At 33.0% G+C, this 72,089-nt stretch overlaps 2 protein-coding genes across 2 annotated transcripts; one reads left to right on the top strand and one right to left on the bottom strand.

Moving 5' to 3' along the window:
• Window positions 1–35,562: 35,562 nt before the first annotated feature.
• LOC139897295 (uncharacterized) lies at window positions 35,563–38,517 on the top strand. Its single transcript, XM_071879990.1, has 7 exons — window positions 35,563–35,843; window positions 35,942–36,001; window positions 36,602–36,714; window positions 37,131–37,199; window positions 37,768–37,819; window positions 37,937–38,103; window positions 38,269–38,517. Exons 1-6 carry the CDS (start codon window positions 35,574–35,576, stop codon window positions 38,057–38,059), a joined length of 687 nt encoding a protein of 228 aa, XP_071736091.1. The 5' UTR covers window positions 35,563–35,573; the 3' UTR covers window positions 38,060–38,103; window positions 38,269–38,517.
• Window positions 38,518–45,721: 7,204 nt separating this feature from the next.
• Window positions 45,722–47,212, bottom strand: LOC139900890 (uncharacterized). Its single transcript, XM_071883640.1, has one exon. It carries the CDS (start codon window positions 47,210–47,212, stop codon window positions 45,722–45,724), a length of 1,491 nt encoding a protein of 496 aa, XP_071739741.1.
• Window positions 47,213–72,089: the final 24,877 nt, after the last annotated feature.

Consider the following 72,089-nt stretch of genomic DNA (forward strand, 5'->3'; position numbering starts at 1 on the left):
CGACATCACAATCTGTACCTCGAGTATCAATATCGTACTTACCATAGATACCAAGGAGCATTAATAAGAATCAACGATGAAGTATTGATTCATAACTTCATTGGAGAAATATTAGGCGGCGATTATGTAATCTCTAAAGTCTTAGAGATTATTTATTTTAGCTCAAACCAAAAAGCAAATGAGATTAATATCATATTAACTCATAAATCCATGATTACATCTGAAGAAAATATACATGTATATATGTTTTCATAAAGAGTGTAATTAAAAAAAAAATTCTTTTGTACAAACTGTTAATGGTGAAAATATTTTAACGGGTAGGTAATACCCGAGGAATATTTAGATTCCACATTAATAAGTTACATTGTACATTCTTCGAATCTGATTCAGCAGTAATTGAACTATCCTACCTACATCCGCATATATATTCGTTCATCGAAGAACAACCATTTTCATTCAAATTCAATTTCATAATTCGGATTTTGACCGATAAGAATTCAAATCAGGATTTGACAAGTGGCATAATGAAGAAAATAATGAACAAAATAAAATTGATTAGTAACCAATTAATTAACTACGTAAAACTTTAAACCTATAATAACCAAATCTTAGCTAACTGTTCCTGTATGACTATTTTCTTATAATATACTAGTTTTGATTGAACTATTGTACTATTGGACTACTATCATTGGACAATTAAAAATGAATTAAAATATTGATTATAACATATGAAACTAAACAATTCTTCAAGTTTGCCACTTGATTTCATCTTAAACCTCATTTGTATCTTGACGATTCCAATCTGCGTTCAAACATTTCATAATTCTTGAAAACACTTCAATCGAGAGGATGAACCAACCGCACTTCATCTACGGAAGAAAAGATTGATGCATATAGTTATGCACCTGAAAACACTCGACACCTGAGTAAATGTTTAAAACGTATCTGTGCTAACTCTTTGGGAGTTGTTATTACCAAAAATAACTTTGCAATCCCTTTTCAAATTAGCCAATTTTGTCACAACTCCAGCAAGTCAACTTCAACTTTTCATTCAAAACAACCTTATTATAACCTTGATATATATATGCGTACTCTTTATTTGCTATCGGGGAACCTTTTATATTCCACCACATCATCAGCAGACGTACCAGCAACCTCGTTGCTCCTTGGCTTAAATCTCTCAGACAAATCACTATATTTATCTATTGAAGACTTATCAAGAACTCATCCGCACCTTGTAACGAGAATTGCCATACCAATTACCAGGAATCAGCGTTTAATCATTTAAAAACACAATTCTCTTGAAACCCCTCGATTTGATAACCAATGATCCAGATCCATTAACTTTGAAAATGCTGACGAAGCAGCATGTAGTGAATGGTCTTAATGGCCAAAAGTGATGATAAAAGAATGGAGTGTTGGGAACACACGATAGAAAAGTTGGTACTAAAAAACGGTTTGAGCAAACCACGAAGGAGACTGTAGACAAATACAAGGACCAAAACCTATATTCAAAGAATTCAGGTAATTCTGGATCCGATGAAATCTTTAGAGAATATCTTGCTTCGAAGCCATGATAAAATTTTGCGAAAAATTTTTCTTCATCAACTTTCGAACTTAGAAATTCCAAAATATCATCATAAATATCTTCGATATTTCTGAGGATATTTTCATAAATATTCTTGACCAAAATTAATTATCTCTTCGTGCTATTTATGTTACATCATAAAAGAAACTGATTTAGTTTCTATCATGCTGTAAAATTTGAGTTTAAATTATGAAAGAATTCCTAGAGAAGTGTTGGGAATTGAAGCATGAGTTAGTGTAATATAATGATGCTTAGCCAACGTGATTATATTACAGTAAGTCATGCTGAATTTCTAATAAAACGTGATGATGGTTCACAGATCATACCATCATTATGGACCATGTTACATAACTCTTTCGTTCTATTTAACCTCTAAACATATCAAGAACATAATTACTTGATAGTTCTATCTTTCCCGAATATTCTAATAATTTGACAAATCAAATCATGCCAATACATTCCTTTCTGCTTAGAATATTATGGTCATTCAAAACTCTATACCTATGAATTCTGGATCATTATTCGCTTGATTTGAAGTAGGATGAGAGTGGGTGACAATAAGGAAACAAAGAAGGTGAATTTATAGTGAAATATCCGACATAGAAATCAAGGCAGATTACCGCATTTAATTAAAGATGATTCTAAATTTACTTAATTACCGAAGAATCAAATCATATATAGATTGCGAAGATTTTCATTCCTTGAATTCTGGAAATCCACCGTGAGTACGTCAAAAGTTAAATCTCTATCTCAATCTTTTGTGATAGCTTCACTCGTACGCTTTGAGTAATCGAATTATTTTATCAATATTACTCAATATTGATAAAACTCTATTTATCAACTCATATTCGTCAGGAAAACATTTTTAGTGTTAGCCATGACGACCTTACTCAAATTTCTGGATGAAATTTCTTTAACGGGTAGGTATTGTGACGACCCGGAAATTTTCGACCAAATTTAAACTTGATATTTATATGATTCCGACACGATAAACAAAGACTGTAATAGTGAAGTCTCAAAAACTTTGAACTGTGTTCATGTATACACTTGACCTTCGACTGTTCTCGACGATTCACGAACAATTAATTGTAAATAGATATGTATGTGGGTATATATATATATATACATGGTAATTGGAATTTATAATTTGTAATATTATATGTTGTAATATATATATGTAATAAATATTAAAAATTCAATATATTATATAATTGGTAAATAGTAATAAATTGTAATATACAAATTTAAATATGATTATCATTACTTTCATTATTATTATCAATAGTAATATTAATATTAAAATCAATATTATTATTTTCTATATATTACATAATAGATATGAAATATAATACATTTAATTGATTATATTATTATTATTACTAATGTTATTAATTAGTAATAACATTATGATCTTAATTATCATTATGATTATTATTAGTAATAAAATTAACATTTAATAACATAATTACTAAAAACTATCTTTTTATTTAAAATTTTTATTATCATTCTTTATAATATTAAGAGTATTAGTATTATTAATATATTTATTAATTGTTAAGATTGATGTCAAAGCAGAGGGGTATAAAATACTATTAATTTTTACAAGGAAAAACTATTAAATACGATACAATTTTACACAAGATATTTATTTATTTATAGAATGGATATACTTAAACCTTGCTACAACACTTATAGGCAGTGTACCTAATCGTAAAGTAGTGTAGTTTTTAGTAAGTCCGGTTCGTTCCACAGGGAAATCTTTAAACAAAGCTCAACGCTATATTAGTTTACTTTTATAAAAATACAAATATATATATAAGTAATATTATTATTATAAAAAGGGGGTTTTTACCGTTTAATGACCGGTTTGTCGATTTTAAAACTTTAGTCGCAGTTAAAACCTAATGTAAAATATTAAATAAATAAAAGACTTAAATTAAAGCGTAAAGTAAATAACAATAATGAAATTGCGAATAATAAAAGTGCGATAAAATAAACTTGCGATAATTAAAGAGTACGATAATTAAAAGTGCGATAAAATAAATTAACAATAAAAATGCGATAATTAGAAGTGCAATTAAATATAAAATAAAGGAAATTAAATATGAAATAAAAGAATTATGCTTATTTAAACTTCCGTAATCATGATGTTCGACGTGTTGATTTTAGTTTTATGCCCATGGGTTAATTGTCCTTTGTCCTGGATTATTTACTCTGTCTGTCTGGTTTTTGTCCATAACAGTCCATCAGTCATAAATATAAAGTGCGAGTGTCCTCGTCAAATTATTATTATACCCGAAGTTAAATATTCCAACTAATTGGGGATTCGAATTGTAACAAGGTTTTAATACTTTGTTTAATGAATACACACCAGGTTATCGACTGCGTGTAAACCAAGGTTTTACTACTTTGTTAACAATTACACCAATTACCCTTGAATGTAATTTTACCCCTGTTTTAATTATTCTAGTGGCTATTAATCCATTCCCGTGTCCGGTTAAATGAACGATTATTCGTACATATAAATACCCCGCCCATCGTGTCCGATTGAGTGTATATGGTAATTTATAGGGACGCCCAATTGTAAATCTTTATATTAACATTAACAAACTATCATTTAGTTAAACAAATATAAAGCCCATTAATAGCCCATAGTCTAATTTCCACAAGTGTCGTTCTTTTGTCCAAACCCCAATTATGGTACAAAGCCCAATTACCCAATTTTAGTAATTAACCCAACATCATGATTACTTCGTTTTAAATAAGCATAATAATAACTTAGCTACGAGACATTAATGTAAAAAGGTTGAACATAACTTACAATGATTAAAAATAGCGTAGCGTTACACGGACAGAATTTCGACTTACACCCTTACAACATTCGCTAACATACCCTTATTATTAGGATTAAAATTAAAATATAAATTATATATATATATTTTACGTATATAGATAGAGAGATGGATGGATATATTGTTTTTTTTGCGATCAGAATTCGTTTGCTTTTATAGGGATTTTTGACTTTTGGGGCTCCGCGACTCGCGGCCATTTTGGCCTTCAAACTCCGCGAGTCGCGGAGTTTGAAATTCCAGCTCACATCTTGGAGTCTTTCTCTGCCGACGGTTTTTATTTATAAATATAATATATATATAATTAATATAATATATATATATTATATTATATTTATATGCATAGTTAACTTGTAATTTTTAGTCCGTTGCGTCGAGCGTTAAGAGTTGACTCTGGTCCCGGTTCCGGATTTTCGAACGTCCTTGCGTACAATTTTATATTTTGTACTTTGCGTTTTGAATCTTGTACTCTTGTAATTTCGAGACGTTTCTTATCAATAATTGGAACCTCTTTGATTGTCTTTTGTTCTTTTGAGCTTTTTGGTCGTTTGCGTCTTCAATTCGTCGAATCTGTCTTTTGTCTTCACCTTTTATTATTTAAACGAATATCACTTGTAAATAGAACAATTGCAACTAAAAGCTTGTCTTTCTTGAGGAATAATGCTATGAAATATATGTTCGTTTTTAGCATTATCAAATATTCCCACACTTGAGCGTTGCTTGTCCTCAAGCAATATCGTCTTGAAATACTAGAATCACTTCTTTATTCTTCACACTTTGTACATCAGTGATTTTTATATGGCGGTATAAACAATGGTAGTAACGATATGGTTTACAGTCCCACATGACTATAAAAATTTAGATCCATTAAGGAAATTGGATCTTTATGAAAACATTTGATTTTTTTGAAAATTAAATCTAGTTTTTACCCTAGATAAGTTTTCCGGAACAACCCTTTACCGGTATTTGCAAAATATTTTTGTGGGTTTGGTGGGTTTCAGATTTGAAAATTTTAGCTCAACACTTATGGTTTTGTGTTACCCACTTGCTAACCTTGTATTAGGAAAGCAACACGTCCAGTTTACTTGTTCCGTATATTACCTTTCGGCAAACTACCGTCCGGTTGTAAAGGAAAGCGTTGAACAAGCAACTGTTAAGGCAATGTCCCGTGACATGCTTTTGATTATGGTCTATAACGTGTCGGACGCAATTACTATCCTTGGTAGGAGCAATAGTAAAGCTCACCCTTATAATTTTTCGGTCTGGCACAAGGTCCTGTCTTTGACCACTATGCAACCACCGTTCTTACGGTTGACACCCGATTTGGTTCAGGTGACCTAATGAATTCCAGGTGAATTCCTAGGATTTTACGTTCAATGGTAATGAACGCATTGAAAATGGGTTTTCAGAAAACAAATCGGTTTGTAATTTTGATCAAAATATTTTCGCGTTCAAGCTCGAGTTTAGATATCATTGAATTCCATGAGTTTGTAATTCTCAATCTTTAAGGTCAATCTCTAGGATTGAGTAATATCAGTCTTAAAAGCTGATTTTTAATCTTTAAGGAGATTATCCTTTCTGGGGATCTGATTCATTAGTCTTATCCAGCTAATTTGCATGGTGCCCCCCCATTGTACGAGATAAATCCTTTTCATGGTTAGGATAAATCCGACCACTTGGCGACCCTGTTTAATGCTGAGGTCCGTGGATTTCCTGCTGATTTTAGTGATGACTTTTCTAGATTTTTCGTCAACCTACAGCTGGTCTGGACGACAACTTCATGACCTAAATCAAGAAGCGCGTGTCTTTTTCGGAAGACTTTAATTCCTTTTAATGATGGAATTGATTCATCATGTAGATCCATCTCTTCTTTTCTTTCATCGGGTAAAAACAGTTTAGTTTAGTCCAAAGCAAAAGTATTTTCAGTTATTTGTTACAGATATATGTGACATATGTTTAAGATAACTTGGTAAATTTTCCCACACTTGGCTTTTATTTTCCTTTTTATCGTCCTCTATTCCATTTTAAATGAATTTTAACATTTTGGTTTGTTTCTCAATTTATGTCCTTTCCGAGGTAACAATAATTTCGGTATTAAAACCTAGTTTTATCGTTCATAAATATGTATAAACATGATTTTGAGTTCATTTAATTGAAAATTTTGAAAATTTTTTTTTTACTAGAATTGGGTAGTCAGTATATAAGACTAGGGCTGTTCTTTTTTTTATCAGAGAGCACTAGATTCTAATACAACTACTGCTTTACTAGTATTTTTAATGGTAACCAAGTGTATAAAGTAAAAAAAAAATTTAAAATCCGAAAGAATTTAACCCCTTCCCACACTTAAGATCTTGCAATGCCCTCATTTGCAAGAAATCAGTAACAATTTAAATTATTGAGGGTGATTTGTGTGAAAATGATTAAATTTTACCAAAGTTTCCAAATATATTGGTGTTTGTTTGCTGAATGATAAATGGTGCACGTCATTTGTTCATTCCGTCTTGTTGTTATTTCACATATATTTTGCATCTTGTCGTCAAAATTAGTTGCTTTTGCTGAACTTAATGCCAGTCTTTGAAAATGCGTTGTTTTACCCTGTTGTGTACATAAGATAAACTGCAAACATATATACATATTTTTGAAGTTTGGTATATTACCCCACATTCAAAAATTATTAAAATCTAAGAATAAAAGTTAGATAATTATAAAAATGATTACAATATTAACAAAAGTATTAAACGTATCAATAATTACAAATTACAAAATAAAAATAAAAATAAGTAAACTAAGGATGATATTGGTACCAATAGGGGTTCCAGGCATAACCATAAGTGCTATAGAATGCTTCGGCAGGGTCATACGTAGGATATGGTGGCTGCATCTCTATAGACCAAGGAGGGAAGATGGGTTTCGGTGTAGGAATATAGTTTCTACCTATATGTTGGCAATGAGCTATGATTTGGTTCTGATGAACTTGCCAATCTTCAAATGCTCTCTGTCTAGCATTTTCGTATTCCTGAGAAGCTATAAACCTATGCATTTCTTGCATCTCATTCCCCCCTCCTACATTACCTTGCTGCTGGTTTCTCTCCACCTGTGGATGTCTACCATGGTATCGTACTGCGGCGTTATTTCGCCTCTTCAAAACTTTCGCACCATTGTATACATTTAAACCTATAGTATCGCGGGGTTCCGGCTCTTCTAGTAATAATCCCCCCCGACTTATATCCACACCGAGATATTCACCAATCAAAGTAATAAAAATACCACCTCCTATTATGCTATGTGGTCGCATCCCCCGAACCATAGCTGATAAATAATAACCCACACAATATGGTATACTTACAGCGCTTTGTGGGTCTCGAATACACATATGGTAAAACAAATCTTGTTCATTTACCTTTTCTTTGTTTTTACCCCTTTGTGTAATCGAATTAGCTAAAAACCTATGTATTACTCTTAATTCGGCTCTATCTATATCCAAATAAGAGTAATTTCCCCCTTTGAAACGGTGATGGCTTGTCATTTGACTCCACACACCGTGTGTATCAAAATTTTCATCTATCTTTCTACCGTTTAGTATCAATCCTCTACAATCGGCAGACGCTAACTCCTCAGGCGTATATATACATAAAGCCTGAGCCATGTCCAGTAAAGACATGTGGTGCATCGAACCGCCTAACAAAAATCTAATAAAAGAACGATCGGTTAAACTAGCTACCCGATCATTCAACTCTATACTACATAACAATTCTTCACACCATACTTTATATACAGGTCTACGTATGGTGAATAAATGCACCCAGTCATTAAAAGAAGAATTACCATACCTCTGTACAAGTAATTCCCTAATTGGCCCGGCCAATTCTACAGCTTCTAAGGGTCCCCATTCTATGACTCTCGGTACCTCAACAACCTTAGAATGAAGAGTATGCAAACCCCTTTGATATTTTGGATAATCTATCCAAAGTCTGTCAAATCTCAGGTTCGGGTGCAACTCTTCCAAGTGCATATCGGAAAAGGTCATGACTGGATGAGGTATCTCCTGCTTGTAGTAGTTATCCACCTCCTGTTGTTCCAAATTCTCAGCAGGAGCATTGCGGGCTTGGGATGAAGATTCACCCCTTTCATTCTGCAAAACACATCAAACACAATTTTTGTGCATCCAAATATGCATTAGTGTCAGCAAAATCATCAATCAAAATAATTATAATGACATTATCAATTTATATCAAACTTAAGCTCATTTTCACATTTTTATCAAATCTACACTTTTTCAAATAAGCATATACGAAAATGTTCGCCAAGTTCATAAGCATTCAACTCAAATAACATGTCAAAATAATCATTACTAGCAATTAAACAAGTCTCAAATGGCATTATCTTTCAAAAATCAAGTTCATTAATTTTATACTTGAAAAAGTCCACTTTAATTCTCAAAATCATGTTTAGGCTCAAAGTTTGGATCATTTAACTACCTAGACATGTTACACTACTCAATTTAGCAACAATTCATGACAAAAATCGGCCATAACCTGTTTATATCAAAAAGCCCCAAATTTGCTCAAGAACACAAACCCTAGATTATTCAAAATTTGAAGTTTAAGGCTTCTAATCATGTTAAACAGCATCAATCTAGGTTATACAAGCATAATACATAAACAATTTAAGCCTAATTACACTAAAAAGCATCAAAATCAAATTGGGGAAAAAATAGCTCAAGAACATCAAATTTTGAATTAAATGGTGTTTAGGTGTAGAAATTTACCCTTTTTCTTGAGTAATTCTTAGATAGCATCCTTCTCAACATGATTTTAGCAAAAGATTTGGTGATTAACGGTTAAAAATTGTGATTTTGGGGGTTTTTTTCGTGTTTTTCGGGTGCAGTTTTTCGAGCTGTATTTTTGGGTTGAGGAGTATGAAACTGATCAGTTTGCAGCTCTTATATTTTTTTTTTCTGTAATCCGGCTTCTCCGCGACTCGCGGGGATTTACTCTCCAAACTCCGCGACTCGCGGAGCTTTTTTTTTTTTATTTTATATAATCATTAACTTTTGAAATAATTAAGTACTTAATTTTAAAATTTTGTTTCCCTTGTTATTTAGGACGAGGTCGTTTCGGATCGATGTCCTAGTCCGTCCCTCGACAAAATTTTAAAATTTGTCTTTTTGTAGCGATTGTTTTAAAAGCTAAGATTTTTGGGTTTTTTCAATGTTTTTGGCATACTCTAATTCAATAAGGTTAAAAATAATGATAATAAAAATTCTCGTCCCTCCCTCGGGTAAAGCAATTTCGGTTCAAAGACCTAGTCTTCAACTTACGACGAATTTTAAAAATCATATTCTTAACTTAATGAGATAAAGTAAATTTTTGTTTTTAAATTCACACAACTTAAATATAAAATTCAAAATTATTATTAAAAATTCACACCAAACTTAAAATTTGAAATGCATAAAATTAAAAATTTATATTTTAAAAATTCACACCAAACTTAATTTAAAAATTCATATTATAAATTCATACCAAACTTATATTAATTTTTCAAATATTTACAATTTTAAATATATTATTTTTTACAAAGTTTACAATATTAATTTAAGATTTAAATATTAATTTTAAAAACATGGTAAAAATAAAATTAAAAATCTTTTTGTCTTTTTATCCCACTTTAATCAATCAAATATTATCAAAAATATACGCCCCTCTTTTCGGTAAAGTAATTTCGGTTCCAAGACCTAATTTAACTCATGACGAATTTTTGAAATATTTTTGGTTGATTGATTAAAGATATTTATACCTTAAGAATAAACGTTAAATTTCGCAGTGATGTAATAAATTTTTGAATGATATCAATAATTTCGGTCGCCAAACCTAATTTTATTCAATACCAATTTAATACTTTTTAGCGAACAAATTAGCGTTTATTATCAAAAGGTTAAAAATAAAAATAAAAATAAAAACTGTACAGACAAACCTGTGAAATAGATTTCTTAGTTATATGATCTATCCCATTCATAAGATAGTCGGTTTAATTGGTTTTCCATGGCTACATAGGCGTAACCTCGAGCATTCAGTGTCTTTTCTTCTAAACATATGAACGGTCCGTCTCTGCATAAAGTAACAAATTCGGTATTTGAATAGGTTTGATTATTTGAACATTTACCTCCATGTGACCATTTTCCGCATTTGTGACATCGTTCTAGGTGTCGTGCTCTTCTTTTCGCTGCGGATTTTGATTTTCCTTTACCAAATTGTAACTTATTATCTTCGCATCTAGATTCTTTTCTAACTCCGTCCATTCTTTCTCTGATTACTGATACTAATTCACTCGGTAGTATGTCATTATTTCTTTTAGTGATCAAAGCGTGTAGCATTAGACCATGGTTTAGTTCACAGGCAGTCTTCATTTTGTAAAAACCTAAAAAAAAATAAAAATTCAGAATGGGGGGAGAAGACTAGTTCTTTAGGGTCTGCTAGGGAAAGACCATTCGGGTTCCATTTTCGAGAACTACACGAAAACAGACAATCTAACTCTAACAGAAATACATATTATCCTTTAAAGACTTGATTCTCCCCACACTTAGTTAGCTGTGGTGTCGAAATTGTGATTAACTTCGTTGTCGACTTCCATCGGACCATGTATGTAATGTTTAACTCTGTGACCATTAACTTTAAATTCAATCCCATGTGAATTTATTAATTCTATCGTTTCGTATGGGAAAACTCTTTTGACTATGAATGGTCCAGACCATCTTGATTTTAATTTTCCAAGAAATAGCTTGAATCGTGAATTGAAAAGAAGAACTCTGTCTCCTTCTTTAAATTCTTTTGAACTTCTGATTTTTTTATCATGCCATTTCTTCGTTCTTTCTTTATAGATTAACGAATTTTCGTATGCTTCATGTCTTAATTCTTCTAATTCGTTTAGTTGACTTAATCGTAGACGTCCGGCTTCATGTAAATCAAGATTACATGTTTTCAAAGCCCAAAATGCTTTGTGTTCAATTTCTACTGGAAGATGACATGCTTTTCCATAAACAAGTCTAAAAGGTGTGGTTCCAATTGGAGTTTTGTAGGCTGTTCTAAAAGCCCAGAGTGCATCCTCCAATTTAATGGACCATTCCTTCGGATTTGATCCTACGGTTTTCTCTAGAATACGTTTTAAAGCTCGGTTGGTATTTTCAACTTGTCCACTTGTTTGTGGATGATATGCGGTGGAGATTTTATGAGTTACTCCATATCTTTTAAGAACTTTCTCAAGTTGATTATTACAGAAATGAGTACCCCGATCACTTATTAAAGCTTTCGGTGTTCCAAACCTTGCAAAAAGACGTTTTAAAAAGTTGACTACAACTCGTGCATCGTTAGTTGGGAGAGCTTGTGCTTCCGCCCATTTAGATACATAATCAATGGCTACGAGTATATATAGATTATTATGAGATTTTGGAAATGGACCCATAAAGTCAATACCCCAAATGTCAAATACTTCACATACTTGGATGACATTTTGTGGCATTTCATCACGTTGACTTATTTTTCCGGCCCTTTGACATGCATCACAGGATTTGCAAAGAAGGTGTGCGTCTTTGTAAATTGTAGGCCAATAGAATCCAGCTTCATAAACTTTTCTTGCTGTTAGTTGAGGCCCATAATGCCCTCCTGTTGGTCCTGTGTGACAATGGTTTAATATTTTACTAGCTTCATCTCCAAATACACATCGGCGTATTATTCCATCGGGACAACTTTTAAACAAATGTGGAACTTCCCAGAAATAGTGTTTTATATCACTGAAGAATTTCTTTCGTCTTTGGTACGATAATCCTTTTTCAAGGAATCCACAAACTAAGTAGTTTGCATAGTCTGCAAACCATGGGATTTCTTTATAAACTATCTTCAATAGATATTCATCAGGAAAGTTGTCTTGTATGGCCGATTCATTTAGAACTTCTAATTTGGGATTTTCAAGATGAGAAAGATGATCAGCGGCGAGATTTTCTGCTCCTCTTTTATCTCGGATTTCAATATCAAACTCTTGTAAGAGTAAGATCCAACGGATTAATCTTGGTTTAGCGTTTTGTTTTGAAAATAGGTATCTAAGAGCAGAATGGTCGGTATAGACCACCGTTTTTGCTAGAACGAGATATGATCGAAATTTGTCAAAAGCAAAGACAATAGCAAGGAGTTCTTTTTCAGTAGTTGTATAGTTTGTTTGTGCTCCTTGTAATGTCTTACTAGCATAATATATAGGTTGAAATCGTTTTTCAATCCTTTGTCCTAAAACGGCTCCCATTGCAAAATCACTTGCATCGCACATTAGTTCAAATGGTAGATTCCAATTTGGTGTTATCATGATTGGTGCATTAGTGAGTTTCTCTTTAAGAATATTAAAAGATTTGATACACTCATCTGAAAAGATGAATGGCGCATCCTTTTCTAGGAGTTTATTCATAGGAGTGGCAATTTTAGAAAAATCTTTTATGAAACGTCGGTAAAAACCGGCATGCCCTAGATAACTCCTAACTCCTCTAACATTTGTGGGATGTGGAAGTTTAGCAATTACATCTACTTTAGCTCTATCCACTTCAATTCCTTCTTTTGAAATTTTATGTCCAAGAACGATGCCTTCTTTAACCATGAAATGGCATTTCTCCCAATTAAGTACTAGATTTGATTGTTCGCATCTAATTAACATTCGTTCCAGATTAACTAGACATGATTTAAATGTATCACCGAAGACTGAAAAGTCATCCATGAATACTTCCATGCATTCTTCTATCATGTCGTGAAAAATCGCCATCATACACCTTTGAAAGGTTGCAGGGGCGTTACAAAGTCCAAATGGCATGCGTTTGTAAGCAAAAGTACCATAAGGGCACGTGAATGTGGTTTTCTCTTGGTCCTCGGGTGCTATTGGAATTTGAAAATATCCGGAAAATCCATCTAGAAAACAATAGTAACTATTTTCGGCTAATCTTTCCAACATTTGATCTATGAAAGGTAAGGGAAAGTGATCTTTTCTGGTGGCGTCATTTAATTTTCTATAATCAATACATACACGCCATCCTGTTACAGTCCTAGTAGGAATAAGCTCATTTTTCTCATTTGTAATGACAGTCATGCCACCCTTCTTAGGCACGCATTGAACTGGGCTTACCCATGGACTATCAGAAATTGGATATATCAAACCTGCATCTAGCAGTTTAATAATCTCTTTCTTAACTACATCTTGCATATTAGGATTTAGTCTTCGTTGGCGTTGCACATACGTTTTATGACCTTCTTCCATAAGGATTTTATGTGTGCAATACGAAGGACTTATTCCTTTAATATCATGAATCTTCCATGCAATGGCTGGTTTATGAGCTTTCAACACAGAAATGAGTTGTGATTTCTCATTTTCAGTAAGAGAAGACAATATTATTACAGGTAATTCAGATTCACCATGTAAATAAGCGTATTCCAAATGGTTTGGAAGTGGCTTTAACTCTAATTTCGGAGGTTCTTCTATCGATGATTTATATCGATATCTGTCTTCTTCTTTTAGCATTTGAATTTCTTCTGTTGTTGGTTCATATCCATTAGCTATAAGTGTAGCTAACATTTCAGCTTCATCAATTGGTTCATTACCTTCTCCTAAAGAACATTCTCCTGTTCCTTGTAATTCTGGAAATTCTTCTAATAATTCTGCATGTGCATCTATAGTTTGAATATAATAACATGTATCATCTGCAGATTGTGGTTGTTGCATTGCTCTATCAACTGAAAAGGTAACACTCTCATCCTCTATACTTAGGGTCAGTTTCTTACCGAACACGTCTATCATTGCTTTAGCCGTGTTTAAGAATGGTCTTCCTAATATGAGAGGAACTTGAGAATCTTCTTCCATGTCCAAAACAACAAAATCTACTGGAAATACTAAAGTACCAACTTTAACTAGCATGTTCTCCATTATCCCTCTAGGATATTTTATTGATCTATCGGCTAGTTGTATGCTTATTCTGGTTGGTTTCAATTCTCCAAGGTCTAGTTTAGCGTATAGTGAATACGGCATTAGATTTATACTAGCACCTAAGTCTGCCAATGCTTCTATTGAACTAAGACTACCCAGAAAACATGGAATTGTGAAACTTCCTGGATCAGATAGTTTTTCTGGTATCTTATTCAACAGCACTGCTGAACAATTAGCATTCATAGTAACAGCCGAGAGTTCTTCCATTTTCTTTCTATTTGAGATTAGATCTTTCAAGAATTTAGCATATCTTGGCATTCCTGAAATCACATCAATGAAAGGAAGATTTACATTTATCTGTTTAAACATATCCAAAAATTTGGATTGCTCGGCTTCAAGTTTCTCTTTCTTCATTTTACTCGGGTAAGGAAGTGGTGGTTGGTATGGTTTAACATAAGGTTTATCCTTAACTGTGTTATCTTCATTAACCTTTTCAACTACCGGTTCTTTTTCCTTATCTTGATCAGGTTGTGGTTCTTGTGGAGTAGGAATGGTTTCATCAGAAGTTACAGGTATTTCAGGTGGTTTAAGTGTTGTACCACTTCTTGTGGTAATGGCTTTAGCTGTTTCATTCCGGGGGTTAGCGTTTGTATCACTAGGTAGACTTCCCGGTTTTCTTTCACCTATTAACCTTGCTAGGTTACTTACTTCTTGTTCCAGATTTTGAATAGAAGCTTGTTGATTTCTAAATGCTTGAGCATTTTGTTCATTAGTTTGTTTTTGAGATGTGAAAAACTGCGTTTGAGTTTCAACTAGCTTTGTCAACATATCTTCTAAATTCGGCTTTTTATCATCGGTTTGTTGTGGTGGTTTGTTTTGAAAATTCGGTCTTTGCTGATTGTAAGTATTATTGGATACTTGTTGATTGCTAGGACCTTGTTGGTTGTTGTATGGAATATTTCGGTTATAATTCTGGTTTTGATTGTAAATCGGTCTTGGCGGTTGATAATTATTCTGATAATTATTTCCAGGCCTTTGGTTTATGTATGAAATATTCTCTCTTTGTTCCATTGTTAATTCAATACTGAGACAATCTTTTGTCAAATGTGGTCCTCCACACTGCTCACAACTAATTCGTATTGAGTGAATATCCTTAGTCATCTTTTCCATTCGTCTCTCCACAGCATCTATCTTTGCGGAAATGGAATGTAAGTCATGGCTAGAATCGGCTCTAGCTGCTTTAGATGATCTAATGATATCTTTTTCTTGGTGCCACTCATGTGAGTGGGAAGCAGTGTTATCAATAATTTTGTAAGCATCAGTTTCGGTTTTCTTCATAATAGAACCACCAGCTGCTATATCTATGTCTTTCCTTGTAGTGATGTCGCATCCTTGGTAGAATATTTGTACTATTTGACAGGTGTCTAAACCATGTTGCGGACATCCTCTTAACAACTTTCCATATCTTGTCCACGCCTCATATAGAGTTTCATTTGGTTTCTGTGTAAACGTAACAATTTCTGCTTGAAGTCTTACGGCTTTAGATGCAGGAAAGAATTGTTTAAGAAATTTGTCAACTAAAACATCCCATGTATCAATCGCCCCTTCAGGTAACGATTCCAACCAATCTTTGGCTTCTCCCTTTAAAGTCCAGGGAAATAACATGAGATATATCTGTTCATCCTCTACTTCTCGTATTTTAAATAGTGTGCAGATCCTATTAAAGGTACGTAGATGTTCATTTGGATCTTCCTTCGGCGCACCACTAAATTGGCATTGATTAGTCACCATGTGTAGAATTTGTCCTTTGATTTCATAATCTGGCGCATTAATATCTGGATGAGTAATTGTGTGACCTTGGCCAGTGCGTTTAGCTCTCATTCGGTCTTCCATACTTAGAGGTTCCAGATTCTCCATAATTGAATTTGTTGAATCGGTATCACTAGATGATTCTGATTTAATGGTTCGTTCCTCAACAATCTCTGTTTGAATGATTGGTGGTTCCGGAGGAAAGTTTAGTGGTTCAGGATCTACGAACCGTTCCTGAATATTCTCCGGATTCTCAATTGTGAGGTCGGGTTCAAAAAATGGATTATCGGAAATTTGAACTGAAGTACTTGGTCTACTGGATGACGATTCTAAAGAAAAATCAAGGGTGGTTATATTTGCTAAATGTCTTGATCTAGTTACAGGTGGTGAACGTACAAAAGGTGGTGAACGTCTTGCTCGGTGCATTCACTGAATATCCTATTAGTTTTAAAAAGGAAAGAAAAATTATAATAAGTTATCCAATTAATAGACTTTTCTGATTTTGCCCACGTTTCGAATAGCCAAAAGATGCAGCAGAGGGGCAGGATTCGTTTGGTCTCAATATAATTGAGGACTGTTTGGCTCCAATAACCCGGTCCACGTACAAATCCAACTATTACTACGAATCAGAAAATTTTGATGTCTATTAATTTAACCACTTAAAATAAATTTTCGTAATTTTAAGAAATTTAGATAAGAAGTAGAAAAAATATCTATGTCCTAAAACTAGAATAGCGAGAAATAAGAAAGAAAAAGAATTCGTCGAAAAAGGTCGAAAAAGAAAAAATGGTTGAAAAATAAAAGGTGACGGAAAAATAAAAGAAACTTATAAAAACTTAAAAATACTTGACTAACCTAACCTTATTACTACAACTAACTTAAAATTATAATCGCAAATTGAAATTACTAATTGGAATGATAATTGATACATAGTAAAAGGTGTCTAAAAATATTAAAGCTTACAGGAAAAACTAAATCCCAAATGGAGATAACTAAAAAAAGAAACTAAAACTTAAAAAGGCGTCGCAAAATTTTAAAGCACCTAAATCTTAGTCTAAAGAAAAAGCACTTAAGGAATTCTACGGCAAAGCCTAAAAATCTAGGAGTAAAAATAACTATAGCAAAAACTAAGTTTAAAATTAAATATGAGCTAAAAATACAAAAGTTATGCTACAACGATTAAAAAGGGACAAAATATAAAAATATACAAAAAGTTGTAAAAAGTACAATTTTTATAAAAATATTATTTTTATATTATTTATTTTATTAAACTATTAATTTAATTAAACTTAATAAACTAAAATATAAATTAAATAAAACTTAAATTAAACTAAAACTAATTATAATAATAATAATAATTAAGGTTAAATAATAATAATAATTAATTAATACCCGTAATTAATGCAGGATTAGGGTTTCTGTTCGCGTGTCAGAGAAGTTCCGTTACTTGCGGTATTTAATGCTTCAAACCCCGCGACTCGCGGGGTTCAGAAATTCAGTTGACAGATTTAATCTTCAACGCGTTTTTTCTTTATTTATTTATTTTTATTTTCTGTTTTCTGTTTTTTTTTTTTAAATAAAAGATATTAAAATTAAACTTATATTTTTATAAACTAAAATAAAAATAAAGAAACTTATAAAACTTAAATATTTAACAAAATCTAAAAAAAATACTTATATTTTTGTTTTTCTTTTTATGTTTTCGAATAATTAAAACGTATTTTTACAAAAGCGAATTTTTAATAGAAGTAAGCTAAAAAAAATTTTTTATTAGCGTTGCGCTTCCGGCGTTTAGAAAGTTCCCCGGCAGCGGCGCCAAAAATACTTGATGTCAAAGCAGAGGGGTATAAAATACTATTAATTTTTACAAGGAAAAACTATTAAATACGATACAATTTTACACAAGATATTTATTTATTTATAGAATGGATATACTTAAACCTTGCTACAACACTTATAGGCAGTGTACCTAATCGTAAAGTAGTGTAGTTTTTAGTAAGTCCGGTTCGTTCCACAGGGAAATCTTTAAACAAAGCTCAACGCTATATTAGTTTACTTTTATAAAAATACAAATATATATATAAGTAATATTATTATTATAAAAAGGGGGTTTTTACCGTTTAATGACCGGTTTGTCGATTTTAAAACTTTAGTCGCAGTTAAAACCTAATGTAAAATATTAAATAAATAAAAGACTTAAATTAAAGCGTAAAGTAAATAACAATAATGAAATTGCGAATAATAAAAGTGCGATAAAATAAACTTGCGATAATTAAAGAGTACGATAATTAAAAGTGCGATAAAATAAATTAACAATAAAAATGCGATAATTAGAAGTGCAATTAAATATAAAATAAAGGAAATTAAATATGAAATAAAAGAATTATGCTTATTTAAACTTCCGTAATCATGATGTTCGACGTGTTGATTTTAGTTTTATGCCCATGGGTTAATTGTCCTTTGTCCTGGATTATTTACTCTGTCCGTCTGGTTTTTGTCCATAACAGTCCATCAGTCATAAATATAAAGTGCGAGTGTCCTCGTCAAATTATTATTATACCCGAAGTTAAATATTCCAACTAATTGGGGATTCGAATTGTAACAAGGTTTTAATACTTTGTTTAATGAATACACCAGGTTATCGACTGCGTGTAAACCAAGGTTTTACTACTTTATTAACAATTACACCAATTACCCTTGAATGTAATTTTACCCCTGTTTTAATTATTCTAGTGGCTATTAATCCATTCCCGTGTCCGGTTAAATGAACGATTATTCGTACATATAAATACCCCGCCCATCGTGTCCGATTGAGTGTATATGGTAATTTATAGGGACGCCCAATTGTAAATCTTTATATTAACATTAACAAACTATCATTTAGTTAAACAAATATAAAGCCCATTAATAGCCCATAGTCTAATTTCCACAAGTGTCGTTCTTTTGTCCAAACCCCAATTATGGTACAAAGCCCAATTACCCAATTTTAGTAATTAGCCCAACATCATGATTACTTCGTTTTAAATAAGCATAATAATAACTTAGCTACGAGACATTAATGTAAAAAGGTTGAACATAACTTACAATGATTAAAAATAGCGTAGCGTTACACGGACAGAATTTTGACTTACACCCTTACAACATTCGCTAACATACCCTTATTATTAGGATTAAAATTAAAATTAAAATTAAAATATAAATTATATATATATATTTTACGTATATAGATAGAGAGATGGATGGATATATTGTTTTTTTTGCGATCAGAATTCGTTTGCTTTTATAGGGATTTTTGACTTTTGGGGCTCCGCGACTCGCGGCCATTTTGGCCTTCAAACTCCGCGAGTCGCGGAGTTTGAAATTCCAGCTCACATCTTGGAGTCTTTCTCTGCCGACGGTTTTTATTTATAAATATAATATATATATAATTAATATAATTAATTATATATTATATTATATTTATATGCATAGTTAACTTGTAATTTTTAGTCCGTTGCGTCGAACGTTAAGAGTTGACTCTGGTCCCGGTTCCGGATTTTCGAACGTCCTTGCCTACAATTTTATATTTTGTACTTTGCGTTTTGAATCTTGTACTCTTGTAATTTCGAGACGTTTCTTATCAATAATTGGAACCTCTTTGATTGTCTTTTGTTCTTTTGAGCTTTTTGGTCGTTTGCGTCTTCAATTCGTCGAATCTGTCTTTTGTCTTCACCTTTTATTATTTAAACGAATATCACTTGTAAATAGAACAATTGCAACTAAAAGCTTGTCTTTCTTGAGGAATAATGCTATAAAATATATGTTCGTTTTTAGCATTATCAAAGATTAATTATAAGAAATATATATACAGATATATAATATAAATACAGAAACATAAATACAGAGATATAATATATTACAGATATATACAAAAGCTGTTGAGACTCAACATCAACTTTATTGTTGATGATTCTTGTTTAAAAATTGTTAAAAGTCTTCAAGTTGTACGAATCTGTTTAACGTCGTTCTCCAAATTTCTTTTAATTTTCATGAGTGATTCTTCCTGTCTGCAAACGTACATCAGTCGATCTCAATTCACACAAAATAACAAGAATCTGTTTCTAGTCACCATCCCTTTTCATTTTTCTTTAACTTCTTCTTCTGCTCCTGATTGATAAATCTGTCGACAATATCACAAAATAACAATCGATATCAACTCACAATGAAAACAAAAAGGAGTACGATTCAGTTTCCTATCCCCATCGACACTGTAACCAAATTTGTTTCTGTCTCCAGTTTGTTAGATATCAATATCAATCGTACAAATCCAATCTGCTTTTATTATTTCTCTTCAACTTCTTCCTGATCGAATATTTCTATCGACATCTTCATTTGCTACAAGTCAATCAACCATCTACATGATGAATCCACTTTCTGTTAGCCATCCATATCTATCACTATCTACCTTTATTTATATCCCTAGATATATTACTTGCAATTATAAACGAAGAAAAAACAATTCATCAACACATTCGCCACCAATTCACTCTCACTCTCAAGCTTTTTCTCTAGAAAGATATATATATACACACATACATAATAGATATATATACATACCTTTTTATTTTCTTCTTGATGAACCGACACCACCTCACGACTACAATTTTCACCATGAGCCATCCTCGCCACATTGTAAACCATCAACCACCGTGAGTCACCTCTCTTTTTCTCTATATTTTCACTCTAATTGAACCATCATCTCTCTCATGTATTATTACTACTGTCGCCTTTTTATTTCACCTGTTTCTGTCGAGTTCAAAACCCAAAAATCAATTCTCGGATCCCATGATTTGCTGCTACTTCCTGTCATTATTATGCTCGTTTTTTTCAACCTTAAAACCACCCTGAAACCATCAATAAAAGAATGTTACTCGCGAACTTACCAGTTATTTTCTGTTTCCTGTTTGTTCGAAAACTCGCAACTCACCACCACCTTTTAATACTATTTTTTTCTCGGTTCTTATATATATATATATATATATATATATATATATATATATATATATATATATATATATATATATATATATATATATATATATATATATATATATATATATATATATATATATATATATATATATGAATAGCCATAAGTTAAAGATCACACGTCATATTGCTATTACTAGTGCATGCTTCTCTCTTTTTATTTATGGCCGACAGTTTCCAACCCACTTGAATTAATAAAGCAATTAAATGATGCCAAAGTGAAGTATAAAGTTAATGAAGATGCAAGAGGATCGTGTAGTATGTTGAAGTTAAACAAAAAGTTGATACAAGTGGGGTTTACATATATTCTATAGTTACTAGTAGTCCACTAACCTCCACTCAAAACATATTTATAAGCTATAAAAAAAAAAGAAAAAAAAAGAATCGGTTTTATAAATTTTGGATGGTCACGAACCAAAACAAGAGGAGGCAGGGATTTTAAGGTAGTATAAATTTTTCTGAAGTAGTATGAGACAAGAAGGAGATTAGGTGAGATAATGATTATGATAATGATTTTGGTTGACGAGTGTATTTGGAGAAGAAGAAGAAACAGAAAAAAATACGGAATAAATAAATATGGGAATGATATTAAACAGATGAATAGAAACGGAGGTATGGTTAAGAAGGGTGTTGTGTTTGTGAATGGGTGGGGGTTCGAGCCTGGCCACCGGTTTCCCGTTTTGTTTTTTTTGTTTCCTACTTGAATCACTTTCAAAATTGGGCCAAGAGTTGTACTGTTGGGCCATATGTGAATTGACGTGTTGGGCCGAGGACTAGACTCTGTAGTAGGGCCGTGAAGTGATTAAGTCTGATGGGCCGAAACATATATGGATCGAATTAGTTGATGAAGAAAAAGAATATGAAACAGATTCCTAACGAGTTAAGTAAATATAAGTTTGGTTATATTTAGGAAAAATAGTTTAGCTTGGATGGTTTAGAGGTGTAGTGTGTAAACGAGAGGTCTTAAGTTCAAGCCCGGGTTGAGGCAGTTTTATAAGTTTTTGGAAGCTTTTCTCTTAAGGTAGTCCTATTATTATCACTATTATTATTATTATTATTATTATTATTATTATTATTATTATTATTATTATTATTATTATTATTATTATTATTATTATTAATATAGTCATTATTATTATTACTATTATTATTATTATCATTTCTATTATTAAAAGTATTAAAATTATTATTTTTAAAATTATCATTTTTAATAAGATTACCTTTACTATTAAAATTATTATTAGTATCATTAATAGAATCATTAATATTATTATCATTATTCTTTTAATAAGTATTATTATTATTATTATAACTATTGATATCATTATAAAGATATTACGACTTTTCATTTATTAGTATTATTTTAACCAAATAAATATTAGTTACATAAAAATATATCTAACATATATTACCTAACTCTATTATTATTTTTATAATAAGTAAGATATATAAAATAAATATAATTAAGTTATTAATGGAACTCATAGATCATTAAAATAACAAATATATCACTAATAATAAATATATTGTTCGATTACAACTATATGTGTTAATATATATATAAATGATATAGGTTCGTGAATCCGAGGTCTACCTTGCATTGTTCAATGTCGTCATATGTTTTTTTAGTACAAAATACAATAGTTGAGTTTCATTTGCTCCCTTTCTAAATGCTTTTACAATATATATTTTTGGGACTGAGAATACATGCACTGCTTTTATAACTGTTTTACGAAATAGACACAAGTAATCAAAACTACATTATATGATTGAATGATCGAAGCCGAATATGCCTCTTTTAGCTTGGTAGCCTAAGAATTAGGGAACAGATCCCCTAATTGACGCGAATCCTAAAGATAGATCTATCGGGCCCAACAAGCCCCATTCTGGAATTTGGAATGCTTTAGTACTTCGATTTTATCATGTCCGATGGGTGTCCCGGAATGATGGGGATATTCTATATGCATCTTGTTAATGTCGGTTACCAGGTGTTCAATCTATATGAATGATTATTTTTGTCTCTATGCATGGGACGTATATTTATAAGAAATGGAAATGAAAATCTTGTGGTCTATTAAAATGATAAAAATGATCGTTTATGATAAACTAATGAATTCACCAACCTTTTAGTTGACACTTTAAAGCATGTTTATTCTCAGGTATGAAAGAAATCTTCCGCTGTGCATTTGCTCATTTTAAAGATATTAAAAGGAGTCATTCATGGCATATTTAGGACAGTACCTCGCAATGGGACCAAATGTTGATGACTTCATCCAGATGGATTAGGACGGGGTTTGACAACACTTACGTAGCTATGGAGAACCAAATCACACGACTCTCCTATGAGACAGCTAAAGCAGGTCTCTGAGAATTCTTTCTCACATGTAAGTATGTACAGTTTTTATTTTTATTGCTTTTAACCTTTTGATAATAAACGCTGAATCGTTCGCTATAAAGTATTAAATTGGTATTCAATAAAATTAGGTATGCGTAACCGAAATTATTGATATCATACAAAAATTTATTACATTACTGCGAAATTTACTGTTTATTCTTAAGGTATAAATATCTTTAATTAATCAACCCAAAATATTTCAAAAATTCGTCAGGAGTAAAACTAGGTTATGGAACCAAAATTACTTTACCAAAAAGAGGGGCGTATATTTTTGATAATATTTGATTGATTAAAGTGGGATAAAAAGACCAAAAAGATTTTTAATTTTAATTTTTACCTTGTTTTTAAAATATAAATATTAAATTAATATTGTAAACTTTTTAAAATCAATATATTTAAGTTTGTAAATATTTAATAAAATTAATATTTTTAATATAAGTTTGTATGTATAAAAACAAAAATATAATATAAATTTGGTGTGAATTTTTAATTTTAATAATATGAATTTTTAATTTTATTCATTTTAAATTTAATTTTGGTGTGAATTTAAAAACAAAAATTTACTTTATTTCATTAAGTTAAAAATTTGATATCTAAAAATTTATCGTGAGTTGAAAACTAGGTCGTTGAACCGAAATTGCTTTACCCGAGGGCGGGACGAGAAATTTTATTATCATTATTTTTAATCTTATTGAATTAAAGTATGCAAAAAACATTAAAAAATCCAAAAATCTTTGCTTTTAGAACGCTTAAAAATGACAAATTTTAAAATTTTGTAGAGGGACGGACTAAGACAACGATCCGAAACGACCTCGTCCTAAATAACAAGGAAAACAAAATTTTTAAAATTTAATTAATTATTTGTTTAATAAGTTAAAGGTTTTATTAAAAAAAAAAAAAAAACCAGGTACCCCATGCGATCGCATGGGGTTTCCTCTTAGAATCCATGCGATCGCATGGAGCTGAAAAACTGGCCAGGTACAAAATTCCATCGACCTGTTCTGTCTTCATCACAATACACACACAGAATACGCAAATACTCCCCAAACTCTCTCAAATTTCACCAATTTTTCACCAAAATCAACCAAATTTCTTGCTATAATCTGCTCTAATCATGAATTTGTTAAGAAGTTTCTCAAAAAAGGTAACAATTACACCCCTAAACTCTTTAAATTTGATTTTTAGTGTTCTTGAGCTATAATTTACCTAATTTGATTTTGTTAATTTCTAGTGTAATTAGAGTTAAATTGTTAGTATATTATGCATGTATAATCTAGATTGATGCTATTTAACATGATTTGAAGCCAAAAACTTCAAAAAATTTAGAAATCTAGGGTTTGTGTTCTTGAGCAATTTGGGGCTTTTTGATATAAACAGGTTATGGCCAATTTTTGTCATGAATTATTGCTAAATTAAGTAGTGTAACATGTTTAGGTAGCTAAATGATCCAAACTTTGATCCTAAACATGATTTTTGAGAATTAAAGTGGACTTTTTAGGTCTAAAATTCATGAACTTGATTAAATTGATGTAAATGCCATTTAAAACTTGTTTAATTGCTAGTAATGGTTATTTTAACATGTTATTTGAGTTGAATGCTTATGAACTTTGTAAACATTTTCATAAATGCTTATTTGAAAAAGTGTAGAATTGTTAAAATTGTGAAAATGTGTATACGTTTAGTTTTGATTAAACATGTTATTGTAATTGTTTCAAGTTGTTATTTTCCTAACACTAATACATATTTGGATGCACAAATTTTGTGTTTAATGTGTTTTGCAGAGATTTACCGATACTGATGGTGCATCATCATCATCTAGGCAACCTGCTCCAGAACCTGAACCAGAAATGCAATATGAACCGGAGCAACAACAGGAACAACAACAACCTGATCAACACGTACCATATTATGATCCGCAACAAGAATATGTTAATGCCTACGTACAATTTCCGATTCATCCGATAATAGAACACCCAACGATTCATGAAGAACAGTTGCATCCTAATTTGAGATTTGATCGAAGCTGGAGAGATTACCCGACGTATCAAAGTAACAAATTCAAACTGGTAACGAAAAATGTAGAAGTACCAAGGGTAATCGATTGGGAGCCTTTGGAAAGGGTCCAACTAGTTAACTCAGTTAGACAGCATCTGATCCAAAGGTATGGCAGCTCTTCTTTTCTCGATTGGGAACGTTTATTCACCATTCGTAGGCCTGTATATAAGGAATGGTGTGTTGAGCTTATGAGTACTATATCACTTAATGCGGATGTAGTTAGGTTAGATGATAGAAGTTTTCTTAGATTTTTACTTGGCCGTAGGATGTACAGGATGTCCATGCTGGACAAGGCCAGGGCTTTATAGATTTACACTCCTGGTGAATTACTCCTACCCAATTGTACAAATTTGATTTATCATGGGGAGCGGGTAGATAGGAATTTTGACGCGGACGCTGTCTGGAGGCGTATGTCAAATTATAATGTTTTTTCGCTAGGAGGAAGACACTCCTACTTAGATATTAACAAAGCAGAGCTACGTATTATACATAGATTTTTAGCTAATTCGATTACACAAAGAGGTAAAAACAAGGAGAAGATGACCTTACACGACTTATTTTACCTTAAGTGTATTCGAAACACTAGAAGCTTTGTTAATATCTCCTACTGTGTTGGTTTTTATCTGTCCAAAATAGTGGCAGGAATACAGGACGGGGGAATAATAGGAGGAGGTATTTTTGTTACTCTCATTGGAGAGTATTTGGGTGTAGATAGGGATCAAGGGGGTCCACTGATGGTGTGTAGGGAACAGGTTAATACTTTAGGATTGAAGGTCTATCAGGGTGCAAAGGTATTAAAGAGCAGACGCAATCAGGCAATACCATATGATGGTCGTCATCCACAGGTAGAGAGAGGTTCAGATGAGGAAATGGAGGAACTTGATGACATTAGGGATGTCATTAGGGAGGCTATGATTGACGTCTACCAGCGTATGGATGAGGTAGAAATGACAAACGAGGATAGACATATTCGGTACGAGCAGTGGCAAGCCGAGAATGTGTACGAGCATTCTAGGAAACGATAGCATGATAGATGACACTATCATCAACATCAGATCATGAGCCAGCTATCACCTCAGGTACCAAATAACTACGTACCGACCCGACCTGCTTACTATCCTCCATACCAGCCCAATATGCGACCACCATTTACTCTCTACGACCCTAACCAGGCCTATCAGTACACCTATAACCAACCATGGAACCTGCCAGACGACATGAACTGGAACCCCTATCCAGATTGATATAGTTCCGTTGGTGATTTCTATGATTTCTATGTTTTTATTATTTTTATTTATTTATGTTTAAACATATAATATTGTGATACTTTTATGTAAGTTTTAACATTTTTATTATGTTGTACTAATATTTCATATTTGATTTGAAATTGAGATGTTAAGTCCCATTTTAAATTACCATGCATGTTATTATTTGTATGTATGTATATTATCAATTGTACACAACAGGGTAAAACAGTGCATTTTCAAAGACTGACATTAAGTTCAGCAAAAGCTACTAATTTTAACGACAAAACGAAAAACAAATGTGATGTAACAACAAGACGGAATGAACAAATGATGTGCACTATTTATCATTCAACAAACAAACGCCAATATGTTTGGAAACTTTAGTAAAATTTAATCATTTTTCTACGCTAATCACCCTCAATAATTTAAATTGTTACTGATTTCTTGCAAATGAGGGCATTGCAAGATCTTAAGTGTGGAAAGGGGTTAAATTCTTTCGAATTTTTAAAATTTTTAACTTAAACACTTGGTTACCATTAAAAAATACTAGTAACGCAGTAGTTGTATTAGAATCTAGTGCTCTCTGATAATAAAGAACAGCCCTAGTCTTATATACTGACTACCCAATTCTAAGAAAATTTTTTAAAATTTTCAAATAAATGAACTCAAAATCATGTTTATACAAATTTATGAACGATAAAACTAGGTGTTAACACCGAAATTATTGTTACCTCGGAAAGGACATAAATTGAGAAACAACCCAAAATGTTATAATTCATTTAAAATGGAATAGCGGACAATAAAAAGGCAAAGAAAGGAAAATAAAAGCCAAGTGTGGAAAAAATTTACCAAGTTATTTAGAACATATGTCACATATTTTTGTACAAATAATTGAAGATATTTTTGTTTTGGACAATTTTAATCAGTTTTACCCAGTTTATTGTAATATAAATGAAATTTAAAAGGAAGTAAAGTCTTCCGAAAGAAAAAGAAACGCGCTTCTTGATTTAGGTCAGGAAGTTGTCGTCCAGACCAGTTGTAGAGTCTACGAAAAACCTTGAAAAGTTTTCTCGAAAATTAGCTGGAAATCCACGGACCTCAGCATCAAACATGGTCGCCAAGTGGTCAGACTTATCCTAACCATGAGAGGATATGTCTCGTATAATGGGGGCACCGTGCAAATTAGCTTATAAGACTAATGAATCAGATCCCCAGAAAGGATAATCTCCTTAAAGATAAAAAAATCAGCTTTTAAGACTGATATTACTCAATCCTAGAGATTGACTTTTAAAGATTGAGAATTACAAACTCATGGAATTCGATGATATCTAAACTCGAGCTTGAACGAGAAAATATTTTGATCAAAATTACAAACCGATTTGTTTTCTGAAAACCCATTTTCAATGCGTTCATTACCATTGAACGTAAAATCCTAGGAATTCACCTGGAATTCATTAGGTCACCTGAACCAAATCGGGTGTCAATCGTAAGAACGGTGGTTGCATAGCATGGTCGAAGACAGGACCTTGTGCCAGACCGAAAAACTATAGGGTGATCTTTACTATTGCTCCTACAAAGGATAGTAATTGCATCCGACACGATATAGACCATAATTAAAAGCATGTCACGGGACATTGCCTTAACAGTTGCTTGTTCAACACTTTCCTTTACAACCGGACGGTAGTTTACCGAAAGGTAATATACGGAGCAAGTATACTGGATGTGTTGCTTTCCCAATACAAGGTTAGCAAGTGGGTGACACAAAACCGCAAGTTTTGAGCTAAAATTTTTAAATCTGAAACCCACAAAACCCACAAAAAGATTTTGCAAACACCGGTGAAGGGTTATTCCGGAAAACTTATCTAGGGTAAAAGCTAGATTTAATTTTCAAAAGATCAATGTTTTCATAAAGATCCAATTTCCTTAAGGATCTAAATTTTCATAGTCATGTGGGACTGTAAACCACAACGTTACTATCATTGTTTATACCGCCAAATCAAAATCACTGATGTACAAAGTGTGAAGAATAAAGAAGTGATTCTAGTATTTTTATTTCAAGACTATATTGCTTGAGGACAAGCAACGCTCAAGTGTGGGAATATTTGATAATGCTAAAAACGAACATATATTTCATAGCATTATCCCTCAAGAAAGACAAGCTTTTAGTTGCAATTGTTCTATTTATAAGTGATATTCGTTTAAATAATAAAAGCTGAAGACAAAAGACAGATTCGACGATTTGAAGACGCAAACGAACAAAAAGCTAAAAAGTACAAAGTACAATCAAAGTGGTTCAATTTATTGATGAGAAACGTCTAAAAGTTACAAGAGTACGAGCCGTAAAACGCAAAGTACAAGATATTAAATAGTACGAAAGGACGTTCGAAAATCCAGAACCGGGACCAGAGTCAACTTTCAACGCTCGACGCAACGGACTAAAAATTATAAGTCAACTATGCACATGAATATAATATAATATATAATTAATTCTTAAAATTATAAATATATTATATTATATATTAAAAAAGTCGGCAAACTAGAAAACAAGAACATGTGAGCTGATCCAGCTGGCCATGCGATCGCATGGCCAGGATGCCCATATTTCATGCGATCGCATGAGCCTAAAAGGCTGGCCACATCTATAAATTTCGCAGTTTTTGGTCGAATGTTTTACACCTTTTTCTCTCTATCTCTCACGTAATATTATAATATATATATATATATATATATATATATATATATATATATATATATATATATATATATAATTTTAATTTTAATTTAATAATAATAAGGGTATGTTAGCGAATGTTGTAAGTGTGTAAGTCGAAATTCTGTCCGTGTAACGCTACGCTATTATTAATCATTGTAAGTTATGTTCAACCTTTTTAAATTAATGTCTCGTAGCTAAGTTATTATTATGCTTATTTAAGCCGAAGTAATCATGATGTTGGACTAAAATATTAAAGACGGGGTTATTGGGCTTTGTACCATAATTGGGGTTTGGACAAAAGAACGACACTTGTGGAAATTAGACTATGGGCTATTAATGGGCTTTATATTTCTTTAATTGAATGATGTTCGTTAATTTAATATAAAGATTTACAATTGGACGTACCTATAAATAACCACATACACTCGATCGGACACGAAGTGCGGGATATTTATAAGTACTAATAATCGTTCATTTAACCGGACACGGGAATGGATTAATAGTCAATGGACTTATTAAAACAGGGGTGAATTACATACAAGGAAAATTGGTGTAATTATAGTTTAAGTCCCCAATTAGTTGGAATATTTGACTTCGGATATAAAGATAATTTGACGAGGACACTCGCACTTTATATTTATGACTGATGGACTGTTATGGACAAAAACCAGATGGACATATTGAATAATCCAGGACAAAGGACAATTAACCCATGGTAATAAACTAAAATCAATACGTCGAACATCATGATTACGGAAGTTTAAATAAGCATAATTCCTTTATTTCATATTTCATTGCACTTTTATTTGCTGTCATTTTATTTAATTGCACTTTTAATTATCGTACTTTTTAATTATCGTAATTTTATTTATTGTCATTTTATTTATTGCACTTTTAATTATCGCACTTTAATTATTATCATTTACTTTACGCTTTAAATTAAGTTATATTTATTTTTAATATTTTACATTAGGTTTTAACTGCGACTAAAGTTATAAAATCGACAAACCGGTCATTAAACGGTAAAATCCCCCTTTTATAATAATAATACTACTTATATATATGTATATTTATATACAAATATAGTTTTAAAAATATAGCGTTAAACTTGGCTAGATCCCTGTGGAACGAACCGGACTTACTAAAAACTACACTACTGTACGATTAGGTACACTGCCTATAAATGTTGTAGCAAGGTTTAGGTATATTCACTCTATAAATAAATAAATAACTTGTGTAAAATTGTATCGTATTTAATAGTTTTTCATAATAAATATATAACTATTTCGTATACACCTCTACACACATCACATTTGCACTTTATCTCGTGGTTTGTCGGGAGGTTTGGTGTCGATAATGAGATCCAAATGTTTTCGTTAAGGAAGAATTTTGGTGTCATGACAACTGTATTATCATGCATCCAAATGTTTTCATGAACTTTGTATTCATTTTGATTTTTTGTCAAACGGAGGCTAATGATTTTAATGTATTGATTGATGATTGCAGCTTGATTGATGTTAACTTGGGTAGATAGAAGTAAATCGGGATCGAAAATGAGTAAACTTGATCAGTTTCTTGTTTCCTCTAATGTAATTGGGACTGACGATTCGTTGAGGGTTGTGGTTCTTCCGAGAGGTAGATCTGATCACTTGCCTATCTTGTTGTACTCTGAAAAGATAAACTTTGGTCCTAAACCATTTAAGTTTTCCCATTCATGGTTGGATCGTGATGGGTTTGACGAGGTTGTTAAAGAGGCTTTGCTGAATGTTGTTTAATCAAATGGCACAAAATGTACCTTTTGGCGTCAAACTGAAGTCAATTAAAATGAACTTGAAGGAGTGGGTTCAGCTGACTAGAGGTGATGATGTTAATCATAAATCTCAGATTTTGGCTCTGTTATTTGTATTGGACGAACATATTGATCAAGGTCTGGTTTTGAAGCATGTATCGGCCGAGCAGAATGAGCTAAATAAAGAGCTGGACGCCTTAAACTGTTTCGATGAAAATGATATCTTTCAGAAGGCTAAAACGAAGTGGGTTGAGAGAGGTGATGAGAATTCCAAATTTTTTCATGCTTCTATAGAGAAATGAAACGTAATTATAACTCTTGGGTTATATGCCCCTTGTAATTCTCTTCTAGCTCCTAGCTAGAGAGTTTTTATATTTTATTATATATCAGCCTTTACAAAAAAGAAAAAAAAAAAAGAGTTATGGTTATACTCGGATTTTTACTTTAAATGGAAAAGAAAGCAAGGAAATGGAAGGTTATACATGAAATTATGTAGGTTTTTCGTTAACAACATTTTTCTCATATTTAGGCTCAACAATAGTGAAATAACGCATTTATCTTACTACCACATCACAACTAAATTGAAGCAAGGGAGTATCAAACATGAGGAAAAGTCATATCAATCTCGAATTCAAATAATAAAAATTTTCTCTATAATTATATAGAAAACCATAATTGCGTAATCTCAAAATTATCAAATCCTAGCCATCCATTTCTTAAAATTTGCTAGATCTTAGCCATTACTTTGTCCTCCTAAGCATAATGACTCAATAATCATCATTTGGCAAGTAATAACTACATTAATACCCTTATGACATTCGAACAGATTATTATACAGGATTCAATTCAAATATTTGGGTTTTGTCAAATCCATTTCCACCTTCATCGACATCTAGCATTCAACTATAATCTTAACCGGATTCATCTCCATTATTCCGATTCTTAAACAATCATAAAAAAACACTAACATAATTACACAAACACGAATAACCATTGGCAATCCGTTCTTGATGTGGATTACAACTCAGTATCGATTTCAATTGGGAAGAAGGCATTCGACATTTTCTTCAAAAAGATTACTTATTTCAGCCAACATCCTTATAATATCAGAAGGAGATCAATAGTAATCGTTCAAAGAACTAAACACACATACAGATTCAAAAGTGCCAATTGTAACTAACGATCGCTTTTAATGTATTATTATGTGTTGATTTTCACCATATATTTTTTGTTTAATTAAATGTTTTGTTTAATTAAGGTTTTTTTTTCGATATTTTAATTGATTTTATATTATTTTTTGACACACATAACCGGCAGGAATCAGGTATTCCACCTATTTGATTTGAATTTATTGATGTTTACATTTGGTTGTAATGAATATTTCAATTTACATGCATTCGATTAGGGTTAACTGATATATTGGCTGATTTACATAATGAATGTTTATTTTGTGTGGATATGATTGGTGTGTTGTTTAATTCTATTAGTTCAAGAAAATGATCCAGATTCCGTAAAGATTTCAAATTTCAATACTAATTACTCAAGTGTAAGTATGCAATGTTCTACAATTGTTAATGTGCGATCTATCTGTATTTTTATTAAAATTTAAATGTTGAGGGGTTCTTCAATTTTCACATTTGCATATCTTTCGGATTTATTTTGAAGTAATTCCTTTTTCGTTACATCAACTTCGAGAGATTCATAAACCTACTACAAAGTAAGTAATATTTGTAAGTAATATGCACATGGACCCCGTGTATTACTGTCTTGCTAATAATTTGTAAGTAATATTTACAGCTTGGGAAAGCTCTCGGGGACAATATGGAAGAAATAATCACGATTCACATATTTTCAATCTCGATCCTGAAATCGGTCTTGTTAGTCAATCATTTATTGATGGGTATTGTAAGTCATTCCTTTATTTAACTCCTGCTAGAGTGATGTAAATCCTACAGGGTCTTGCAAGAATCTAATGCATCACTAACGAAGAAATTAATTGACATATATGGTCTTATAGCAAACATTGTCACTTCAGTCTCGTTAATCAACTCTCCAATCTATGAGGTCATGATCTTAGCTTAGTTCACTTGTTCCAAAGCTCCATATATTGGTTGGTACAATATTATGTACCGTGACTTTCTTTTATTATGACGCATGATGAGGACTCTAATTGTACTTATCTTTTATTTTGATGTAGGGTGAGGACTCTACTGGTGCATAACATTATCTGAAGCAACAATTCAAATAAGTTATGTTTGCGGAGATGATGTGTCACATGAAACCTTGATTTGAAAGTACTCGAGAACAAGGGATCTAAACAAGCAGAAGAAGCACTTCCAGTTGAAAAGAAGCGTCGATGACGATGGGTAGGTGCACTAATCCGCGGTGAGGATTGTAATTTGCATTAATTTTCCATTTCTTACTAAATTATTTCGAGACATTATTGTCAGTTTCCATACTAATACCATACCAAAACTTTGTTTTCTTTCGACTGATTAATACAAGGTTGGTGTGTTATGTACACATTCAGTTTTAGTTTTATGTCTAATATTAAGTTGATTTGCACGTAACACTTTAGATTAACGTTAGCTTGAAGTAACTAAGAATTCAACATGCATGTCTTAGGTACACTCCTATGAACGTTGATACTTGACACGACTAATAAACCGACTAATTTAGAATGTTGATACTTGACACGATTAATTAACTGGTGAGTATTTTTAGGGCTAATAACCAAATTGCCCTTTTTTGTAATCGACTATAGTAAAAAGCCCTTAAAAAAATAAAACTAAACAATCTGTCCCCGCAAGTCGCAAACACCATCTGCGTGTTTGCGTCCTAAAAATTGCATGTGCGACTTATGCGACTGTCAAGTTTCATGGTCACCATCGGGCAACACTCGGTCGCAAACACCACGTCAGAGATTGTTATTCGCAACATATGCGACTGTCGAGTTTCTACCAAGCCGCAAAACACAAACGATGTGCGATGTTTGCAATTTGCGTATGTTCGCCTGTTGGCAAGCTTATCCAAATACAATTTTCTGGATAAGATATTCTGGCCATCCTGTAGATTTTTTTTTATTATTATTATTTTTTTTTTGGCCGGAGGTCCCACGGAAGCAATCTCTCTATCCTGGAGTAGAGAGAGGGATGACTTTTTCTTTCTGCGGGTGGAGAATTTTTTTTTTCTCGACTTGTGGTTAGAGGGACGACTTCTCTTCTACTCTAGGGTAGAGGAAGGATTGTCTACATCTCACCTCCCCCATACCTCGCATATGCGGGATTGGGTATTGTTGTTGTTGTTGTTGTTTTATATTTATATAAAGAATTTCGTGTGAACTAAAAAATTCGCACAAAAAAAAACTCATTTGTAAACTTAGTTTTAAACGCTTCACCTTACTGAAAGTAAATCCTAAAGATTTCATTTCAACAATCTATATACACAACGGAGCTTGTTTCCTTCGACAATGTTTGTTTCCTTTGAGTTCCCCATCACATAATACGCGAATTTGAGTCAACCAAGTTGGGAACTAAATAGAATACTTATTTTGTTTGAGAGAACTTTGCAAAAGATAACACAATAACTTTGAGTTGTGTTATGTTAAATGAGACTACTCCTATTTATACTAATTTTACTAATAATGAATGTCTATAATTAAACTAATTCAATGACTAAGATTAAAGTACTTGAAAGTTTAAGTATGTAAATGTTTCTAAAGATTTCCATGAAGTTTCCACACTATTTTAAGGAAGAACTAAGAAGAGGATTCTAGAGAGCTTCTATAGGCTTCTTGAGCAATAAACGCAAGCTTCTTCAAACTGCAATTTATTGATGATTAAAACACTTAAACACATGTTATCCACCACTCCAGCCCTCTGTTCGAAACCGAAGGGCGACCGGATTCTCTTTTAATGCAGCCTAAAAGTATATAAATAAAAAATTACGTTTAGGGAATATAGTATACTCTTTTCAGTTGTATGACTTGTACCTTATACGGAGTTAAGTAAAAACGCTAACACGTAAAGGCGTTTTTCAAGAAGTTTATGGGTTTCTATGTCAATACTTCAAAGTTAAAGGGGTATTGATGAATATATATATAACCTGATTATCCTTCTCCTTCCCTACAGCAGCAGAAACCAGAACGCAAAAATGTCCCAAACGCAGCAATTGCCAATGATATTTTCAATTCCACCCCATAAACTTTTAAACATACACACTAAACCCCCCTCAAATTCTCTAAAAATGCGTTTTTCAAGAATCAGAGCTGATATATCAAATGAAGAACACCGTTATCCCCCAAACGCGATGAAAAGAAAGATTAATTCAAGTTGGATGGGTGGGTTCAGTTTAGGAATTGATTTGGGTTTATCTCGTACTGGTATTGCTATTAGCAAAGGCTTTTCAATTCGCCCCCTCAAGGTTTGTTGTTCATAATTTATACCCAAAATTTGTTTATAATTTATTAATTGGTTTTAAAGTTTTGATTTTTATGATTGGGTTTTGCATTATGTATATAGGTTTTGGAATTAAGGGGTCAAAAACTTGAGATGAGTCTCCTTGATATTGCTCAACAACAGGTTGGTTAATGTTCTTATATTGTTGAAGTTTATTTATAGCTTTGTAACTTACAGAAATTGAATGTGATCCAATTATGCTTACTTTTGTAAATGTAAATTCTACCTATTTTATTTTTATTGTTTAATTTGTGGAAGGTTGTAGTTGTTATTGATTTAGTTTGAACCAAAACAGCCTTGATCAGTTTTCAATTTTTCACTCATAAATGTCAAAAGGCTGCAATTTAGAGCAGTTTTGGACTTGAAAATTACTTCATATCTAAAAAAATTATATGTATATTTTTAATGTACAGTACTGTTCTATAAAGTTGTAGTAAATATGATTAAACAATGTTTATTTGAGTGTAATAGTAGCTATGGCTATACGCTAATATGCGAATATGTTTAAATGGGGCCGTACAAAAAATGGATAGCTTCCAACAGTCGAGTTATACACCAACTCTTTGTTTTTACCAATTTGATAGAAGTGCATTGAGTTCTTTCACAAGAATGTGCATTATTAAACCTTGAAAATAGTACAAATATACAAAATTTGTACCGTTACTAACCTAGATTGAAGGATATAATTTGTAACATATCAAATTTGGCTACTTTGTAACATAGGAGGTAGATGAGTTTATTATTGGGCTCCCCATTTCATCAGATGGAAAAGAGACGCCACAATCAAATAAAGTTCGCAGTGTTGCTGGTAGGATCGCTATTCGAGCCGCAGAAAGGTATACCTTTACTACTTTTTATTGAAAGGCTCAGAAAAGTTCATACTGAATTTTTTGTGGTTGAATGTATCTATGGATATTATTCAAAAAAGATTGGACACTTTTTTGGGATACATGTGTTAAAATACGCTTAACATGTGTTTATATGCTTATTGGAGTACAATATGTATGTTAATATGCATCGTTGATTTGGTTTTGAGGAATCCAAGGAATATTCTTCTTCTGGTTGATAAAATATTGTAATAATTTACATGTTGAGAGGTCTTGTAAGTGAAATATTTTCTTGTATACCCAATTATGTTTATCATGGACCGTTTATAGTCTTGATTTTGGACAGTATTTTTATGTTCTGTTACCATTGAAGGATGATTTTCAGACATTTGCAAATTTTAACTTATAATTTTCTGTGAATGTAGGGGTTGGAGAGTATACTTGCAGGATGAACATGGAACATCTACAGATGCGATGAACCGTATGATCAACCTGTATAAATCTTCACTTAATCTGACTTTTTCTACTTAAAATTTGTTGCCAATGATCAAATTTCAAATTCTTATATTATTTTGTGAATTAATACGTTAGAAAACTTAATCTCATTTCCTATTATGAGAATATGTTCACACTCAAACAATTAACATTTTGATCAAGGTTGCAAGAATCTGTACTCGGGGAGTACTCGGTCCGGACTTTTTAGGGAGTACTCGGCAACTCACGGAGTACTCAGATGTTGACCAAGTTTGACTTTGACCTATTTTGACTGAGTTTTGACCAATTTTGGCTGATTTTCCGAGTAATCCCGAGTTTTGGCCGAGTGTTGACTGAGTTTGACCAAGTTTGACTTCTTACATCCCGAGTTGCAAAAGCCGAGTACACGCAGAGTAGTTCCGGATTCTGCAACACTGATTTTGATTAGTACAACTTTAAACAACAAAAGCACGTGCAGACATTTTCTTCTACAACTTGTTTTCTTAAATCTGATTATAGATTCTAATTATCTAATTGTCACTCAAAATACACATCTTAACACTCGTTAGGTTTTGAATAATTACTCAGGGGCCTCAGCAAGACAGCTCGCAAACAGAGCCTTGATTCTTATGCAGCCATGGTTAGAGTTTATAATTTCACAATTTATTCATTTTTTTTTAACTACAAAAAATGTGGTGTTTGTTTTCAAATGGAAAAAAAATTGTAAATCTGTTAAATACATTTGTATTCATCGCAGATGGTGTTGGAGAGGTATTTCGCCGAATCAGGACAAGGAACTGAAATGGTTTTGCCGAAGCAATTGGAGCTTCAAGAAAAGATTCGGAATGGCCCATCATCTGACGAGCTGGACGACCTTTAATTTGGTGTAAATAGAGGTGGCAAAATGGGCATACTAGGGGAGAGGTAGGTAATGGGTCATGTAGGAGTGGTAAATTTATCTTAGTAGAAGTCAAAACGGGATGGAACGGGTTGGGCCAGACAGAAAATGTACTTTTATCCATTTACTGAATTGACCCATACCTTTTTAATAGAGAATATTTCAACGTAACCCTTTTTGGCTCATTGCAGATAACATATGATCCAAATCGACCCTTTCATATGGGTTGAGATTGCCACTTCCGTTTTGACAATCTGCATTGAGAGGGTTAGAATCTTTTAATGGGACATTTGGTTCGCATAATGTTTTCTATGGAACGAAATGCATTAAAATGAAGTGATTGGAATCTTAAGGAAGTAGAATGAGGCATGTTTGGTTGAAAAGTTGCACTCGTTTGTATATCTCGTTAGGTTTGCAGTTGAGATGTGAATAATGAAAAATATGATATACTTGTACTTTTTTTTAAAAAAAAAAAAAAAAAAAAAAAAAAACTCTGTGTATGTTTATGAGTTATTCGTATTGAATTTGAACTGTGTATATATATGTGTACCATTGTTTATGTTAAGCTTGAACATTGATGTTCTTAGGACAAACAACATGAATTGACTGCTGCAAATAAAAGTCAAAACTATGTATATATATGTGTACCAAAACCAACTTTAATCATTCTATTGGTCAAAAAGTCAACCCCGGGAAAAGCTTTGATGATGAAGACAAAAGTCAAAAGTGAGACTGAAGCACATACAACTAGCTGATTGTGCTGAAGAAAGAGCCTTGGAACAGATCTTCTAGGTTTTTCGCCTTCGAGTTTCAGTACGCTTTCACGAATGTCGCATGGCCCGATTGGTCCTGTCTCCTTTCGGTCTGTCGCCACTATCCTTGCTGCAATGTCACAACAGATATATTGATATAATGCTAACACAAATCAAAATTCAAGTCAAATAAGTAGATTTTTAGTAATACACTAACTAAAAAAATAACAGGAGTGTTTAACTGAAAAAATAGAAACAGAAGTGTTGGCAGCTCATCCCTAGCCACTCAAGCCATTTTGAACTACACTTAAAAATAACTCATTTTGACCAGCACCCAAAATGACTCATATTGCATTTTTTAGGCCCCATTTCAAATCTTTTCATCAAGGATGATTTTAGAAAGCAGAAACATTAACGCATTCATAGAGGTAGTTACATACCCTTTTCATGTTAGATTTCTGAAATCCAGATTTGGGAAACATTCATAGTTAGATTTCTTAAAACAGACTTCATTTCCGTCTTACCAATTAATAAGTTGTTGCTACATTATGGTGACTGCAATAAGTTAGTTCTTAAAGATTTTAAACATGTTTTGGTATAGTATCGATCTGCAATCAGTAATCTGTAATTATTAATTATTACTATTACTTGTTCGTAAAGTTTAATTTAACATGAAATCATGGTTTCTTAGCCTAACTTTACAAGTTGTAAGTAGATCAAATGATAACAAAAGTTGAATTCTTCAAAGAAGAATAAGTTGATTAATGTAATAATCATATTCCTAGTTAAGATCATCTAGACGCATTGTATAGAATGAGAATAATAAGTAAGTATTTTTAGTATATTGTTAAAACTGTTATAATTCAGTAGGCTTATAACTACCTTTAGTGGTTTGATTCTTGATGTTATAATTCAGTAGGCTTATAACTACCTTTAGTGATTTGATTCTTGATTTAGAATACTAATAATGAAGTGTAAGAACAAAGATGATAATGGAGAGAAAGAAAGAAACACTTTGTAAGTGTGAGAAATGGTGCAAGTTTAATGCTTGCATTCATGAGTATTTATAGCCTAAAATCTCAATATAAAAATACATACTTTGTGTACCAAAATTGACTATATGTATACACCAAAATTGACTATCCATATCTATATTATTATTATTATTATAACACTCCCCCTTGGATAGCAATTTTATTTTGTTGAAGATCAACTATAAATTACTGCCTCGTTAAAAACCTTGCTAAAGAAAACCCAGTGGGAAAAAAACTTTAGCTAAGGGAAAAAGAGTGCAGCATGGAGTTGACTCCCCCTCAAGTAGACATCGCTTCAGCTGTTACATCTTTTGAACATGTCTCATGCCAATGTTATGAACGTGTGTTCTGAAAATAGCAGTTGGAAGTGCTTTCGTGAAAAGATCAGCAGAGTTTTTGCTAGATTGCACATATCTCATTTCAATCTGGTTGTCCTTAATGAGATTTTGAGTGTATGAGAAGAATCTAGGTGGTATGTGTTTTGTTCGGTCACTTTTGATATACCCTTCTTTCATCTGTGCTATGCAAGCTGCATTATCTTCAAAGATAGTTGTTGGACTTTTATCGCGTTCTAGTACACAAGAATCAGTAATGAGTTGTGTCATTGATCTCAACCAAAAACATTCTCGAGTAGCTTCATGTAATGCAATCACTTCGGCATGATTTGACGATGTAGCAACAAGTGTTTGTTTTTGAGAACGCCATGATATTGCAGTACCTCCATTTAGGAATACATATCCAGTTTGAGATTTAGCTTTATGTGGATCAGATAAATAACCTGCATCTGCATAACCAACCAAATCTTGTTTTGATTCGTTAGAATAAAATAATCCTAAATCAGTAGTTCCTCGAAGGTATCGAAATATGTGTTTGATCCCATTCCAGTGTCTTTTGGTAGGAGCAGAGCTGAACCTTGCCAACAAATTAACTGCAAAAGAAATGTCAGGTCTTGTACAATTTGTAAGATACATAAGAGCTCCAATTGCACTAAGATATGGTACTTCTGGTCCAAGAATGTCTTCTTGATCTTCACATGGACGAAATGGATCAGCTTCAACATTGAGTGATCTAACAACCATAGGAGTACTTAATGGTTTTGCCTTGTCCATATTGAAACGTTTCAAAATCTTTTCAGTATATGTTGTTTGATGTACAAGTAAACCATTAGGCATATGCTCAATTTGTAAACCAAGGCAATACTTGGTTTTTCCGAGATCTTTCATTTCAAATTCTTTCTTTAGAAGTTGAATGGCTTCATAGATCTCTTTATTTGTACCTATGATGTTAAGATCATCAACATAAACAGCTATGATCACATATCCGGATGTTGTTTTCTTAATGAAAACACAAGGGCAAGTAAGGTTATTTGTATACCCTTTGCTTATCAAGTAATCACTTAATCGGTTATACCACATACGTCCCGATTGTTTTAACCCATATAAAGATCTTTGTAATTTAATCGAATACATTTCTTTGGGTTTTGCATTTGATGCTTCTGGTACCTTAAATCCTTCAGGTAACTTCATATATATATCACTATCAAGTGATCCATATAGATAAGCAGTCACAACATCCATGAGATGCATTTCTAAATTTTTAGAAACTGCCAGACTGATTAAGTACCTAAAAGTAATTGCATCCATAACAGGAGAATAAGTTTCTTCATAATCAATTCCCGGTCTTTGAGAAAAACCTTGAGCTACAAGTCTAGCTTTATACCTTGTAACTTCATTTTTCTCATTTCTTTTTCGGACAAAAATCCATCTGTATCCTACAGGTTTCACATCTTTAGGAGTGAGAATGATGGATCCGAAAACTTTTCTTTTATTGAGTGATTCTAATTCAGCTCGTATTGCTTCTTTCCATTGAGCCCAATCATGTCTATTTTGACATTCAACCATAGATGTTGGTTCTGGATCATCATCATTATTCATGATGTCATATGCAACATTAAATGAAAATTTCTCATCAAGATTTTTCATTTCATTTCGGTTCCATAATATTTTTGAATATGCATAATTGATTGCAATTTCTGTATTGACATCATCAATCTCCTCTGCAGTAGGAGTACTGATTTGTGGTTCTTCTTGAACACTTTCTTTTACTTCATTATCAGCTGATTTTCTTTTTCGAGGATTTTTATCCTTTGAACCGATTGGTCTTCCACGTTTCTGACGTGGCAAAGATTCATGAGTGACGTTATTGCCAGCTTTTGGAATTTCAATTCGAGCTGGAGTATTTACTGCTGGTATATATGATTTTGTCACCGTTTTTGTATCTGTAAATGCATCAGGCAATTGATTTGCAAGTTCTTGTATATGCATTATCTTTTGAACTTCTGTCTCGCATTCTTTTGTGCGAGGATCAAGATACTTTAATTGAGGTTCACACCATGAAACATCATTTTCTTTATTTTTCATTTCTCCCCCTAATCTAGGGAACAATGTTTCATTAAAATGACAATCAGCAAAACGTGCTGTAAAAACGTCACCTGTCATAGGTTCAATATACCTTAATATTGAAGATGTTTCATATCCAACATATATTCCCAACCTCCTTTGAGGACCCATTTTTGTACGTTGTGGTGTCGCAATTGGAACATACACTGCACAACCAAATGTTCTAAGATGGGAAATATTTGGCTCTTGACCAAAAGCAAGTTGTAGGGGGGAATATTTATGACTTGCACTTGGTCTGATGCGAATCAATGCAGCAGCATGTAAAATTGCATGACCCCATATAGATACAGGGAGTTTTGTTCTCATTATCAATGGTCTAGCGATTAACTGTAAACGTTTAATCAATGACTCGGCTAAACCATTTTGTGTATGCACATGAGCAACAGAATGTTCAACAACAATTCCTATAGACATGCAATAGTCATTAAATGCTTGAGATGTAAATTCACCAGCATTATCAAGTCTCACCCTTTTAATGGTGTAATCAGGAAAATGAGCTCTCAATTTAATAATTTGGGCAAGAAATTTTGCAAATGCCACATTACGGCTTGATAACAGACAAACATGAGACCATCTGCTAGATGCGTCTATTAGAACCATGAAATATCTAAATGGTCCACATGGTGGATGAATTAGTCCACATATATCACCTTGAATTCTTTCAAGAAACATTGGTGATTCTTTCTCAACCTTAAGTGGTGAGGGTCTAGTTATCAATTTTCCAAGAGAGCAAGATGTACATGGAACCATTGTATCATGATGGATTTTTCTATCCTTTAGTGGATGTCCATGAGTACATTCAATAATCCTTTTCATCATTGTTGATCCTGGATGGCCTAATCTGTTATGCCATAAACTGAATACACCAGGATCAATATATTTTTCGTTAACTACCATATGTATTTCTGGTACATTTATATGTGTATAATGTAATCCAGAACTAAGTCTTGGCAGTTTTTCAACCACATGACTCTTGTCAGTGATACTTAAATATTTCTCATTTTCTGTTGTCACTGACTGATAATCATACCCGTTAAGGTATATGTCGGAGAAACTCAATAAATTTCTGCTTGACTTGGGAGAAAATAAGGCATCATTTATTAAAAATTTTGTACCATTTGGTAGTATGAAATTTGCCTTTCCTATCCCTTTTATCAAGTTAGCAGGTCCTGATATTGTATGTATAGTTCCTTCCGTTGGTTTTAGATCAATAAAATATTTCTCGGATTTAAGTATAGTGTGTGTAGTTCCACTGTCTGCTATACAGAGATCTCCACCACTTGATTGATGTTGTATTCCAGCAAAATTCATATTGAACTTCATATATAAGAAATAAATAGTGAGTACATTAATATTACACAATATTTTAAACGCAAATAGATAGTACTGAAACATTTAGCAAACATAATGACAAAGACAGACGATATTAAATCGTTTATTTTTCAAAAGACACACAACTTAAACATTCAAGAAATCTTCATATAAATCAGATGGTTTCTCAGTGACTGTTGGATCAATATTATCCACAAAATTTACTTCCTTTTCTTTACCTTTCAGCGAATCCTGATACATCTTAACAAGATGTTTAGATGTTCGGCAAGTATTAGTCCAGTGGCCCATTCTACCACATCTGTAGCAAGATTCTTCAGAATTTTTAGAAGAATTTTCTTCAACATCTTGTTTAATGGGCTTGTTTTGTGGTTGATATTTATATTTTCGTGGATTACTATTTCTTTGACCACCACGGCCACGACCACGACCACGTCCACGCCCATTACCATTACCATAAGGATGGTTTCTACCATAGTTATGGCTTTTGGCATGATGATGGTGATGGTTATTATAACCACGACCTTGCCCGCGTCCTTGTCCCTGTTTATAATTATTTGCAGTATTTGCTTCAGGGATTGCAAGTGTACCAGTAGGACAGGATTGCTGATTTTTCATTAATAGCTCATCATTTTGCTCTGCAACTAAGAGATATGAATTAAGTTCAGGATATGTTTTGAACTTTAGCATTCTCAAATTTCTTTGCACTGTGATGTTTGCAGCATTCATTGTGGAGAAAGTTTTCTCCATCATGTCTGCATCACTAATTTCATGTCCACAGAATTTAAGTTGTGAACATGTATTATACAGAGCTGAGCTGTATTCATTTACTTTCTTAAAGTCTTGGAACCTTAATGTTCTCCATTGTTCCATTGCAGCTGGAAGTAAAATTTCTCTTTGATTATTGAATCTGCTTTTGAGACCTTCCCATAAAACATGGGGATCTTCTACAGTCACATAATTATTTTGTAAGCATTCATCAATATGTTGATGAATAAAGCAACATGCCGTAGCTTGTTCTTTTTCAGAACAAGTGTTGTTTTCATTTATGGTTTCAAGAATGCCCATTGATTTAAGATGCATTTTTACTTTTATAACCCATGGCATGTAGTTGTTTCCAGTTGATTCTAAAGGAGTAAATTTAAGCTTTTCCAGATTCGACATTTTCTATTATCAAAAATTAAAACAAACATCATGATAAATTAGAGTCAATTTATATTCATAAGTATATAAACATTAAACATAAATTTAATATAACATAAATGATAAGTAGGTGACAGTGTCGACCATGTGTAAGCAATCATAAATAAATGTTATATAACAAAAATATAAATATTAGTAAACATAAATGAAAATTTGGCGACAGTGTCGACCATATATTTTTTCAGGTGGTATAACCGACCTATATCATTCTGGTGGTATAACCGACCATATATCATTTTGGTGGTATAACCGACCATATATCATTTTGGTGGTATAACCGACCATATATCATTTTGGTGGCAGAGCCAACCATATTTAGTATTAAGATTATCGTGCTGATAACGTGTTATAATTCAGTAGGCTTATAACTACCTTTAGTGGTTTGATTCTTGATGTTATAATTCAGTAGGCTTATAACTACCTTTAGTGATTTGATTCTTGATTTAGAATACTAATAATGAAGTGTAAGAACAAAGATGATAATGGAGAGAAAGAAAGAAACACTTTGTAAGTGTGAGAAATGGTGCAAGTTTAATGCTTGCATTCATGAGTATTTATAGCCTAAAATCTCAATATAAAAATACATACTTTGTGTACCAAAATTGACTATATGTATACACCAAAATTGACTATCCATATCTATATTATTATTATTATTATAACAAAAACATAATTGTAACACAATATTTTATTTGCATTAACACTGAGGAAAATAATACAACTAAAACAAAACGCAAAAAATCCATGTGAAAAAGAAAGTATCATATAATTACATGCTTGTCAAATGGATATATACTTACAGTTTTCGGGTTATATATATACTTGTTTTTCTTCATAAAAAAGAAGAAGTTAAAAATGAACAAAAATTCATGGATCATGAGATGGACCCACATCAGTTGTTGATCCAATTCCAACTTGTAACCATGAAGATGAACTCCCACTGACATTACTCATTTCTTTTAATTCACTTAATTTTGCCAATTTCAATTTACTATCAGCTTCATCATCCTCAATTGTTGCTTCTTTCTCTTGATTACTTGTGTTGATCTTCTGATCATGATCTTCTTGTTGATCACCAGCTTTGTGCCGATCTTTCTCATGATCTACATTCAATGAATGTAAATTAATCTCGGTTGAAACCTCGAAACTCAGAGGTGGGTATTTGTGATGAGATTGATCTTGTTGTACTGGGAGATTAAGATCGAGTGCTTTCGATTTATTTAGTATTTGAGATGGTAACGCTAATGCTCGACGATGAAGTTGTTCTATATGTTCATGGAAGTTAAATTTGGCTATAGTAGAAGTATCACTCATGTTAGATGTAAGCCAATGGCATCTTTTGTGTCCACCAAGTGCTTGGCCCGATGCGAAGATCCTATTACAAATTGAGCACTTGTGTACTTTTGATTTTCGACGTGCTGCTCCAACTAATGGTGGTGGTGGTGCAGTGCTTGGACCTTGGTTAAATTGATAACTCGAGATTGGTTTTGGTGATGGGAAGTATTCGTTTTGTGTTATAACATCATCATCACCAATATTATCATCAAATTGATCATTTCGTGCCGCGAAACAACCTTTTACCTTTTTGTGACTTGCTCTATGACCACCTAATGCTTGATGTGAATTGAATACCTTTTTGCATGCTTTGCATTCAAACATGCCTTTTGGAGTTGTAGCTACACCTTTTGCTTTATCCAAAGGTGGTGGTGGTCTAGTAAAAGTTGTTAGAAATGTTGTACTAAAAATAGGGTTTCGCGGTTGCTCCTCCCTAATAGGGGAGGCGTACATCGAATCTTCTATATCGGTTTCTATAGGATCAACTCGAGCGTTTGATAAATCCATCAAGCATTTAGCTAGAGCTAGATCTTCATCTTCACTAGATGGACAATTTGAGTTAAAGCTACTAACTTTAGCCCTAAATGATCTTTTTCTTTTCGACCATCCGCTAGCGCTAGCTCCACCGCTATAATCTCTTTGTGCACCTTGATTTTCATCATCATAACCCTCGTCCTCGTCAGCCTCGGATTCAGGTGATGAAACTAGCGACTCACCATCGTCTGAGCTGCATTTTCGATGTTCAAGAAACGATTTCCATGATAAGAATTCTTTCCCACAATTCTCACAAACGCGACAACTTTTTAATCGATTAGGGTTTGTTCTTAATGCATACATTCTCTTGTTACCTTGTTTATCTTCCCAATCGCTTGCGGGATCTTCATCGTCAAGATTCCCCGTATCATCACCAATACCATGAGCCCTCATATGGCCACCTAATGCTCTTCCGCACATGAAACCCTTTTTACATATTCGACAAAAATGTTTAAACTTTGTGTGTTGATCATCAGCACTACTAGCCATAAAAAAAGATGAAAAAGGTTAGAAAAGAGGAAGGGAAGAGAGACAAAGGAGGAAAAACTATGTAATAAAAACATGAAAACAAAAGAGAAAAAAAAGGGAAATTAAGTGAACAAAATAATTGAGGGTGGAGTCATGTTCTTGTAGTTGAAGTAATTGTAAAGTTGAATGGTGTAAACAAGTTTGGTCCTGGTTTTTAGTTAGAGTAATGGTTTTGTGGTTTGATAGAGAGAAAATAGACTGTAAGTTGAGTGTGTGTGACAAGTGGAAGGAGGGTATTATGTTTGAAGACTTTTTCTACTATCCATTTTTATAGTGTTAGTGGTACAAGTTTTTTCCCCCTAAAACATGTCCATAATGATTTCTCATTCACTAGATTGCGATTTATATACAAAAAGAATACATGCAATTTTTAACATTTTGGTCTAGTTTATTTTGTCTTAAAAAAATTTAAATAGTTGTAGTGTATTATTATCTAATTTATAAATTTACTAACTGCCATAAGGCGTAGGCTATTTTATTGGCCAGAACTAGATTACACGACACGAAATATCCCATAACCTAAGACCTCTAATTTGAGGTTAACCAACTTGACCGACTTTTAGACCTAAACAGTGATCAGTGTTCACTATAATCAACAATCGTGTCAACTCTCGTTGTACACAATCAATCCCTGTATCAACTAGTTAAATGATATGACTCATTACCGTCTCCATTCAACGCACAAGTATCTAGAACATTTAATCAATTAAACAAATATGACAGACTCCAACAAACGTCACTGAATTGGACAACCACAATTATCAATCAATCAAAAGCTTAGAACTTTATGAACAATTGGACTCCAATGAATCTCTTTCTACTAGACAATCACAATTATCAATCAATTCAGCAATGAGCATCAACAAGCAAAACCCAATTTCGCGACGATGTTCGCAATGTCATCAAATGTTGTAAACTCCTGCTTGGAGTGAGAATCAAAAATATTCTTCTTTTGAAATAGGAAAATGTAATAACCGTTTCAAAAAATGTACTTTATTATAATTTTCTATGTTTAAATATTATACTATTGTAGCTCATGTGATAGTGACCTGTCTCTATTAACGAGAGGTCATTGGGGTGCAGCATTGCACACACGGTTGCCCCTTTATCCTTGAATTTCACCTAAGGGTGCCTTCCGCACATTGCATTGCGGGGGCAGTGGAGGAGGGGGTTTTACCGTTCATGCCTTCGGATTTGGCCGAATTTCCTCCTGGACAGAAGTTGGAAGCGGGTTATGCAACTACGGGAGATGAGCGCATTGGTGGTTAAGTCTCTCTGAGGTGATCGTGTATTGCTCATAAAAAAAAAACAAAGGTGAGGTCTTAAACAGGAAGTTCAAAATGGTTGAGATTTGTAAGCAACGTCATTCTACATTGTATAATCTTAACAAATGATAAACCACGATTCTACTATACTATATAGTGCCATATATCTGCTACTTTAGTTTATTTTTATGGGTTAGTAGCTTATATAAGATACAGATAGATAAACCAATATAAAGAGATTATAAAATATGTACAAGTTCGGAATCAAGATCGTTTAAGGTAGGCTATAATCAAATTCTAAACTAATCAAACTTGAATAACTCAGCTCGTTTACACTCGTACCTTTAGTTCATTTTAATCGGCCCAATCTAAGCCCAAACACGTATGTGACGAAACCTAAATTTCTTAACGGAGTATTATTTTTTTTATCATCATAAGAGAACCAAATCTATCTTCTATAGTTTCTATTAAAATGCTAAAATGATGACATCATAAATAAGCATTTTTCTTTTAAAAAAAACCAAAATACAAAAAAGAAAAATTTAGAGGCCATGTGATGATGTAATATAATACTAAAATATTAAATCAAAAACTAATTACTTTTATTTAAAATAATTAAACCCGCTGTAAAAAATTATACTCCGTATTCGTATCTGTTCCAATTTCAAATTAAGGTTTCTTTATATCTAAAAAAACACACGTACAGAGTTCTAAAATCTTCCTCAGAATTTTGATAATAGTTCTAAAATCTGAATCATCCATCTGTTACATCTTCTTGAAACCCTACATCTAGGTATTTTCTTCAACATATAATTTTATTTCATATTCAATTGGAAGACATCATTAAATCGGGGATGTTTTCGGAATCAACATGTAATATTTTCAATCTTCGAGATTTATTTTTCATATAAGGTTTCTTCCTTTTCAGATATGTAATTTACATGTAGATAATATCATTTACACTCAATTACTTTTATCATTCTTCATCTTCTCAGTTCATTCGGGTTATTTACCAATACCGCTGCAATCGGGATTATTGTTCCAGTATTATCATTTACACTTAATCATTAGGGTTTGTTTTTTGCATCTCAATAAAATCGGGGCGTTCTATATATGTTTGATTTTCATGATGCTCTATAATTTTAAATTTAATTGTAATTGTAAATTTGTAATTGAGCAGGTTGATTAGGGCTGTCAAATGGAAGAACAAGAAGTTTGAAAATTGGTTCCAGGTTTCATATTATAATATATATGTTAATGAGAGGTTGAATTACAACCAGCACTTAGTTATTAGATATGTTAACATCTTCAGTATGTTAAGAATATGCTTTCTCATTAAAAATATTTTAAAAAGTCTTATGGTGAGTACATCTTGAATAAAGGTTTATGGCTGTGGCATTTTGAATGGTATTTCCATTGGTTTTCTTAACTTGAACATTGGTTCTAACTCCATTTGCTTCTCTCAGATATGTAATATTTGATTTTCATTGTTCTAAGTATTTTTCAATGCTCTCATACAAGGGCATGTGGCAAGACCCAAGATCATAAAGGTCAAGATCATAAAGGTATTACTTCTACCATGTCTTTTATTTTAATTTTTTTTATTTTTTAATATTTTGACTTTCTTAAGAGGATTTCTATAATCTATACACTTCAACAAGAAATAATCTATCCCATTCTCTTTCTCCCTATGTTTCATCACATCTTTCTCCCATGTAGATGTTCTTGATTTTAACAACTGTAGTAACCTTCATTGTATAGTAATGTGACCCATCTAACTTTCTTTGAATAGGAACGTGCCCATCTAGCGTATGCAATTTTTTTGACCAAGATAAAAAAGACGTTGTTAACTGTCATATAAGTGCTTGAACATTTTATTGTGTTATTGATTAAATTGTGATAGTTGTAACTTTGTTAGTAGTCATAAACAACAATCAAATTGGCCAACCCCTTAAAGATTCTAAAAGCTCTAATGGGTCAAAGTATTCTTTAATATATCATATACTACTTGCTAATGGATTTAGTACAAAATATATTTTCATTATTCAATTTAAACCCATTTAGTATTGTTCCTATCAACTACCATTTGGATTTGAATCCACTCGTGTTGTTTAATCATGATGATAAAACATTTGAAGGATGAAGATGAAGATGAAGATGATGGTATAAGCCATTTGATTTGTGGATATTTAAGGTGAGTATAAATCAAATCAATTGCAGGTAATTAATTTCCGTTTTTTTATTTAACCTAATTGAATTATCATATGGTTGTTTTGGTTTATGTGGATGAAGGATAAGAAATCTTAACATTATGTGTGATATTTACTTATTGAACACTAAGTGTTCGATAAAATGCCACAAAGAAGTTCAAGATCGACTGTAGTTCTTTCTCTTTTATTATTTTAATTTGAATGATTATCAAATTCATTCAAGTTCTTTAATGCAATCCTTTATTTTTTAGGTAAGGAGTAACATTGAGATGTGAGAATATAGCATCAACAGATAGTAGTGTTAGATAATGCTCAGGTATTTTTTTGGAGTTATAATATGTTGTTACTTATGCTTATGTTAGTTACGTTACTTATCCACCATCTCTAATTATGCAGATAATTGTTGTGTAGGTTGTGTTTAGCGAGGCTTTGAGTCAGGTTATGTGCTTTTCAAGTAGCTTTCCTAAATTCAGTGAGTTCCATTTAGGTGGGTCAAATGTTTGGTTCATTTTTTTATATAGTATTTGCATACTTGCATTTATTGTTTGAAGCTTGCTGTTATGTGAAAAAGAAACTATGAATACATTCATCATACAAACTAAAATTTTTAACTACTACTTATCAGTGTAAACTAAAAAAAAAAAAAAATCAGTGTATTTCAATCTCAATTTTTAATTGTAGAAAGTATCAAAGGTATGTAAACATTTAGCTGATGGAGTTATTTATAATCCATTCATATCTTTGTTTAGTAGTTATATGTATTATGATTTAGTACAAGATTGGTTGCTGCAAGTATGGATCAAGATCAACATTGGATGTTTTTGGCTGTGCTGACTGCTCGCATATTGGTGTTTGTATATGTCGTATATACAGTGTTGGTCTAATTGCAGATGTTATTTTTCCAGGAATAACGTTTCATGTTCGATTCGTCGGGCTTTATGGACAGGAAAAGGTTGTGAGCAATATCCAAGCGAATTATATAGACTTTTTGGAGCTTTCGTTGGACACTTACATCTAACAAACTAAAGGTTCGCATGATATGTTCCAAACATATATCCTTTGGGTGTATTAATATCTATGTAGTTAGTGAACTATAGTAACACAATGATTGTAGATATATGTTATTAAATGGTCCTTTTATTTATGTTTTGTTAATCATCTTTATGTTTTCTTTGTTATTTATCGAATTTTTAAAATGGTACTACAGAAACACGATGATTGTAGATATATGTTATTAAATGATCCTTTTATTTATGTTTTGTTAATCATCTTTATGCTTTCTTTGGTATTTATCGGATTATTAAAATGGTTATGTTATGGAAGTTTTTCAGGTTGGAGATTATCATCGAAGTCTTGTGAAGTTGAGGACGCAATCGAACATTTGAGTAAGCAAATTTTGAAGTAATATCACCCTTTACTCTCATTTATTTCTTATTACCATTGATTATATTAATTTGTATATTCATCTTCAACTTCAGTTGTTTTTGATAAAAGGTATTATGGTAAGTTTTTATCATTTTCAACAGTTAGGGTTAGGGTTTTTTAGATTTAGTTTTCACTTAATATTATTGTGTAGATCAATGATATTCGGTTGTGGTTCTGTACTATTAAGAAATAGAAGAGTGCATGGAACTTTTTGGGAACTAAGAATTTGGATTCCATTTTTTATTTGTTGTACATTTATGCTTAGTAGTTAAACTGTGTTTGGTTATTTGGTATAGGTGTTGGGCAAATCTTGGAAATTAAGGATAAAGAATATATATATGTTTCTCATTGAGGTAACTCTGTTCACTTGATATTTGATCACAGTTTTTGGTGTCCTTATACATTTACTGTATCATTATTTCTCTTCTGATACAAGATGATGGCAAGGTATAGACTCATTTCCATTTTTCTTCTATATCAGTGTGTGGTTTAAGAAGTTTCCAGTTGTGATGATGTTGTGATGATTCCTGATGGCAGACTTATTATTTTGCTTTTATGGCTGTATCGATTAAACATAAAGGAGGATGTCGAGAGGTAATTGTCTCAAAGTTGTTGCGAACAATTGTGTTCATGTTATTTAGTTTTTCCTATGTTTTGCAGAGGTTAAATATTATTTTTACCATCATTTGCAACTTTGTAGAATGAAAAAATAGTAATGAATATATTATCATACATCAGCCCTTCGTTTTATTATTTGTTAACTCTCAAACTATCTTAAGTATATGTTCTTTTTATAAGAATATACACTTATTAGTAACACAAGTTAGGAGTTTTTATGAATTAAGATATTTTTAAATCATCTTTTGGCCAATGGACTAAAGAGCTCTTAATTGTGAGCTGTTGCAGTGAGTTTTTAATTGGGATTATCACCTAAATGCCCATTTTTCTACCTTTTTTTGGCTCATAACCCATAAAATAAAAAAGTTGACAATTTGACCGCGCAAGGGCGCAAGGTGCCTCTTTGCGACCTTGCTCCCCGGTGGACGCAAGGTGCCTCTTGCGACCTTTGCTCCCCGGGGACGCAAGGACGCAATGTGCCTTTTGTGTGACACCCCGTACAAAATCAACGTGTACGGATCATCAACAACAGGATCATTACATGGTCACAACGCTATATGCTGTTTAAAACAAGTTTTGCATTCATGAAAAGGTAACGTCTTTACCAACTTCAAATGTTTTACAAAAGATAACGTGCTTCTTCCGGTTCCTCTTCGGGAACTTGTGAATCAGTCCACGAATCATTCCAATTTACATTTGACTCTTCATTATTATTAGGTGAGTCAATGGGACTAGTTCTAGAGGTAGATATCTATCACATAATATCAAACACGTTAAGAGATTAATATATCACATAATATTCACATGTTAAAAATATATAGTTTCCAACAAAATTTGTTAAGCAAATTTTTTTTTTTCCAAGTAAACACGGTCGAAGTCCAGACTCACTAATGCATCCTAACAAACTCGATAAGACACACTAATGCAAAATTCTGGTTCTCTAAGACCAACGCTCAGATACCAACTGAAATGTCCCGTTCTTATTGATTAAAAACGTTCCATATTAATTGATTTCGTTGCGAGGTTTTGACCTCTATATGAGACGTTTTTCAAAGACTGCATTCATTTTTAAAACAAACCATAACCTTTATTTCATAAATAAAGGTTTAAAAAGCTTTACGTAGATTATCAAATAATGATAATCTAAAATATCCTGTTTACACACGACCATTACATAATGGTTTACAATACAAATATGTTACATCGAAATCAGTTTCTTGAATGCAGTTTTTACACAATATCATACAAACATGGACTCCAAATCTTGTCCTTATTTTAGTATGCAATAGCGAAAGCTCTTAGTATTCACCTGAGAATAAACATGCTTTAAACGTCAACAAAAATGTTGGTGAGTTATAGGTTTAACCTATATATATCAAATCGTAACAATAGACCATAAGATTTCATATTTCAATACACATCCCATACATAGAGATAAAAATCATTCATATGGTGAACACCTGGTAACCGACATTAACAAGATACATATATAAGAATATCCCCATCATTCCGGGACACCCTTCGGATATGATATAAATTTCGAAGTACTAAAGCATCCGGTACTTTGGATGGGGTTTGTTAGGCCCAATAGATCTATCTTTAGGATTCGCGTCAATTAGGGTGTCTGTTCCCTAATTCTTAGATTACCAGACTTAATAAAAAGGGGCATATTCGATCAACCATAGAATGTAGTTTCACGTACTTGTGTCTATTTTGTAAATCATTTATAAAACCTGCATGTATTCTCATCCCAAAAATATTAGATTTTAAAAGTGGGACTATAACTCACTTTTACAGATTTTTACTTCGTCGGGAAGTAAGACTTGGCCACTGGTTGATTCACGAACCTATAACAATATATACATATATATCAAAGTATGTTCAAAATATATTTACAACACTTTTAATATATTTTGATGTTTTAAGTTTATTAAGTCAGCTGTCCTCGTTAGTAACCTACAACTAGTTGTCCACAGTTAGATGTACAGAAATAAATCGATAAATATTATCTTGAATCAATCCACGACCCAGTGTATACGTATCTCAGTATTGATCACAACTCAAACTATATATATTTTGGAATCAACCTCAACCCTGTATAGCTAACTCCAACATTCACATATAGAGTGTCTATGGTTGTTCCGAAATATATATAGATGTGTCGACATGATAGGTCGAAACATTGTATACGTGTCTATGGTATCTCAAGATTACATAATATACAATACAAGTTGATTAAGTTATGGTTGGAATAGATTTGTTACCAATTTTCACGTAGCTAAAATGAGAAAAATTATCCAATCTTGTTTTACCCATAACTTCTTCATTTTAAATCCGTTTTGAGTGAATCAAATTGCTATGGTTTCATATTGAACTCTATTTTATGAATCTAAACAGAAAAAGTATAGGTTTATAGTCGGAAAAATAAGTTACAAGTCGTTTTTGTAAAGGTAGTCATTTCAGTCGAAAGAACGACGTCTAGATGACCATTTTAGAAAACATACTTCCACTTTGAGTTTAACCATATTTTTTGGATATAGTTTCATGTTCATAATAAAAATCATTTTCTCAGAATAACAACTTTTAAATCAAATTTTATCATAGTTTTTAATTAACTAACCCAAAACAGCCCGCGGTGTTACTACGACGGCGTAAATCCGGTTTTACGGTGTTTTTCGTGTTTCCAGGTTTTAAATCATTAAGTTATCATATCATATAGATATAGAACATGTGTTTAGTTGATTTTAAAAGTCAAGTTAGAAGGATTAACTTTTATTTGCGAACAAGTTTAGAATTAACTAAACTATGTTCTAGTGAATACAAGTTTAAACCTTCGGATAAGATAGCTTTATATGTATGTATCGAATGATGTTATGAACATCATTACTACCTCCAGTTACTTGGATAAACCTACTGGAAATAAGAAAAATGGATCTAGCTTCAAAGGATCCTTGGATGGCTTGAAAGTTCTTGAAGCATAATCATGACACGAAAACAATTTCAAGTAAGATTTCCACTCGAAATAAGATTGTTATAGTTATAGAAATTGAATTAAAGTTTGAATATGATTATTACCTTGTATTAGAAAGATAATCTACTGTAAGTAGCAAAGGTTTCTTGATCTTGGATGATTACTTGAAATGGATTTAGAAAACTTGGAAGTAAACTTGCAATCTTGGAAGTATTCTTGATTTTATGAAACTAGAACTTTTGGAATTTATGAAGAACACTTAGAACTTGAAGATAGAACTTGAGAGAGATCAATTAGATGAAGAAAATTGAAGAATGAAAGTGTTTGTAGGTGTTTTTGGTCGTTGGTGTATGGATTAGATATAAAGGATATGTAATTTTGTTTTCATGTAAATAAGTCATGAATGATTACTCATATTTTTGTAATTTTATGAGATATTTCATGCTAGTTGCCAAATGATGGTTTCCACATGTGTTAGGTGACTCAAATGAGCTGCTAAGAGCTGATAATTGGAGTGTATATACCAATAGTACATACATCTAAAAGCTGTGTATTGTACGAGTATGAATACGGGTGCATACGAGTAGAATTGTTGATGAAACTGAACGAGGATGTAATTATAAGCATTTTTGTTAAGTAGAAGTATTTTTATAAGTGTCTTTAAGTCTTTCAAAAGTGTATGAATACATATTAAAACACTACATGTATATACATTTTAACTGAGTCGTTAAGTCATCGTTAGTCGTTACATGTAAATGTTGTTTTGAAACCTTTAGGTTAACGATCTTGTTGAATGTTGTTAACCCATTGTTTATTATAACAAATGAGATGTTAAATTGTTATATTATCATGATATTATCATATATAATATATCTTAGTATGATATATATACAGTTAAATGTCGTTACAACGATAATCGTTACATATATGTCTCGTTTCGAAATCATTAAGTTAGTAGTCTTATTTTTACATATGTATTTCATTGTTAATACACTTAATAATATATTTACTTATCATTTAACATAATTAACCAAGTGTATCAATATCTTAATATGATTCATATGTACCTAGTAAGACGTTGTTATAACGATAATCGTTATATATATCGTTTTCGAGTTTCTTAAATTAATAGTCTCATTTTTATGTATATAACTCACTGTTAAAATACCTAATGAGATACATACTTATAATAAAATTATGTTAACTATATATATAACCATATATATGTCATCGTATAGTTTTTACAAGTTTTAACGTTCGCGAATCACCGGTCAACTTGGGTGGTCAATTGTCTAAATGAAACCTATTTCAATTAATCAAGTCTTAACAAGTTTGATTGCTTAACATGTTGGAAACACTTAATCATGTAAATAACAATTTCATTTAATATATATATAAACATGGAAAAGTTCGGGTCACTACAGTACCTACCCGTTAAATAAATTTCGTCCCGAAATTTTAAGCAGTTGGAGGTGTTGACGTATCTTCTGGAAATAAATGCGGGTATTTCTTCTTCATCTGATCTTCACGCTCCCAGGTGAACTTGGGTCCTCTACGAGCATTCCATCGAACCTTAACAATCGGTATCTTGTTTTGTTTAAGTCTCTTAACCTCACGATCCATTATTTCGACGGGTTCTTCAATGAATTGAAGTTTTTCATTGATTTGGATTTCGTCCAACGGAATAGTGAGATCTTCTTTAGCAAAACATTTCTTCAAATTTGAGACATGGAAAGTGTTATGTACAGCCGCGAGTTGTTGAGGTAACTCAAGTCGGTAAGCTACTGGTCCGACACGATCAATAATCTTGAATGGTCCAATATACCTTGGATTTAATTTCCCTCGTTTACCAAATCGAACAACGCCTTTCCAAGGTGCAACTTTAAGCATGACCATCTCTCCAATTTCAAATTTTATATCTTTTCTTTTAATGTCAGCGTAGCTCTTTTGTCGACTTTGGGCGGTTTTCAACCGTTGTTGAATTTGGATGATCTTCTCGGTAGTTTCTTGTATTATCTCCGGACCCGTAATCTGTCTATCCCCCACTTCACTCCAACAAATCGGAGACCTGCACTTTCTACCATAAAGTGCTTCAAACGGCGCCATCTCAATGCTTGAATGGTAGCTGTTGTTGTAGGAAAATTCTGCTAACGGTAGATGTCGATCCCAACTGTTTCCAAAATCAATAACACATGCTCGTAGCATGTCTTCAAGTGTTTGTATCGTCCTTTCACTCTGCCCATCAGTTTGTGGATGATAGGCAGTACTCATGTCTAGACGAGTTCCTAATGCTTGCTGTAATGTCTGCCAGAATCTTGAAATAAATCTGCCATCCCTATCAGAGATAATAGAGATTGGTATTCCATGTCTGGAGACGACTTCCTTCAAATACAGTCGTGCTAACTTCTCCATCTTGTCATCTTCTCTTATTGGCAGGAAGTGTGCTGATTTGGTGAGACGATCAACTATTACCCAAATAGTATCAAAACCACTTGCAGTCCTTGGCAATTTAGTGATGAAATCCATGGTAATGTTTTCCCATTTCCATTCCGGGATTTCGGGTTGTTGAAGTAGACCTGATGGTTTCTGATGCTCAGCTTTGACCTTAGAACACGTCAAACATTCTCCTATGTATTTAGCAACATCGGCTATCATACCCGGCCACCAAAAATGTTTCTTGAGATCCTTGTACATCTTCCCCGTTCCAGGATGTATTGAGTATCTGGTTTTATGAGCTTCTCTAAGTACCATTTCTCTCATATCTCCAAATTTTGGTACCCAAATCCTTTCAGCCCTATACCGGGTTCCGTCTTCCCGAATATTAAGATGCTTCTCCGATCCTTTGGGTATTTCATCCTTTAAATTTCCCTCTTTTAAAACTCCTTATTGCGCCTCCTTTATTTGAGTAGTAAGGTTATTGTGAATCATTATATTCATAGATTTTACTCGAATGGGTTTTCTGTCCTTCCTGCTCAAGGCATCGGCTACCACATTTGCCTTCCCCGGGTGGTAATGAATCTCAAAGTCGTAATCATTCAACAATTCAATCCACCTACGCTGCCTCATATTCAGTTGTTTCTGATTAAATATGTGTTGAAGACTTTTGTGGTCGGTATATATAATACTTTTGACCCCATATAAGTAGTGCCTCCAAGTCTTTAATGCAAAAACAACCGCGCCTAATTCCAAATCATGCGTCGTATAATTTTGTTCGTGAATCTTCAATTGTCTAGACGCATAAGCAATCACCTTTGTTCGTTGCATTAATACACAACCGAGACCTTGCTTTGATGGGTCACAATAAATCACAAAATCATCATTCCCTTCAGGCAATGACAATATAGGTGCCGTAGTTAGCTTTTTCTTCAATAACTGGAACGCTTTCTCTTGTTCATCCTTCCATTCAAATTTCTTCCCTTTATGCGTTAATGCAGTCAAGGGTTTTGCTATTCTGGAAAAGTCTTGGATGAACCTTCTGTAGTAACCAGCTAATCCTAAAAACTGGCGTATGTGTTTCGGAGTTTTCGGGGTTTCCCACTTTTCAACAGTTTCTATCTTTGCCGGATCCACCTTAATACCTTCTTTGTTCACTATGTGACCGAGGAATTGAACTTCTTCCAACCAAAATGCACACTTTGAAAACTTAGCGTACAATTCTTCCTTCCTCAATACTTTTAACACCTTTCTCAAATGTTCACCGTGTTCTTGGTCATTCTTTGAGTAAATAAGTATGTCATCAATGAAAACAATGACAAACTTGTCAAGGTATGGTCTACACACTCGGTTCATAAGGTCCATGAACACAGCTGGTGCGTTAGTCAATCCAAACGGCATAACCATAAACTCGTAATGACCATAACGCGTCCTAAAAGCAGTTTTTGGAATATCATCCTCCTTTACTCGCATTTGATGATATCCAGAACATACATTGATCTTCGAATAAACCGACGAGCCTTGTAGTTGATTAAATAAGTCATCAATTCTCGGCAGTGGATAACGGTTTTTGATGGTAAGTTTGTTCAACTCTCTGTAGTCAATACACAACCTAAATGTACCATCCTTCTTCTTGACAAACAAAACAGGAGCTCCCCATGGTGATGTGCTTGGTCGAATGAAACCACGTTCTAATAGTTCTTGCAGTTGGCTTTGCAGTTCTTTCATCTCGCTGGGTGCGAGTCTATAAGGAGCACGAGCTATTGGTGTAGCTCCTGGTACAAGATCTATTTGAAATTCAACAGATCGATGTGGAGGTAGTCCCGGTAATTCTTTCGGAAATACATCGGGAAATTCTTTTGTGACGGGAACATCATTGATGCCCTTTTCTTCAGTTTGTACTTTCTCGACGTGTGCTAGAACAGAATAGAAACCTTTTCTTATTAGTTTTTGTGCCTTCAAATTACTAATAAGATGTAGCTTCATGTTGCCCTTTTCTCCGTACACCATTAAGGGTTCTCCTTCTTCTCGTACAATGCGAATTGCATTTTTATAACATACGATCTCTGCTTTCACCTTCTTCAGCCAGTCCATGCCAACTATTACATCAAAACTCCCTAACTCTACTGGTATCAAATCAATCTTAAATATTTCGCTACCCAGTTTAATTTCTCGATTCCGGCATATATTATCTGCTGAAATTAATTTACTGTTTGCTAATTCGAGTAAAAATTTACTATCCAATGGTGTCAATGGACAACTTAATTTAGCACAAAAATCTCTACTCATATAGCTTCTATCCGCACCCGAATCAAATAAAATTAAGCAGATTTATTGTCAATAAGAAACGTACCCGTAACAAGCTCCGGGTCTTCCTGTGCCTCTGACGCATTAATATTGAAAACTCTTTCGCGGACTTGTCCATTCGTGTTCTCTTGGTTCGGGCAATTTCTAATAATGTGGCCCGGTTTTCCACATTTATAACAAACTACATTGGCATAACTTGCTTCGACACTACTTGCTCCGCCATTACTTGTTCCGACACCATTTGTTCCTTTCGTTCTGTTAACCCCTGGTCCGTAGACCTCACACTTCGCCGCGCTATGACCATTTCTTTTACACTTGTTGCAAAATTTGGCGCAAAACCCCGAGTGATACTTTTCACACCTTTGGCATAGCTGCTTCTGATTGTTGTTGTTGTTGCGGTTATTATTGTTGTAGTTGCTGTTGTTGTTGTTGTTGTTGTTGGGCCGTTTGTTGTAGTTGCGATTGATGTTGCGATTGTTGGGATAGTTGTTGCGATTATTGTTGTAATTGCTGTTGTTGTTGTATTGGTGATTCTTATCACCATTTTCCTCCCACTTTCTTTTGACTTGCTTCACATTGGCCTCTTCAGCAGTCTGTTCTTTAATTCTTTCTTCAATCTGGTTCACTAGTTTGTGAGCCATTCTACATGCCTGTTGTATGGAGGCGGGCTCGTGTGAATTTATATCTTCTTGAATTCTTTCCGGTAATCCTTTCACAAACGCGTCGATCTTCTCTTCCTCATCTTCGAACGCTCCCGGACACAATAAGCACAATTCTGTGAATCGTCTTTCGTACGTGGTAATATCAAATCCTTGGGTTCGTAACCCTCTAAGTTCTGTCTTGAGCTTATTGACCTCGGTTCTGGGACGGTACTTCTCGTTCATCAAGTGCTTGAATGCTGACCACGGTAGTGCGTAAGCATCATCTTATCCCACTTGCTCTAGATAGGTATTCCACCATGTTAACGCAGAACCTGTGAAGGTATGCGTAGCGTACTTCACTTTGTCCTCTTCAGTACACTTACTTATGGCAAACACCGATTCGACCTTCTCGGTCCACCGTTTCAATCCGATAGGTCCTTCGGTTCCATCAAATTCCAAAGATTTGCAGGCAGTGAATTCTTTGTAGGTGCATCCTACACGATTTCCTGTACTGCTAGATCCAAGGTTATTGTTGGTATGTAGCGCAGCCTGTACTGCGGCTATGTTTGAATCTAGAAAAGTACGGAATTCCTCTTCATTCATATTCACAGTTTGTCGAGTAGTCGGTGCCATTTCCTTCAAAATAGTCAAATGGAACAAGTTAATCATACAGAATATTAAGAGTAGTTAATAGTATTTCGTAGCATAATATGAACTCATTTATAAAAGCTTTTTCTTCATATTAGCGTTTTATAAGTTTAAATTCGGGTAGTACCTACCCGTTAAGTTCATACTTAGTAGCTAATATACAATTCAACTACTACAATTCTATATAAAAAACTGATTATAATAATATTTCGCGTTCAAACTTTTACACAATATTTTACAAACTTACAATACCGCTTATTTTACATATAGCATGAAATATAGCACACAATAACTTTGATACAAGATAGTAGTGAAGATAATTCTAGCTAGTACACAAGTCGTTCAGTAAAGGCAATAAAGACACGTAATTCATACGTCCAGAAACAAGTCATGCATTCTGGTTTTACTAGGACTACTTCCCATCCTTGGTCTTGTGGAACATAACCGTTATGGCCGTTGATAAGACAACGTGTTGTAACGTCGTCAAAGGGACGAGGGTTACGTAATATCCAACAATCCCGTAACAATCTAAAAACCTCATTTCTTACCCCAATTACCGACTCCGTCACTTGTGGGAACGTTTTGTTTAATAGTTGTAGCCCGATGTTCTTGTTCTCACTTTGGTGAGAAGCGAACATTACTAACCCGTAAGCATAACATGCTTCTTTATGTTGCATGTTAGCCGCTTTTTCTAAATCACGAAGTCCTATATTCGGATATATTGAGTCAAAATAATTTCTTAACCCGTTGCGTAAAATAGCATTTGGGTTCCCCGCAATATATGCGTCAAAGTAAACACATCGTAACTTATGGATTTCCCAATGTGATATCCCTCATCTTTCGAACGAAAGCCTTTTATAAACCAAGGCATTCTTGGAACGTTCTTCGAATGTCTTACAAACTGATCTCGCCTTAAATAGTTGTGCCGAGGAATTCTGACTGACTCTAGACAAGATTTCATCAATCATGTCTCCGGGTAGGTCTCTTAAAATATTGGGTTGTCTATCCATTTTGTGTTTTTATACTGTAAAATAGACAAGAGTTAGATTCATAAAAGATACTTATTAATACAAGCAATTTTTACATATATCGTAAAGCATAAGCACACTATATTACATATATTACACCGCACAAATACAACTATCTTATTCCGACTCACTCGTTTCTTCTTTTTTGAACTTGGTTCTTTTTGCTAAGTTTTTAGGGATATATGATGTTCCCCTAATACGAGCCGTCGTTTTCCACATTGGTCTAGAAAAATCTGGTGGTTTAGAGGTTCCCGGGTTATTGTTACAACTTAAAAAATACGGGTGTTGACGATACATATAAAGTTCATCGAGGTTAGAATCAGATTTCTCTATTTTTATGCCCTTTCCCTTATTGTTCTCTTTTGCCTTTTTAAATTCAGTTGGGGTAATTTCTATAACATCATCGGAATCCTCTTCGGGATCCGATTCATCGAAGAATTGGTAATCCTCCCAATATTTTGCTTCCTTGGCGGAAACACCGTTGACCATAATTAACTTTTGTCGGTTGGTTGAGGATTTTCTTCTACTTAACCATTTTATTATTTCCCCCACTGGTTCTTCTTCCGGTTCCGATTCTTCTTCCGGTTCCGATTCTTCTTCCGGTTCTGACACTTCTTCCGGTTCCTCTTCGGGAACTTGTGAATCAGTCCACGAATCATTCCAATTTATATTTGACTCTTCATTATTATTAGGTGAGTCAATGGGACTAGTTCTAGAGGTAGACATCTATCACATAATATCAAACACGTTAAGAGATTAATATATCACATAATATTCACATGTTAAAAATATATAGTTTCCAACAAAATTTGTTAAGCAATCTTTTTTTTTTTTTTTTCAAGTAAACACGGTCGAAGTCCAGACTCACTATTGCATCCTAACAAACTCGATAAGACACACTAATGCAAAATTCTGTTTCTCTAAGACCAACGCTCGGATACCAACTGAAATGTCCCGTTCTTATTGATTAAAAACGTTCCATATTAATTGATTTCGTTGCGAGGTTTTGACCTCTATATGAGACGTTTTTCAAAGACTGCATTCATTTTTAAAACAAACCATAACCTTTATTTCATAAATAAAGGTTTAAAAAGCTTTACGTAGATTATCAAATAATGATAATCTAAAATATCCTGTTTACACACGACCATTACATAATGGTTTACAATACAAATATGTTACATCGAAATCAGTTTCTTGAATGCAGTTTTTACACAATATCATACAAACATGGACTCCAAATCTTGTCCTTATTTTAGTATGCAACAGCGGAAGCTCTTAGTATTCACCTGAGAATAAACATGCTTTAAACGTCAACAAAAATGTTGGTGAGTTATAGGTTTAACCTATATATATCAAATCGTAATAATAGATCACAAGATTTCATATTTCAATACACATCCCATACATAGAGATAAAAATCATTCATATGGTGAACACCTGGTAACCGACATTAACAAGATGCATATAGAAGAATATCCCCATCATTCCGGGACACCCTTCGGATATGATATAAATTTCGAAGTACTAAAGCATCCAGTACTTTGGATGGGGTTTGTTAGGCCCAATAGATCTATCTTTAGGATTCGCGTCAATTAGGGTGTCTGTTCCCTAATTCTTAGATTACCAGACTTAATAAAAAGGGGCATATTCGATTTTGATAATTCAACCATAGAATGTAGTTTCACGTACTTGTGTCTATTTTGTAAATCATTTATAAAACCTGCATGTATTCTCATCCCAAAAATATTAGATTTTAAAAGTGGGACTATAACTCACTTTCACAGATTTTTACTTCGTCGGGAAGTAAGACTTGGCCACTGGTTGATTCACGAACCTATAACAATATATACATATATATCAAAGTATGTTCAAAATATATTTACAACACTTTTAATATATTTTGATGTTTTAAGTTTATTAATTCAGCTGTCCTCGTTAGTAACCTACAACTAGTTGTCCACAGTTAGATGTACAGAAATAAATCGATAAATATTATCTTGAATCAATCCATGACCCAGTGTATACGTATCTCAGTATTGATCACAACTCAAACTATATATATTTTGGAATCAACCTCAACCCTGTATAGCTAACTCCAACATTCACATATAGAGTGTCTATGGTTGTTCCGAAATATATATAGATGTGTCGACATGATAGGTCGAAACATTGTATACGTGTCTATGGTATCTCAAGATTACATAATGTACAATACAAGTTGATTAAGTTATGGTTGGAATAGATTTGTTACCAATTTTCACGTAGCTAAAATGAGAAAAATTATCCAATCTTGTTTTACCCATAACTTCTTCATTTTAAATCCGTTTTGAGTGAATCAAATTGCTATGGTTTCATATTGAACTCTATTTTATGAATATAAACATAAAAAGTATAGTTTTATAGTCTGTAAAATAAGTTACAAGTCGTTTTTGTAAAGGTAGTCATTTCAGTCGAAAGAACGACGTCTAGATGACCATTTTAGAAAACATACTTCCACTTTGAGTTTAACCATAATTTTTGGATGTAGTTTCATGTTCATAATAAAAATCATTTTCCCAGAATAACAACTTTTAAATCAAAGTTTATCATAGTTTTTAATTAACTAACCCAAAACAGCCCGCGGTGTTACTACGACGGCGTAAATCCGGTTTTACGGTGTTTTTCGTGTTTCCAGGTTTTAAATCATTAAGTTAGCATATCAGATAGATATAGAACATGTGTTTAGTTGATTTTAAAAGTCAAGTTAGAAGGATTAACTTTTATTTGCGAACAAGTTTAGAATTAACTAAACTATGTTCTAGTGATTACAAGTTTAAACCTTCGAATAAGATAGCTTTATATGTATGTATCGAATGATGTTATGAACATCATTACTACCTCAAGTTACTTGGATAAACCTACTAGAAATAAGAAAAATGGATCTAGTTTCAAAGGATCCTTGGATGGCTTGAAAGTTCTTGAAGCAGAATCATGACACGAAAACAATTTCAAGTAAGATTTCCACTCGAAATAAGATTGTTATAGTTATAGAAATTGAATTAAAGTTTGAATATGATTATTACCTTGTATTAGAAAGATAACCTACTGTAAGTAATAAAGGTTTCTTGATCTTGGATGATTACTTGGAATGGATTTAGAAAACTTGGAAGTAAACTTGCAATCTTGGAAGTATTCTTGATTTTATGAAACTAGAACTTTTGGAATTTATGAAGAACACTTAGAACTTGAAGATAGAACTCGAGAGAGATCAATTAGATGAAGAAAATTGAAGAATGAAAGTGTTTGTAGGTGTTTTTGGTCGTTGGTGTATGGATTAGATATAAAGGATATGTAATTTTGTTTTCATGTAAATAAGTCATGAATGATTACTCATATTTTTGTAATTTTATGAGATATTTCATGCTAGTTGTCAAATGATGGTTCCCACATATGTTAGGTGACTCACATGGGCTGCTAAGAGCTGATAATTGGAGTGTATATACCAATAGTACATACATCTAAAAGCTGTGTATTGTACGAGTACGAATACGGGTGCATACGAGTAGAATTGTTGATGAAACTGAACTAGGATGTAATTGTAAGCATTTTTGTTAAGTAGAAGTATTTTGATAAGTGTCTTTAAGTCTTTCAAAAGTGTATGAATACATATTAAAACACTACATGTATATACATTTTAACTGAGTCGTTAAGTCATCGTTAGTCGTTACATGTAAATGTTGTTTTGAAACCTTTAGGTTAACGATCTTGTTGAATGTTGTTATCCATTATTTATTATAACAAATGAGATGTTAAATTGTTATATTATCATGATATTATGATCTATAATATATCTTAGTATGATATATATACAGGTAAATGTCGTTACAACGATAATCGTTACATATATGTCTCGTTTCGAAATCATTAAGTTAGTAGTCTTATTTTTACATATGTATTTCATTGTTAATACACTTAATAATATATTTACTTATCATTTAACATAATTAACCAAGTGTATCAATATATTAATATAATTCATATGTACCTAGTAAGACGTTGTTATAACGATAATCGTTATATATATCGTTTTCGAGTTTCTTAAATTAATAGTCTCATTTTTATGTATATAACTCATTGTTAAAATACCTAATGAGATACATATTTGTAATAAAATCATGTTAACTATATATATAACCATATATATGTCATCGTATAGTTTTTACAAGTTTTAACGTTCGTGAATCACCGGTCAACTTGGGTGGTCAATTGTCTATATGAAACCTATTTCAATTAATCAAGTCTTAACAAGTTTGATTGCTTAATATGTTGGAAACACTTAATCATGTAAATAACAATTTCATTTAATATATATATAAACATGGAAAAGTTCGGGTCACTACATAAGCACCTGAGAAATACATGCTTAAAAATTCAACACGAATGTTGGTGAGCTATAGTTTGTTTGTAATCAGTAATGTAATGTAGACCACGAGATTTCATATTCAAAACAGTATGAAAAGTATATGCTTATCCGTGGGCACCCGGTAACTAACTTAACAAGTAATATATCACCCCTTAAAAGTACACTTGGCTAGTGCGTAAGTTTACGAAGTATTAAACACCCGTTGAATGCTAGCGCGACTAGCCCCAGTGGGGATGTCAAACCCTATGGATCTATCTAAGATTCACGTCTACCGGTTCATAAACCAATAGTTAAACATTACCGAGCTAAGGGGAATCTTTGTGTCGTTGTGTCACCCACACATATATAAAGTTTAAGTACTCGTGTCTAGTACGTAAAACATAAAAAGCGCATGTATTCTCAGTCCCAAAAATAGTAAAGTAAAAAGGGAGCTATAACTCACAGTGAACAATGCGGTAAAAGTCAATATGAAAAGTATGCAAGTAGTAAGTCGGTCCGAAAGGTCCTCAACCTAAGTCAAAGGTTACTAAGTCAGTAAATTGTCCCCATAAGTTTTAAAGTAAATAAGTTAAGTCTTAAGTATCATCATCATCATCATTCGTAAAAGACAAAGTAAGTTTTCAACAAGAATAGAGGTCGAAACAAAGGACTGACTTCGGACAGCTGCTACGACCTCTATACAAATTGAAATGAGGCGTGGTCAGTGGCCAAGGCTCCGTATGTGAGTCCTCGTACCGCTTTCCAATTTTCAGATCCTAACTCGATGTCGTTTGACCGTGGCGATGGTTCAAGCGCGAGTAGGTCAGAAATTTTAGCACGTCGTTACAAAGGCGTAGTGATTTTCGGAAGGCTATAAGTAATACAGCAAACAAGTGCTCTGGTGGGTTTCTTGGTGCTTGATGCTCATCACGGTTCTCATCCTTGATGCGTGTAAGCCTCAAGTGTACAACTCTTTGATGTTTTAGCATCACTTTGATCAAGTTTCAACCATTAACACACAACTAAAAGTAAAAGCTAACATTCTACAAGTTTTGAACATCAAGGTTGTCTCTTTATTGCATAAACACAATAAAGCTTCAACCTTTGTCCTTTTGACACAAGTTTATGCATCTTCATCATATGAGATGATGAAGACTTGATTTTTATCACCATAAAAATCATAAAAAGGTTCCAATTAAGTGAGATCTACAATAATAACTTAGATCTCAAGTATTAAGAAACCCTAAGCTATAAAGCTTGGATTTTTACAAGATTAATGAGACCATAAACTAGAAAGCTAAGATCTAGTAAAAGTAATGAGACCATAAGCTTAAAAGCTAAGATCTAAACAAAATAATGAAACCCTAAGCTAGAAAGCTTGGATCTTTAATGTTCTTGAAGATCTTTAAAGCAAAAAAGCTAGATCTACAAGTTACATGAAGATTATAAACACAAGTTTTGATCTTTTAACAAAAATAAAGTGATCTTAAGCTATAAAGCTTAGATCCATCAAAGTAATGAAGATCCAAAGCTAGAAAGCTTGAATTTTTCATGTTCTTGAAGGATTCAAATCAAAGTTTGAATCTACAAGATATAACAAGATCAAAAAGCTAAAAAACTTGATCCTTTGATGATGATGATGTCGTGATTGAGAAGAGAAGAAGAAGAAGAAGAAAATTTAAAAACTTACAATTTTAGTGTGAGAAAGACTAGAGAGAAAATTAGAGAGCAAGTGTGTGTAAAATGAGAATGAGATCAAGTGTGAAATGGATGAAATAAGCTTGATATATATAGTGGTGGTGGTGTGGGTTGGCTGAATGCCTAAGGGGGACAAAGGGGGGATAAGATTTGCTTTTTGCATGGTGGTGGTCTAAAGGTGGTGCTTGTTGTTTGGATCACATGCAACATGTGTGGTAATGGTTAACAAAAATGCTAGCATGTTGGCTCATCTTAATGGGTTTTTGTCCTACTTCTTAATGGGTCATAATACATTAGAGTTGGGCTAATTTAATAGTCCATTAGCTAGAGTAGGGTGGACTTAAGTCCAATAAGGTAAAAAGTCCGATAAGACTAACTAGTGTGCATTAGTAAATTACTAAGCGTAATTAAGAAACCAATAATCCAATTAATTGTCATTAGAAAATAACAATTAGTTTTACATAGTCATAATATTCCAATTACGACAAAAGTTTAACGTGTACAAAGTACATAGCTCGTTCTAAACGTCAAGTGACACTAACGGTCATAAAAGTATTCGAGGATCAAGTTAAGTAACTAAGTACATAACAACACGTTTTAAAATATAAACAAAAGTAATCAACATCAATTAAGATCCCAGAATATAATATAGCTCAGTACACACAAATACGCAGTTTTGTGAAAGTAATAAGCACGAAAAAATATAAGTCAAAAAAGTCGGGTCGTTACATTACCCACCTGTTAAAGAAAATTTCGTCCCGAAATTTTAAGCTGAGGTAGACGGTAGAGTCGGGAAAAGGTGAAGATACTTCTGCATCATCTGATCCTCTCGTTCCCAAGTAAACTCACGTCCTCGTTTACCATTCCAACGAACTCGGACAATTGGAATCTTGTTACGTTTCAAGGTCTTGACCTCACGGTCCATAATTTCAACAGGTTCCTCCACGAAGTGGAGTTTGTCATCAATCGTAAGCTCATCAAGAGGTATGACAAGTTCTGGTTTAGCAAGACATTTCTTCAGAGTTGACACGTGGAAAGTGGGATGAACTGAGCTCAATTGAGTCGGAAGATCCAAACGGTAAGCAACGGGTCCAACACGCTCCAAGATTTCAAAAGGACAAATATATCGCGGATTTAGCTTCCCACGCTTTCCGAAACGGATTACACCTTTCCAAGGTGTGACTTTCAACATTACGCGGTCACCTACTTGGAATTCGATATCTTTACGTTTAAGGTCGGCATAGCTCTTTTGATGATCACGGGCCGTCTTGAGCCTTGCTTGAATCTGGACAATCTTCTCGGTTGTTTCATGGACGAGTTCGGGTTTGGTGATTTAATTTTCACCTACTTTGGCCAAACAGATAGGAGAATGACATTTGCGGCCATATAAAGCTTCGAAAGGTGCAGCCTTAATGCTCTCGTGATAGCTATTGTTGTAAGTGTATTCAGCCAGCAGCAAATGCTTTTCCCAAGCTTTTCCAAAATCAATAACACAAGCTCGTAACATGTCCTCTAAAGTTTGAATCGTGCATTTGCTTTGACCGTCGGTTTGCGGGTGATATGCGGTACTCATGTCTAAACGGGTTCCCAAGGCTTCTTGTAAAGAACGCTAAAATCTAGAAGCGAAACGGGCATCTCGGTCTGAAATAATTGATAAGGGTACACCGTGACGAGATACAATTTTATTTATGTACAGCTGCACCAGTCTCTCCATCGTATCAGTTTCCTTTATGGCTAGGAAGTAAGCGGATTTGGTAAGACGGTCAATAATAAACCAGATGGTATCATATCCGCCTACCGTCTTCGGTAGCTTCGTGATGAAGTCCATCGTTATTCCTTCCCACTTCCATTGCGGGATTTTGGGTTGCTGAAGTAACTCGGATGGCCTTTGATGTTCGGCTTTGATCTTGGAACAAGTTAAACAATTTCCAACATAAGTAGCAACATCCCTTTTAAGGTTTGACCACCAATATTGCTCCTTCAGATCGTGGTACATCTTACCAGCTCCTGGATGAATCGAATTCCTTGACTTGTGGGCTTCGTCTAGAATAAGGCGTCATAAATCCCCTGATGTTATGCGAGGTGTATATAAAATAGCTTATATTTTACTAGGAAAAATTATTAAATACGATACAATTTTACACAAGATATTTATTTATTTATAGAATGGATATACTTAAACCTTGCTACAACACTTATAGGCAGTGTACCTAATCGTACAGTAGTGTAGTTTTTAGTAAGTCCGGTTCGTTCCACAGGGAAATATTTAAACAAAGCTCAACGCTATATTAGTTTACTTTTATAAAAATACAAATATATATATAAGTAATATTATTTATAAAGGGGGGTTTTTACCGTTTAATGACCGGTTTGTCGATTTTAAAACTTTAGTCGCAGTTAAAACCTAATGTAAAATATTAAATAAATAAAAGACTTAAATTAAAGCGTAAAGTAAATAACGATAATGAAATTGCGAATAATAAAAGTGCGATAAAATAAAATTGCGATAAAAAGTACGATAATTAAAAATGCGATTAAATAACAATAAATAAAAGTGCGATAATTAGAAGTGCAATTAAATATAAAATAAAGGAAATTAAATATGAAATAAAAGAATTATGCTTATTTAAACTTCCGTAATCATGATGTTTGACGTGTTGATTTTAGTTTTATGCTCATGGGTTAATTGTCCTTTGTCCTGGATTATTTAATATGTCCGTCTGGTTTTTGTCCATAACAGTCCATCAGTCATAAATATAAAGTGCGAGTGTCCTCGTCAAATTATCCTTATACCCGAAGTTAAATATTCCAACTAATTGGGGATTCGAATTGTAACAAGGTTTTAATACTTTGTTTAATGAATACACCAGGTTATCGACTGCGTGTAAACCAAGGTTTTACTACTTTGTTAGCAATTACACCAATTACCCTTGAATGTAATTTCACCCCTGTTTTAATGATTCCATAGACTATTAATCCATTCCCGTGTCCGGTTAAATGAACGATTATTCGTACATATAAATACCCCGCCCATCGTGTCCGATTGAGTGTATATGGTAATTTATAGGGACGCCCAATTGTAAATCTTTATATTAACATTAACAAACTATCATTTAGTTAAACAAATATAAAGCCCTTTAATAGCCCATAGTCTAATTTCCACAAGTGTCGTTCTTTTGTCCAAACCCCAATTATGGTACAAAGCCCAAT

The sequence above is a fragment of the Rutidosis leptorrhynchoides genome, chromosome 3 (genome assembly GCF_046630445.1).
Source record: "Rutidosis leptorrhynchoides isolate AG116_Rl617_1_P2 chromosome 3, CSIRO_AGI_Rlap_v1, whole genome shotgun sequence".
In the NCBI taxonomy this organism is placed as follows: Eukaryota; Viridiplantae; Streptophyta; class Magnoliopsida; order Asterales; family Asteraceae; genus Rutidosis; species Rutidosis leptorrhynchoides.

Bases quoted from the DNA above. Each gene is read 5' to 3' on its own strand.
- LOC139897295 (XM_071879990.1), top strand. From the start codon at position 35,574: ATGTCCCAAACGCAGCAATTGCCAATGATATTTTCAATTCCACCCCAT. The intron at 36,002-36,601 runs GTTGGTTAATGT...TTTGTAACATAG, and splicing joins TTGATATTGCTCAACAACAG to GAGGTAGATGAGTTTATTAT. The intron at 36,715-37,130 runs GTATACCTTTAC...CTGTGAATGTAG, and splicing joins GCTATTCGAGCCGCAGAAAG to GGGTTGGAGAGTATACTTGC.
- LOC139900890 (XM_071883640.1), bottom strand. From the start codon at position 47,212: ATGGCTAGTAGTGCTGATGATCAACACACAAAGTTTAAACATTTTTGT.